The 72,089-nt window shown below is 46.5% G+C and overlaps 2 protein-coding genes across 2 annotated transcripts; both read right to left on the reverse strand.

Annotated features, from left to right (window-relative positions):
* Positions 1–350: 350 nt before the first annotated feature.
* LOC134201756 (uncharacterized) lies at positions 351–1,235 on the reverse strand. Its single transcript, XM_062677007.1, has one exon. The coding sequence runs from the start codon at positions 1,233–1,235 to the stop codon at positions 351–353; it is 885 nt and encodes a 294-aa protein (XP_062532991.1).
* A 43,509-nt stretch (positions 1,236–44,744) lies between these two features.
* Positions 44,745–55,087, reverse strand: LOC134201757 (uncharacterized). The gene is made up of 2 exons (XM_062677008.1): positions 54,331–55,087; positions 44,745–44,803 (listed from the first exon to the last, which is right to left on the reverse strand). The coding sequence occupies exons 1-2, from the start codon at positions 55,085–55,087 to the stop codon at positions 44,745–44,747; spliced, it is 816 nt and encodes a 271-aa protein (XP_062532992.1).
* Positions 55,088–72,089: the final 17,002 nt, after the last annotated feature.

The raw sequence follows: 72,089 nt of genomic DNA on the forward strand, positions 1-72,089 counted from the left end.
CAGTGTTGTAAGGCTATCCAGAAGACACTTGTTGCGGATGTCGACTATTAGGCCGTAATGTTTGAGGAAATCGGCTCCAATGATGGCTCTGGTTACATCTCCGACGATGAACCGCCAGGGAAAATCGCGTCGTAATCCTAGGTCTAACTCTAGATTGGCATATCCGTACGTGTTGATTGGTGTACCATTAGCGGCGGATAGCTGGAAGTTTGTTTTAGGACGTCGCCCCGATAAAGCGGATCGTGGATACACGCAGACGTCGCTTCCCGTATCTACGAGGAATTGTACCTTGGTCCGACGATCTACTACGAACAGGCGACCAGAGGAGCGAGGGCAGTCGTCAGTCGCCATTACTGACCACCCCTGGAGTTTTCCGAATTTTTCCCGGGATCCCGGGATTTTCCCGGGATTCTTCTTGGACTACTATCTCGAGATTCCGGCTCGAAGTCGCATGGTTTTATGCAGTTTCTTGCGTTGCTACCGAATTTGAAATGATAATAACATTCCGGGAATCTGCGGTAGTTGGATACGGACCTGGTCATTGATCGGCTACGGTCACGGCGTTGTGTGGAGCGAGACCGCCGGTCCTGCGAGTTTAACTGCGATGATAAATTTTGTAACTGTTTACGTAACTCAGCGATTTCTCGTGCCATAGCGTCCATGGTGGACCCGGGTTCTGCTTGAGCTGCTGCGACTTGAGGTGCAGGAGTGGCGATGTCTTGTATCTTGTCGGCCAAATCAGCAAGTACCTCTAGCGACGAGGTAGGTTGAGCGGCGATCACGGTCTGGATGTTGCGCGGCAGACGGCTGGTCCAGATAGTCTTCACAAACTCTTCGGGCACAGTGGGCCCAGCTAAGCTTTGTAGGTGGCGAAGGAACTGTGATGGCCTTCGTTCGCCTAACTCTTCGTGCATTAGCAGCTGTTTCACCTTCTTGTCGTGCGAAGCGCTAAGCCGTTTGATAAGTTCTAACTTTAGCTTCTCGTACTTATCTGTGGCTGGTGGTGAGATGATAATGTCTTTCACTTCCTTCGAGAACTGATGGTCAAGTTGTCCAATCACGTAGTTGAACTTCGTGGTGTCTGATGTAATGCCGGATATCGCGAATTGTCCTTCTACTTGCGCGAACCATATCTCCGGCTCCTCGGGCCAAAATGGCGGCACTCTAACTCCGACCCGAAACAACTCTGCAGGCCTCTGATCTTCTACGTGCTCTTTCTCCGTTACGGTTGTCATCGTGCGTGTTCAAATCACGTCGGGGTCACCAATATAGCTGCTGGTCGGTAAAATGTTGTTGTATCGTGTTGAATATCTGCGAGCGGCGGAGCGCGGAGCGACGTGCGTTCGTCTCGGTGTGGTTGCCTCGACTGGCGACCGGTTTCGGTCACCGCAGCATTCACTGTACATTCGTTTGAATGGCGAGATGTACAGAGCTGCACTAAGGAGACGCTGCCATCCCGGGATTCTGCGATTGTGTTTCACATAGGGCAGCACGCCACAGAAACATTAAACATAATAATAAACTATTGATAGCAAAAAATAATAATGAGATCTTTAAAAACATAATGCTAAAAATACATGAGTTTAGTCGCCCCGTTCCATGAAGAGTAACGGATCATCTACCAAGCAATAGTCCTTTAGTTTGATAATTTTCTGGTCATCTAGGAAGCTGACTATGTTCTTCTGTTGGCAAGCGATGAGGTCCTGCTTTTTTTTTTTCGGGTAGAGGGCCGAACCTCCTACGAGGTCCCCGCGCAAAATGGGCGCGCGGGGTATGTGGGACTCAACGGTCTGCATGGTGTTGTGAGCAGACCGCGGGCCCAAGGATTTTAGGACCCACCCACTAAACGACTCCCCTGCACTCTTACACCCGACGTCCGATCCCCTCCGAGGTCAGAACCCGGATAAGGTAGGGGGGCTACCGCGGTCAACACTACAACCAGACAGCGCGGCTCACCCCAAGGACGCCCGGCCGACGGAGCCTTCGAGGCGAATCGAAGGCTCTGAAACGTCGGCCGTCTCGGTACGGCAGCCCGTCGGGCCGCCCAGACGGTGCCGCTGGTGTCCCGGAATACCCCGCTGGACCAGAACCAGCCTGCCGGGTCGGGACGCGATACACCGTCGACCGGTCGCTCTATTCACTCCACGGCAGCGCGCTAGAGTGCTGGTAGCGCGCCGCGCGGCCTCACCCCCTCAGGTCGCCCCTTGACCTTCACCGGGGGGAGGCCGCCACCTACAGGGGCCGGGACGTACGGGCGTATTTCCGCCTCCGGCCCCCGGCTCGACGGCGACGGATCGGTGCGGAAAGGGAAGAGCTCTCCCTCTCTCGCTCCGCCGCCTCCTTCTGCGAGATGGTGGACTCGCAGAAGTCGAGCATCGCCTTCCAGGACGCGTCGCTGCCGAGCATCGTAGCCACGACGCGCGGCAGCGAGAGGTCCTCTCCTATGACCGCGACGAGGGCGGCGCGTTGCTCGTCGAATCCAGAGCAACGCGCCAATGTATGTTCCGCTGTGTCTTCCTCGTCGCGGTCCGCGCAGTGGTGGCACTGCGCCGTCGGTTCCCTTCCGGCTATCTTATGCAAATACCGGCCGAAACATCCGTGGCTGGTAAGCATTTGCGTCAGCCGGAAGGTGAGACATCCGCGGTCGCGGCCCACCCAGTCCGCGAGAACCGGGCGGACCGCCTCGACGGTACGGAGGCCGGCCGACGGGTCCGCCAAGCGGCGAGACCACGCCTCCAGCACGGACCGCCGAGATTGGAGCCTCCGCGCTTGAACTACTCCTTCGCCGGGGCGCCCTTCCCCCCTAGAGCGGAGGTCGCTACGCCACCTGTAATCGGCAGCGAGCGCCTCCGGCTCCAGGTCCCAGGGTGGCGCCCCGGCGAGCAAGCACGCCGCCTCGAAGGAGACATTGCGGTATCCTCGGATCGCCCTGACCGCGATCGCGCGCTGCGGACGTCGCAGCGCCGCGACGTTCTTGCGGGTCAGGGCGTGGCACCATACGGGAGCCCCGTATAGTGCCATCGACCGCACCACCCCCATGTAGAGGCGGCGCGCCACCTGATCGGGACCCCCGACGTTTGGTGGCAGCCGGCTCAGAGAGCCGGCCGTCGACATCAGTCGAGGGCCCAACTTCTCAAAGTGAGCGCGGAAGTTCCACCGACTATCCAGTTCGAGGCCGAGGTACCGAAGACCGGTCACCCCGACCCCGACGCGGACGCCTCCGATCACGAGGTGGGCACCCAGAGGCGGCGCTCGTCCCGGCCCGTGAAAAAGCAGGGCCTGGGTTTTATCGAGCGCCACCTCGAGTCCCAACCGTCGGATCCTTGTGACGACGTGTGCCACGCCTGCGCACGCCAGACGGGCAGACTCCCGGTAGTCCCTCCCCGGAGCTACGACCAACGTGTCGTCGGCGTAACAAATTACGCTCAGCCCGGGGAGGGGACCCCGTACGACGCCCCGCAGGACCCAGTCGTAGCCGATGTTCCACAGCAGGGGGCCCAGGACAGACCCCTGCGGAACACCGCGCTCGACGGGGAAGCGGTACATCGCCCCACCGGCCCTCTCTGAAGCCGTATTGCTCCGCCGAAAGATCGGGACCCGTCTCGGTCAGGTGCCGGGCCGCGACGATCCTCTCGAGCATCTTGCCCGCTTCGTCCAGCAACACGATGGGGCGATAGCCCGCGGGTGAGTCCGCGGGGCGCCCGTCCTTCCGCGGAAGGACCAGTCTGCCCGTCTTCCATTTCGACGGGAACCGTCCCGACTCGAGGCACGCTTCGAAAAGCCCCCCGAGCCGGTCCCCTAGGGCCTCGAAGGCCAAGCTCCAGACCCGGCCGTGAACGCCGTCAGGGCCGGGGGCCGTGTCCTTCGCTCTCATTTTGGACACGGCCGCATGGATCTCCGCCCCCGTGATAGGGGGAGGGGGCTCCTCGGCAGCGGGAACACTGGGGCGACGCGGAGGCGTGCCCCACGTGGCGTCCATCTGGGGGGGCTCAAAGTCCCCCCCCGCCGCCGGCGGGAAAAGCGCGGAAACTATTTCCCGCAGCTGCCGAGGCTGGAGCCGCTCGGTCACCGGGAGCGCCCACGGCTGCAGTTTTCTGCGAACCATCTTGTATGGGCGCCCCCAGGGATCTTCGTCGAGCGACTCCAGGAGAGTCTTCATGCTCTGCTTCTTGGCCTCGCCGATGGCCAGCTGCAGCGCCGTCTGCTTTTGACGACAGTCAGCGTGCAGCCGGGCCGCCGTCTCCGCGAACGTAGCGTCGCGACGACGGCGGCGGCGGTGGCGTGCGCTCCGGCGGCGCGCCCTCACGCACTCCTCGCGGAGTCTTGCGATCTCGGGCGACCACCAGAACGCACCCCCACGTGGTGCTCGGGGGCCGACCCGGGGCATGGCGGCATCACAAATGTTTGCCATGGTGCCCCGGAACCAGTCAACCTCCGCATCCACGTCCGCGAGCCGCGCGGGTTTTGGCGCCCACGCAGCAACAGCGGCCGCCTCCATCAGCAACTCCTTGTTCATCCGTTTCAAGGCCCACCTGGGGAACGAACGGGGCGCACCTTGCGGGAGCTCCTTCTCACCGCGGGCGCCCGCGGCTGACGACGACGACACGGAGGAGGCGGAGAGCTCGAATCGGACGTATCTGTGGTCCGAGAGCGTCTCCGCCCCCTCGAGTACGCGCCAGCCGCGGGTGCGGCGCACGGCGGTCCCCAATGGTCCTGGTTTGGCCAGAACAGAAGCCGAAGCAGCCGGACGTGCCGCGGGTGTCGTGCCCTTTTTAGGGCCGCTATACATTTTAGCGGCCACAGTCCTGCGGGGTGCCGGTGTAGGAGCTCCGTTTTTCACCTCATGAGCGAGGGGCGGTCTTGCGCGCTCAACGTTCGAACTCCTTGCCTCCTGTATAAGGAGCTGCCGCCTCAGCTCCTCGACCTCAGTGAGGCCTTCTGCTTCGGGCGGAGGAGGGACAGGGGACGAGCTGCGTTGCCGCTCGATGAGATCGGCAACCATTGTTCGCAGCTCGGCCATGTCGACGCGGAGCTGTCCGTTCTCCGCCCGAAGTTGGCCATTCTCATCGGCCATTTGTTCGAGGCGGGCGTGCTGCAGGGCCACTTCTTGTCGCAATCCCGCCGTCTCCACGGTTGTGGTGCGGTCCATAACGTCCTGCAGCCTTTCTTCGAGCGTGGCGGCCGCCGATTTCATGGCCGACAATTCCGAGCCCTTGAGGCCTGCAGTGGATTTAGCCGCAATGGTCGCGACTATTCTCCCGACTATTCCACAAGCTCGGAGAGGGTCAGAGGGTCCCACCTCCGTCAGGGATCGCTGTAGGCGCTCGATTTCCTCCAGCTTCCTATTCTTTTTTATCGCCTCACGGCAGGCGGCCCTGGACTGCGCCTAGGAGGCAGCGTCCAGTCCGCAAGACCACGGCTTGTCAAAATCAGTGGCGGGCGGCGCCGCAGCAGCCGCCGGCCCTTCCGCCAACGCCATGTACTTGGCGCTGGCAGGCTCTCCTTCCAATGAATCGGACGGAGCGGAGGACGCCGGCCGACGAGCCGACTTTCGCTTCCGCCGAGTCCGCTGCCGATCGCAATCGGCAAACAGCGCTGGCGTCTCCCGCCCACTAGACGCGTCGCCCCTCGCGGAGCTCCGCGCCGAGTACAGCGAGATTAAGCTCTCGCAGCGCTCAATTACTACGGTTGGGACTCTGTCCCTTACGCGACCCGTATTGTCGCCTCCTTCCTCGTGGCAGTGTTTGCCCCCCCCCAGAAACGGTGGGGTAGCGTGCGGCCGATCGCTCGGCCGCACGGAGGGATTCTCCCCCCGCGGAGCAGGAGGTACCCTCCTGGGGTAATAACTTTTTAACAGATGCCATTATTCATTTTTTTCCTTTTTTATTAACCAGGGGTCGGTCCCCTGGGGTCTGGTTCGTACCCTTGGGACTGGACTCCCTCCAGCCATTCATCCCATCGCCGGGCACCAGAGCTTAGGATTGGGGCATTTTTTAAAGAGGTTTACGTCCTCGCGGCCCCGTGCCTCGCGGCAGCGGCCCCCGTCCCCCACGCGGTGAGGATTACGGGTTGGCCGGCGGCCCGCCGAGTGCAACGAGCAACACGACAGACCACCGCCCGACGCTCAAAAGAGCAACAACCACGAAGCCACGCCGGTATACCGGTACCCCCCTCTGGAGGGCGTGCCCCTGTAGCCGAAGCCGGGGACATGGCGACCAGCGGCCGGAAGATGCGTAAGCAACGCCGGCTCACTTCTCCATCGAAAGGCAGGCCAAAAGTGGCCCACCATCTCCCGTGGGTTACATCCGAAACGGGTCGGACGTGACCCAAAAACAAAAAGGGGGAAGAAGGGGGAAGAGAGAGGGAGCCCGAGCGTCTCCAGGAGGAACACCCTTCAGCGAGTGAAGGGCGTGGAGAGCCCGCAACTCCCCCTGCTGGTTTTGGTCCGCGTCATCCGATCTCTTTCGTTGCAAAGCCTAACTAGGCTACCCTACTCCTACACCTAGCCTACCTACCTAACACCTAGAAATCCTTGCAACGAAAAAGACCGGACGATACCCCTGGGAGTGGGACTGTTCCCAGAGGATCCCGTTATCCGCCACCTACGGACGCGCCCGGTGGAAGTCCAGCAAAACTCCCCCACAGACGGAGCCCCCGGCCACGCAGAGTGCGCGCCGGGGGGCCCGCCCAGGTCCCTCGGGAAGTAATTTTACCTATATTGGTTGCGCTGGTTTAAAACTTAGTTAGTTTTAGGTTTCGAAAAATAGCAACATTTTAATTTGGTTTTGCAAATCCTGTCCCATCCCACTCCGGCACTTTACCTACGGACGCGTGCGAGCGAGATCGTGTGGTGACATCGAGACGAAAAAAAAATATGGCTGAACAACCGAGCGCGCGCTTCGTGTCTTTGTTATGTTAAATACGTAAATAAGTGAAATCGTTGGTGTTTCTCATCGCGAAGGGGTACGAGTCTGCAGTAAGGACTACATAAAGGTATTGTGCATCCTTCCTTTAACGCAGAACTGCCGCTTCTTATCGTTTCTTCCCGCAGTCTGTGTCCTTCATTTGCAACGACCAAATTTCAAATATTTCGTAGTTTGCTTATCTCGCGTCTACATTTTTTGGTCCAAACGAGCCGGATTCGTATTAAAACAGTGCCAACCATTGCCTAGGTTTACCTAATTTTCCTAATATAATTAGAACCGCGTACCAAGTAGGTACTTCGAAAAAATATCGCTTTTCCTGCTTTCGTCTTAAATATCGTTTTCGTTCACATTATTTCTTACAATTCACTTATTTACAAATTAACATTTGTACTATTCGCATAAATTTGTACTCGTAGGTAGGTGTTTACCTTTCCCGCCGCTTCGAATATCGTTAGTTTGTTAATTTGAAATATTTATTTTACGTTTATCTTAAAATGGCACCTTCAGATACTAATTTAAAGATGTTATATGCCAAAAGAGATAGGATATTCTCCCGCATGCAAAGCATTTCTAGCCAAGTTAGAGATATGGATTCAAAGTCATTCAACGCTGACGCTTTTTTGTGCGACTTTGAAACAGTAGATTCATTGCGTGAAGATTTTGAAGGTGCGCTCGATAAAATAATCTTGTTGGAGTTAAAGGCTAATCCCGATTATTTAGTTAATTATCAACCTCTTACGGCGTTTGAAGATCTCTTAGGCTGCGTGAAACGAGCTGCCAAAAGGTTACAATCGCAAACGGGGGATCACGTTACGCTGGCTGGTCAACATAGGATTCCAAAACTACCCCCAATAGAAATTCCCGAATTCAATGGCGATATAAAAAACTGGCCTTTGTTTATCTCTAGCTTTCGGAATGTCGTACATAATAATACATCGTTAACGGACTCTGAGAAACTTTATTATTTGATAGGCAAATTAACCGGCAGGGCTCGTTCCATATGCGCGGGAATTACTCCAAGCGCCGAAAACTATTCGTTAAATTTTTGATTTATTAAATAGCAAATACGAAGATAAACGTCTATCTGCTACTGCGTATTTAGATCAATTATTTGAATTCAAACCTATCTCTTCTGCGAAGCCTAGTAATTTAGAATTGTTTTTGGACAAGTTCGCATCGTCGGTAGCCGCTTTAAAAAACTTGAAGGTCAATGACCTATCGGATTTTACATTTTTGCATGTTGCGCTTAAAAAATTAGACACAGACACTGCCCGTGCGTTTGAATCCTATCAGCGCTTAAATAAAAAGGGATGCGAAATACCATTGTTTGTAGATCTAGTGTTTTTTGTTCGTGGTCACATAAAAGTATTAGAGCGCACGTCATCAGTTCCCAAGGCTGCCAACAAAGGGCAGTTTGACTCTAAGTTATCATCTACACAGGCTTATACATCTAGTTCTGAGTCAACGGTATGTAGTCTGTGTCGTGACAAACATGATCACATTTATAAATGTAGGGTTTTTAATAGTTATAAACCGAATGAGCGGTTTCAATTCGTCAAATCGAACAATTTATGTATAAATTGTTTAAGTAGCGGTCATCGTGTTTCCGCGTGTAGGTCGTCCTCTTTATGTAAAAAATGTAATTCTAAGCATCACACTTTATTATGTTTCGGAAATGAACCCGTCGCGAGTAAAGCGCATTCGAATGCTAGACGCACGCAGTCACCAGGTACACGAGCATCGGCTGTCGCACGGCCCTCCATGCGTTCTTCGGTAGGCTTAAATGATATGGGCATTGCTCCAGCTCGCGTCAGCACGGATGACGTAACGCTGTGCACTTTATCGAAAGGTTATAACCGCATCTTACGCAGTCCTACTACGGTACTAATTGCGACCGCACGTGTAGTTATTATTGATTCACGTGGTAGGGAGCATTGTGTACGCGCGTTGTTGGATGGCGCGTCTCAAAGCAATTTTGTCACTCGTGATTGTTGTCGACGATTGGGTTTGAACATAAATAATAGACCTGCTTGTTCCGTAGTAAAGGGAATAGGAGGTTCTAGCAAAACAATTGAAGGTTCTGTAGAAATAAAATTTTATTCTCGTTTCGATCGTAACGTAAATTATACTATGGAGTCGTTAGTAGTAGATAAAATTACTGAACGTTTACCGACTACCACAGTTGATGCCTCTCTTTTATCGAATTTCGAAGACATAGCATTGGCAGACGATACTTACTTTAACCCAGGCCCGATCCAACTGTTGATTGGAGCTTCGATTTTCCCGCATCTGCTCTTATCGAACAAGGTTCAAGGACGGCCTTCGCATGCCTCGCCGATCGCGTTAGAGACTATCCTCGGTTATGTTATTGTTGGTGACGCTCCCGTTCGTGTAGCTAGCAACGAGAGCGTTTCATATTGCTGTGCCGGAGACCCGTTAGACTCCACAATTCGGAAGTTTTGGGAATTAGAGGAGGTAGACGTGCCGTCTGTACTCAGCCCCAAGGACAAAATGTCTGAGGAGTTTTATACCAGTACTACCACACGAGATAGTGACGGACGATACGTGGTGGCTTTGCCCTTTAAAGGTGATGTTAACACTCTCGGTAATTCGCGTCAAGCGAGTGAAAATCGATTTTACTGCTTAGAAAGAAAGATGCAAGCTTCTCCGCAACTAAAATTAGCGTACGACAACATCATTCTCGAATATTTAGAGAAGAACTATCTCTCAGCTGTAGATTGTGACAGTTCAGATATTTCTTATTTTATTCCGCATCATGGTGTAATCAGACAAGATAAGGTCACAACCAAATTAAGAGTCGTACTCGATGGTAGTTGTAAGACTACTACTAATGTTTCGCTCAATGATCTGTTATATCGTGGACAAAATTTCCAAGGAAATTTATTTAATATTATTATTAATTTTCGTTTGTTTCCGGTTGCCCTTTCCGCTGACATTCGTCAGATGTTTCTGAGTATTGGAGTCAGAGAATCTGACAGGCGTTTTCAACGCATTCTATATCGTTTTTCTCCTCAACAACCATTACAAGTTTACGAATTTAATCGTGTAGTTTTCGGGCTTAAGTCTAGTCCTTTTCATGCGTTGCGTACTATTAAACAGCTGGCAGCTGATGAAGGTGTCGCTTACCCGAGGGCCAGAGAAATTATTGATACTAGCCTGTATATGGACGATTTTGTTTATTCAATTCGAACTGAAGACATCGGCATATCGACCGCTTCTGAGATGATAGGTCTCATGAAGGCCGGTCAGTTCGAGCTGGTGAAGTGGACGAGTAACTCACAAGTAGTGTTAGATTCGATCCCGCCGTCGCATCGCCTGCCAGGTGTCAAGGAGTTCGATGAGTCGAACCAGCATAAAGTACTCGGCTTGTGTTGGTCTCCTACGTCGGACAAATTTTGTATAAAAATTGACACTCCGATTGAAATTTGTACTAAACGTACAATACTGTCATGTGTTGCTAAAATATGGGACGTCATGGGATTTGTCGCACCGGTCGTCCTGTTCGTTAAACTTATTATTAAGCAGTTGTGGCTGAGCAATTGTGACTGGGATGACACTCCATCCGAAGATATAGTAAAAATGTGGAGCCGATTCAAAGAAGAACTTCCTTTGCTTTCTCATATAAAGATCCCACGTCACGTAGGTATGAACGTCGACAGCATCGCGACTATCTTAGGTTTCGCGGACGCCAGTGAGAAAGCATATGGGGGGGTGATATATTTTCACGTTCAAAATAACAATGATAATACAATACGTTTGATAACAGCAAAATCAAAGGTTTCTCCTAAAAAGGTTGTGTCGCTCGCCAGACTTGAGCTTTGCGCGATTCTCATACTCGCTCAGCTCATAAAAAATGTAGTAGTCGCTTGTCAAAATCGCATTGTTTTTCGCAATATATTCGCGTTTTCAGACTCAACAGTCGCACTTTGTTGGACACATTCATCGCCTCATCGATGGAGCACCTTTGTGGCTAACAGAGTGACGAAGATACAAAGCTATTTATCTCCACAAAATCTATATCACGTGTCTGGTAAAGACAATCCCGCTGATTGTTTGTCGCGTGGCCTCACTCCTTCCCAAATAATTAATCACCCGCTTTGGTTTAGTGGCCCCCCTTGGGCACATTTGGATGTCGCGCAGTGGCCTGCTGTTCCTTTTAATCCTTCCGTAGAGCCTGAGGCGCCGGAAGAAAAGAAACAGACTTTTCTCGCCGCTACTTTAAATGAAAAATCTCCTATATTATCACTAGGAGATCGTATCTCATCTTGGTCTAAACTATTGCGCAGTGTAGTTTTCGTTTGTCGATTCGTAAAATTGTTACCTCACAGATATCGCATGTCAGCATCGGATTATGAGTTCGCTGAGTTATTAATTCTTCGTGAACTTCAACGGTTTTATTTTCGCGCTGAGATCGCGAAGCTCGAGGAAGGTCAAGTTTGTAGCCCTGCATTTCGACACTTAAAACCATTTCTTAAAGATGGAGTAATTAGAGTAGGGGGACGTTTAAGAAACTCTGACTTGAGCTACGACGAGAAATATCCCATTTTGCTTCCGAGAAAAGATCCGATCTTGAATTTACTTGTCGAATATCATCATAAATTAAATTGTCACGCCGGTCCTGACCTGCTGATGGCGCTCTTACGTCAGAGGTATTGGATACTTTCTACTCGTAATTTAATTAGGAATAGGATACACAAATGCATGCCTTGCTTTCGACTTCGTCCTAAGCCAACATTCCCTGAAATGGCGGATCATCGTTCTTGTCGTGTCGTTCAATCCGCTAAACCCTTCATTCACACGGGTACAGATTATGCTGGCCCTTTCAAGGTTACCATAACACGTGGGCGAGGTATTCGTTCTACCAAAGCTTACGTGTGTTTATTTGTTTGCATGACTACGCGCGCAGTACATATAGAACTGGCTGGTGATTTAAGCACAGCTAGTTTCATGGGAGCCTTCAAGCGGTTCCTATCTAGACGAGGCCCGGTGGGTAGAATTTATTCGGACAATGGAACGAATTATATAGGTGCTAAACGCAAGCTTTCAGAACTTCATGAATTTCTTTGTTCAAAGTATCATAATACAGAGTTTGGTCACGTCTTAGCTGAAAATCGCATTGAATGGTCCCTAAATGTACCGACAGCTAGCCATTTTGGCGGGAATTGGGAGGCTAATATCAAAAGCTTAAAGTCTCATCTATATCGCGTTATAGGTGATACAATTCTTTCATTTGAAGAGCTATGTACTGTTCTCACTCAGATCGAATCGGTAATGAATACACGACCTTTATGTAGAACACTCTCTAGTGATCCTTCAGAACCGCTTGCCTTAACTCCTGCGCATTTTTTGAATCTCACGCCTTTGAAATTCTTGCCTGCGGAACAAATCGATGAAAATTTAACTACTCTAGCTAGACACGATTTGCTAGACAAATTAGTTCAATCGTTTTGGAAGCGCTGGAGACGGGAATACCTTCATACGTTGCAATCACGCCGCAAATGGAACACGCCGGTCGATCCAGTCGTCGTCGGCTCGGTGGTGATTCTGATTAACGATAATTCGCCTCCTCTACACTGGCCTTTGGGTGTCGTGGAAGAAGTGTTTCCGGACTCTACGGGAGTTACACGCATTGCACGGGTTAAGACAGCGATCGGATCGTATTTGCGTCCCGTGGTGCGACTCTGCCCACTACCCAACCAGTAGCTCATTTAGATTTTTCATATTATTTAGGTTAGTTGTATATAGATATAGTATAGATTCTTAATTCTTGTAGGAACATAGCGTAGTAGTAGATAAACGTAGCGTACTTATTTGAATTTATTGTTATTCGTTTGTTAGATAATACACTTTTTAGTTTTTTAGTTAGATAATACACGTTTTAGTTAGATAATACTTTGAAGGCGTCCCTTCAAGCCCGGGGGAATGGTTGCGCTGGTTTAAAACTTAGTTAGTTTTAGGTTTCGAAAAATAGCAACATTTTAATTTGGTTTTGCAAATCCTGTCCCATCCCACTCCGGCACTTTACCTACGGACGCGTGCGAGCGAGATCGTGTGGTGACATCGAGACGAAAAAAAAATATGGCTGAACAACCGCGCGCGCGCTTCGTGTCTTTGTTATGTTAAATACGTAAATAAGTGAAATCGTTGGTGTTTCTCATCGCGAAGTGGTACGAGTCTGCAGTAAGGACTACATAAAGGTATTGTGCATCCTTCCTTTAACGCAGAACTGCCGCTTCTTATCGTTTCTTCCCGCAGTCTGTGTCCTTCATTTGCAACGACCAAATTTCAAATATTTCGTAGTTTGCTTATCTCGCGTCTACATATATAGTTGTTTTATTTATTTATTTTGTAATGTTACGGCACTTTATACTTACTTATTGAATTAGACTATGAGTATAGAATTAAAATTATCAGATATTTATAAACAATTAAAACATTGTACGGATTCTATTTCTAAGTTAGGTCCTTCAAGGAGAGTAGGTAGTAATTTTGAGAATAAGATTTTAGAAGCTAAGAACTTATATGTGTCGTTTAAAAATATTTTAAGTATTTTACCTAAAGATGTGTCTAAAGAATTGTTATTTTTATGTTCATGTATAAACAAATGTTATGATGAAATTTTAAAATTTGAATTGGAATTTAGTTCGAGTGGTAGTCAGAGTCAAAATAAATCTTCCACAATGTCAGTGCCAGGGGAAAAGTTTAATTTAAAGACGGCTGTAAGCCTATTGCCTAAAATGACCTGTGATGAAGAGGTAACTAATGACTTAATTTCTGCGATTGAATTGTATGACTCAATGCTTGCTGATGGTGATAGACGATTTTAATAAATTTTGTTTTAAAGAGTCGATTAACGAGTGGAGCAAAAATGCGTTTAGCTACTTCTTATAGTTCTGTTGAGTTGTTATTACAAGATATGCGTAAATATTTACTTACTCGTAAGTCCGATACTGCTTTACAGTCTAGATTACAGAAGGCTAGGCAAGGTGAAAAGTCAGTTACAGAGTTTGCTCAAGAGATAGGGAAGTTATTTGTAGAATTGACTATTTCTCAGGCAAATGGTGATGAGAAAGCGTATGAGGTATTACGTCCTCTTAATGAAAGGAACGCTATTAGATGTTTTTCCGAAGGGTTACGAAGTCAAAAGCTAAGTACAATTATTTCAGCACGTAATTTGACCTCCTTAAAGGATGCCATTAGAGTGGCCGAAGATGAAACTAGCTTAACTGCGGAGCGTCAGACCGTTATGTCATATAATCGTCGGTCTACTCGCACTAATAATTTTGGTCATCGTGGATTTCGTGGTCGAAATTCATTTAAATATTTTCGAGGTATTAGACAGCCACATAATGCGCAACAAAATTTGCTGCGTCAAGGAATACGTGGCGAAGCACCCGAGGTGCTCAGGTATATCGACGAGGAGCGTCAAGTTACGGCGCCAGATATGTTCGTGGAAATCGTGGCAATTACGCAAATTATTCTAATAATAGAAATTTAAATCATTTGATTGCAAATGAACGACATGATTTACCGACTTCAGAAAATAGTCGTAATTATGTTTCTTCGGATCAGAATTCGGGAGCATTTTTTCGTCCCTAATCAAGTTCTTACTTGTGATAGCATTAATTGGGTAAACTTTAGTTTAAATAACATACAGTTAGAATTTTTAGTAGATACAGGGGCCTCTTTATCATGTGTTAATTATGATATGTTAGATTTATTTCAGCTAGAGTTACATAAATGCGATTTAAATATCCATGGTATTGGTGGAAGTTTAAAGTCCGTAGGATTTGTTTATTTAGCATTAGAGTTCAGGAATATTATTTTTAAGCATAAGTTTTACGTATTTAGGAATTTACCATGTAAGTCGATAGGTATAGTAGGTCAAGATTTTATTAAACGATATAGTGGAATTATAGATTATGACTCAAATACTTTATCTCTCAAAGTCGCAGAGAGTAGAGTTTCATTGCCTTTACATTATTATAATTGTAATTTTATTATTGGACCGAGGTGTGAAGTTATTAAGTTCATACCTACGCGTATTAATTATGACTGTGTCATTTATCCGAAGGAGATAAGACAGGGTATTTTTTTGGCTAGTGTGGTAGCTAGGCCGAAAAATGGTAGGATTCCTGTAAGACTTTTAAATACTACTGACAAAGAAGTATCTTTATGTTTGAATAAAGTTGAAGTTGATAGGTTAGAAAACTATGAATTTTGTAATTACGAAAGCTCGGATGTTAATGTAGAGAGAATACGGACGTTATTTTCATTACTTAATGTAGGTTCATACTTAAACAAAGAAGAACAGTTGTCAATCGAGCAAATTTGTACCAAATATTCGGACATATTTCATTTACCAGGTGACAAGTTAAGTGTTACGAACGTTTACGAGCAGTCTATTCATTTAAAAGAACATGCTACGCCTGTGTATAGAAAACAGTACAGAATTCCGTTTATGCAGAAGGAAGAACTTAATAGACAGATCGATGATATGTTACGAGAAGGTATTATAGAAAAAACTTGCAGTGAGTGGTCTAGCCCTCTGTTGCTAGTTCCTAAAAAGTTAGATAAGAGCGGTAAGCGTCAATGGAGAGTAGTGGTGGACTACAGACAGTTAAACGAGAGAGTGCAGGACGACAAATTTCCTCTCCCAAATATAACAGATATAATAGATTCTCTATCAGGTTCTATGTACTTTAGCCATTGCGATTTAAATCGTAGTTATTATCAATGTAATCTTTCAAAAGATTCTAGAAAATATACGGCGTTCACGACAGATAAAGGGCATTACCAAATGTGTAGATTACCGATGGGGCTAAAAATTAGTCCATCTGCCTTTAGTAGATTAATGACAGTTGCTATGTCGGGTTTAAATTACGAAAAATGTATTATCTATTTAGACGATTTAATAATTTTTGGCCGAAATTTGACAGAACATAATAAAAACCTCATGTTTGTTTTTGACAGATTACGAAAAGTTAAATTAAAATTAAATCCGTCTAAATGTGAGTTTCTAAAGCGACAAATTCTTTACTTAGGACATGTAATATCATCCTCAGGTATTTTGCCCGACCCTGAAAAGATTCGAGTAATCGAAAGCTATCCGACACCAACGTGTGCGGATGACGTCAAACGTTTTGTTGCATTTAGTAACTATTACAGGAAATTTATTCGAAACTTTACAGCTATTGTCGTGCCACTAAACAAATTATGTAGAAAGAAGGCTCAGTTTGAATGGACTACAGAACGTCAGAATGCCTTTGAAACTCTTAAAAAGTTGCTATCTAGTCCGCCTGTCTTAGATTATCCAAATTTTTCTAAAGAAAATGAATTTATTTTACAAACAGATAGTTCAGGTTTTGCTATTGGCAGCGTGTTAAGTAATTCTAACGGAAAACCCGTCGCGTATGCTAGTAGGAGTTTAAATAAAGCGGAGTTAAATTATTCAACGATTGAAAAGGAACTTCTGGCAATAGTTTGGTCAATAAAATATTTTAGGCCATCTTCTTTCTTTTTCTCCACCTTATCCCACTATGTGGGGTCGGCACAGCTAATTTTTCTCTTCCATTCTCTTCTATCAGCCGTCATCTCAACACTCACTCCTCTCTCTCTCATATCGTCATTCACACACTCCATCCATGTCTTCTTCGGTCGACCTCTTCCCCCTCTACCTTGCACTACCATTTCCATACATCTCCTAGTCACATGCATCTTCTCTCTACGCATCACATGTCCATACCACGCTAACCGTCTGCTCCTTAATTTGTTGTTTACCGGGGCCACTTTCAAACTTCCTCTGATATACTCATTCTTTATCTTATCCATTCTTGTCACTCCACACATCCATCTCAACATTCGCATCTCGGCCGCATGCACTCCTCTTTCATGCTTAACTTTCGTCGCCCAACACTCAGATCCATACAGCACGACAGGTCTAATGATCGTTTTGTAAATTTTACCCTTGAGCTGAAGGGGCATTCTACGATCGCATGCTGTTGCAGAGACCTGTCGCCATTTTAGGCCATATTTATATGAAAAAAAATTTGTAATAAGAACTGACCATAGGCCTTTGCTTTATCTTTTTAACATGTCAAATCCATCCAGTCGTTTAACAAAATTTCGTCTTTTATTGGAGGAATACGACTTTAAAGTAGAATATGTCAGAGGAAAAGAAATCATTCCGATTTGAGCAACCGACGCGCGTGGACGTGCTCATCGTTGTGCACATCGGTTTGTGGCACATCTGGCGTCCAAGTGTTTTGTCGGAAGTGACTACCGGTGATAATAGATCATTGTTCGTGGCACATCTGTGGCCCAAGTGTTTCTCGGAATTTGTACCTGCGCCTAATTGCAAGGCATTGCCGCCCGAGAACTGTGCAGTGGTTCTATTCACTCTAATTCTATTATATTTATTCTATTCACTAAAATTTCTAAAATTCCTAGAATCGCTTCGGCCAATTTAGTGTTACCGACGCAGGGGCCTCGTCGCAAGGCGAGCGCGTGTTTAAGTCCCGGGACAGCCCCCCTTGGGCAGTCTGAAGAAATGGAGTTCAACCAACACACTGCTCGCGGAATTCTTAAGCGAGAAATACCCGGCCCTCGAAGCAGAATTTTTAGCTTACAAAGCTAAACGCGCCGCGAACTGTTCTGCCATGCCCGCCGCGCCCGCCGTTTCCGCCACGCCTGCCATTCCCGCGTCCCCTGCAAGCGCGCGCAAAACTCCCGCGCCGTACACCGCAGCCTCCGTCGCGCCCAGCACACCCGTGTCCCCCATACTCCCGCGAAAAACTCCCGCGTCTACCGCGGCAGCTTCCGTTCTACCTCAGCGATCGTCTGCGGCCTCCGTCGCGTCCGCCGCTCCCGCGCCTTCCTCCTCGTCCTCCCACTCTGACTCGGATATGGAGGTTGACCTCGTTCCCGCCTCATTGACAGATGGATTCACCCTCGTGCAAAAGGGTAAGAAGCGCGCCGCGGAATCCCGAGCTTCCGCGGCCGCTAAAATAAGCAAAGCCGCGAACGCGTCGCGCCCCCGCCCTCCGACCCCCGTCGCTCCCTGTCCCCGTGCCACGCCGTCGCCGCGCCCGGTGGCACAAACGAGAAATCAGACCCCTCCTCCGTTGATTCTTCAAGAGAAGGCTGCTTGGGACCGTGTCTCCCTGGCCCTTAAGGCCAAGAACATAAATTTTGCCAGTGCCCGTAACCTCGCGAACGGGATACAGATAAAAGTAGCAACACCCGACGACCATAGAGCCCTCTCAAGCTACCTCCGAAAGGAGCGTATAAGTTATCATACGTATACGCTCCAGGAGGAGCGTGAGCTCCGTGCAGTCATACGTGGCATCCCCAAGGAGTTAGATGCCGAGCTCGTAAAGGCCGACCTACTCGAACAAGGCCTACCCGTAAACTCCGTGCACCGCATGCACACAGGACGCGGGAGGGAGCCATACAATATGGTTCTCGTCGCCCTCCAGTCTACCCCCGAGGGTAAGCAAATCTTTAACGTCCGAACGGTCTGTAGGCTTTCCGGAATCACCGTGGAAACCCCTCATAAAAAAGGCACTCCGAGCCAGTGCCACAATTGTCAGTTGTACGGGCATTCTTCCCGTAATTGTCACGCGCGCCCTCGATGCGTCAAGTGTTTGGACGATCACTCCACGACTCTTTGCACTCGCGATCAAAAAACCGCGACTGAACCACCTAGCTGCGTCCTGTGCCGAACACAGGGTCACCCCGTGAATTACCGTGGATGCCCCCGAGCCCCTAAAATAAATCGCCGCGTCGCGCGCCAAAACCGCCTCCGAGCTTCCGGCCCTGACATCAAAGCCACGGCACCCTCTGTGCCGAAGGCTAAGCCTGCCTTCGTGCCGGCGCCGGTGCCCAGCGGCTCGGCCTGGGCTAAACCGTTGCCGTACACGAACACGGCTGTAGCTCCCTCCCCCGCGATTCGTCCCGCCCCCACGATACGTCCCTCCCCCGTGATTCGTTCCTCCCCCGCGACCAGCACTCCGACCGCGTCCGACAATCTCGCTCTAGCGATCGACTTTTTTCAGTCGATCAACTTTGAGCGTGTTAATGCTTTGGGTGACGCCATTCGCGCCGCCTCCACTGCACAACACTTCATCGCCGTTGTGCAAGAATACGCTGACGTATACGCGTCGTTAAATACGTACGTCCTCCCCTCACTTCGCCGGTAATCAATGGCGTACATAAGTAGAATAAAGCCCCTATCCGTAACGATAGGATTTTTTAACGCTTACGGTCTCGCAAATCAACGTGATCAGGTTTGTGATTTTTTGCGTGACCATCAAATTGACATCTTTTTGGTGCAGGAGACCCTGCTTAACACTTTCGCTGACAGTACGTCGTTAGACGGGAAATTAACATATTGCGGTATAACAGTACGTCGAAGGACGGGGTACTTACTTTTATGAGCATTGGCAGTACGTCGTCGGACGACAACTTCTAATAGAAGCAATATGAAGAATAGCATTCACTGTCATATTGTAAGCAATCTCACATTTCTTACTGTCGTAACATGATTGTTTTGTGGGTAGTTTAATATTGCTATCTCAGTTGCTCACGCACACACGTAAATAGTTCGCATATAAGTACTACGTCCACCGGCGTGAGCGCACGCTAATTTCTCGATCAATCAGTGCGGCCAGTGCCATTTTGTGAACAACCACGTGTTTACGTCACTCAAACAGTAAGTAAATTTTGCAAAAATGATATTTTGTGTGTTTATTTGTATTGAAACATCGTTATGTTTATGTATTTATAAGCTTGAGGGTAGACATTATCTTGTTGAACACCAAGTAAAACGATGTCACTTTTTGATTCCTGATTTAATCAACAATATGTTATCTTAACAATTCACTTTAACTCTTGTCCAACTTTAACCAGTACGTACAACAGTCACTGAATCACACAACGTAACAAGGATATAGTAAGTGCACCAGGCAAACGCAGTCCAACGAATGTCCATTTCAAGGCACGTTCCGCCTTTTTATACTAGCCGGCGCAGCTGGCTTATGAGTCACTTCTGTTGCAACTGTTGTTTACGAGTGGAACGACACGGCCGGCGCACCTGGCTTGTGTGAGTCACTCCTATTGCACGTGCTATATAACATAAATATCGTTAACGCCGTCATATTTATAAGATTTTGTGATGTTAGTATTTACTTAGGTATTTTTATTTACTAAATAACAGACTTTCCTTGAAATACTTGGGTCAAAGTAGTATTATTATAGTGTCGGATTAGAATAAAATTCATGACCTTACGTGTAATTAGCCGTTGCTAATTTACTCCTCTAATGTGATAAAGCTTGTGCCCAGCTTGGAAATTTTATAGGTTGTTGATTGATTTACCAATTGAACAATTTGTTAATTTTAGATGTCAGCAAAAAGTTCAAGAAACGTCCAAAAAATACGCTTGTTCGACGATTTTTCATCAAATTCGCCATCTAAAGCAGATTTAGATCCCTTCGAGGATAATGACGGTGATTATGGTTCTGACACGAACTATGAACCACAAAATATAGAAGAAACTGGTGCATCCAGTTCATCAGAGGAAATATTTTCTATAAGACCTCGTCGAATTATATCTGGAGGCCCTGTGGCTTCATCGGATTCAAGTAAGTCTGATATCTCAATTAGAAGTTCAGATTCTGATCAGGACGATAGAACTACCGAAAATGCTGAACCGATTTCCGAATCAGTAGACGACTCACCATCCCTTCTTATATCTCAACATGACAATGATATAGATTCAGAACCAGTGCAAAATCGGATAAGATCTCCTATACCAGAGGAGATACCGTGGTTACATAGCACAGAAGAAATACCTGATTTTGAATTCGATGTCGAGTCATATGGCATTCAGTTTGACGTTGCCTCTGAGACTAGCATTGAACAAATTTTCGATCACGTATTTCCAAAAGAGTTACTCGAGTACCTGGTCCAGTGTACTAATAATTATGGTACAGCTTTGTGTCAGTCAAACAAACCGTCAACCCGATATTCCCGATCTCAAAATTTTCGAAATACTACGACTGTAGAGATGAAAAAGTTTCTTGGACTTTCGTTATTACATGGACATATTCGCACTCCTAAACAACAAAAACTATTTACTTATGATGATCCACTATATTATCATCCTGTGTTCTCATATACAATGTCTTCGCGGCGATATGAACAGATACTTCGATGTACTTATATGTTGTTCAGAACTGGATGCAAAAGGCGCAGAAAAGATTAACTTTGTTGATTTGTTGACATTGAATTTTAGAAAGATATACAAACCTGATAAAGAGCTTAGTTTAGATGAATCTTTACTATTGTATCGAGGCCGACTTCACTTTCGGCAGTACATAAAGTCCAAAAAAGCAAGATATGGGATTAAATTCTATGTCTTGGCAACGGCTGATGGTTATGTTCTTAATATAATAATGTATAGCGGAAAAGACGAGAATACCCAATTGAGAGGTGTAACGAAGCTTGAACGGTTGGTAATGCGATTGATGAGACCGTTTTTATTGAAAGGACATCACCTCTTCATGGATAATTACTACAATTCTGTCACTCTTTCTCAGAAACTTTTTGATTTGAAAACCCATACAAATGGTACTCTTCGTGTTAATAGAAAAGATAATCCAAAGGAAGTAGTGGACAGAAAATTAAAAAAAGGTGATCATGTTTGGGTAAGGAAAAATAAAGTGTTGGCGCCTTTGCGATGAGATGTTGGGTGCAAGGCTTATACGAATAAAAGTGGACTGTATTTAAAGCTGGTTTATTAATCGGATCAAAGTTAATACAGTTTTACGGGACCGACAATGATTGCGTTTCGTCGATGCACGTCGTTTTATTTTGTCACTCCACGCCTCTCCCCCGCTTCCGCCGCGGTGAGGAAAATAGGGTTGCTATGTTTCGAACATGCTCCCCGGGTTGAAGAACTTCAAATATTGACTGGTAGCGGGCATATGTTGTTGTAAGCGCGTCGTATAACACCTTTCTTGGTTAAGATATCTGCCACACGTGTAATTCCATCTCGTCCAGGACAAAGGCGAATAATGCGTCCGAGCAGCCACATAAGAGGTGGTAGTCCCTTCTCCTTGATGACAACCATCATACCTTCTTTTAAGTCTCCCTTTTGAGTCGGCCATTTCATTTTTTGTTGTAGCCACACGACGTACTCATTGGAGAATCGCTGCCAAAAATGCTGCTTAAGGTACTCGATACGCTGGAATCTCTTAAGAGAGGTTAAAGTTGAATGATTTGTTAAATCAGGCTGAGGTACAAAGAGTAAAGATCGTCCTATTAGGAAATGAGCTGGAGTGAGAGGATAATAGTCCGAAGGATCATCTGAGAGAGGAATGAGAGGCCTTGAATTTAAAATGGCTTCAATTTGAGTTAATAAAGTCGTAATTTCTTCAAATGTGAGATGTGTTAGCCCTAAAATTCTACGCAAGTGATATTTCGTAGACCTAACGGCTGACTCCCAAAGTCCGCCAAAATGTGGTGTGTATGCCGGTATAAAAGAAAATTTAATCTCTTGCTCTGCCAAATCGGAAGGAAGGGTACGACTAAGAAGTTTGGATAATTCATTGAACGTTCCAACAAAGGTGGTACCATTATCAGACAGAATTGATTGTGGCTTCCCGCGTCGCGCAGTAAATCTATTCAAAGCAGCAATGAATGCATCCTTGGACAGGTCTGAGACAAGCTCCAAATGTACGGCCTTTGTTGCCAAACATACGAACACGCAGATGTATGATTTTATTAGTTTAGAACCTCTACCTTTCCGGTTTGCTACCAACACTGGGCCAGCGTAATCAACGCCAGTTTGAAGAAAGGGATATTCCAGGTGCACACGTTGACGTGGTAAATCCCCCATGGGTGGCTGAACAGTAGTAGCCTTAAATCTGCAACACGTCACACAGTTTCGCACAACCTTTTTAGCTAAATTATTGCCACCAATGGGCCAATAGTTGTGCCTAGTGATTGCTAATAAGAGTTTAGGACCACAATGTAAATGTTTAAGATGTAACATTTCAAATATTAGATTAGTTAAACGATGGTTAGCGTGGAGAAGAATTGGGTGCTTAATATTAAATTCGTAATCTGAATTGTTGAGTCTACCGCCAACTCTCATCAACCCATCGCTATCGAGGAAAGGTGACAAAGAAATAAGTTTATTTTTAATCGGTAAAGGCCTACCAGCGATTAAAAGAGAACGCTCTGCAGAAAACGATTCTTCCTGAGCTACAAATAATAAATGGTTTGTTGCATTTCTTAATTCTAAGTCAGTTAGCCTCCCTTTTTGTAAATGTTTATGATTACAATTAGATATAAAACGATAGATATAAGATGTCACGCGAATTAACCTAGAAAATCTAGATGTGTTCTGAATTAGATTTGACAATATACAATTTTTTGAAGAGCCTTGATTTATGTGTAAAGCATGAACAGTTTCTAGAAGATGATCAGTATAATTTGGGTTAGTTGGCCAGTGTGATGGGTCCTGAGCTAAAAATGAAGGTCCCGACCACCATAAAGCGGAATTACGTAAAAGACTAGCGTTCAATCCTCTAGATACCAAGTCTGCTGGATTTTCCTTTGAAGGGACATACCGCCATTCGTGTCCAGCGCAGATTTTCTGTATCTCAGACACACGATGAGCTACGAATTTTTTCAAATGAATTGCAGAAGAGGCAATCCAACCGAGAACTATGGTTGAGTCCGACCAAAATGAACACCTTTCTACTTTTAATGTTAAAGTCATGGTGATCTTTTCACATAATTTGGAACCAAGCATGGCGGCACAAAGTTCCAGTCTTGGAATCGTAGTAGTTTTTATAGGAGCTACTTTGCTTTTTGATGCTAAAAGAATGGTTTTTATGGATCCGTCTGACGTCTCACTTCGAACATAAACACATGCGCCGTAGGCTCTCTCCGATGCGTCCGTGAAAACATGAAGCTGTATTCCAATCGGCTGAGAAATAACGCAGCGCGGAATTAGAATATCATTGAGATGAGGTAAGGTTTTAACTATTATTGTAGTGTATCATTTGCTTGACACTAGATTTAGATTTAAATTCACAATTTCATTTTAATACTAAACTTTTAAAATAACTCATTCGCCGTCTAATAAAACATTGTAGAAACTTTTATTTAAAAAAAAATATATATCGCGGGTAGTTTGAAATATAACACTCCTTAAGTACAGCTGTTAATAATTTTTGCTATTATACTTTATTCAGGACTTAGATTTTGCTTGGCAGTCTATTGCTATAATTTTTTTGGCAGGGTCAACTTTTGCTTTTAGTTGCTTCATTGCCTTTGGGAAGTAGATAGTTGGTACTCAAAATAAAGATGCCTGAAGGCAAATTAAAAGACTTAATTAAAAGGAGGGCCTCAATAAAGGCCAAAATAACACAATTCTCTACGTATTTGGATGTCCTACGGGGTTGTGATTATCTCAATGATGTGCAATTCTCGGAACTCCAAGTACGTCTTGAGAAATTCGAAACCTTATACGGGGACTTCGACACTTTTCAGAGTGAGATCGAGATGCTGTCAGACGCGCCGGAAGACCATTATAAGGATCGTGAGTCCATTGAGTCGCAGTACTACAAGCTTGTGGCTTCTGCGCGTACGCTGTTGGATCAACGCAAAAATAATGACGGTAGGTCCGAGGTAAGCTCTGAAAATGGCATGAAGAATACCACCGTGTTAAGTCAAAAGCCAAACTATATTAAGTTGCCAAAGATTGATGTACCCCACTTTGACGGTTGTTACCAGCACTGGCTTGAATTTCGAGACACTTATATTTCTTTGGTTCATGAAAACGACGTTAAGTAAGTTTAAGTAATTTAAGTAAATCTAAATCTAGTGTCAAGCAAATGATACACTACAATAATAGTTTAAAGCTATACCTAACGAAATGTGCAAATGTAAATTATATTAGCGATGAAATGAACAAGCGTGAAAAGCAAAGCTCTTGTGTTATTTTATGTTGTGTTTAATAAAAACTTAATGAGAAGCATAAAAAGTGATTGACAAGAATGAGAAGAATGACCTTTGGACCTTTTGTTAATAGTGAAAATGTTGACGGTAGGTCCGAGGTAAGCTCTGAAAATGGCATGAAGAATACCACCGTGTTAAGTCAAAAGCCAAACTATATTAAGTTGCCAAAGATTGATGTACCCCACTTTGACGGTTGTTACCAGCACTGGCTTGAATTTCGAGACACTTATATTTCTTTGGTTCATGAAAACGACGTTAAGTAAGTTTAAGTAATTTAAGTAAATCTAAATCTAGTGTCAAGCAAATGATACACTACAATAATAGTTTAAAGCTATACCTAACGAAATGTGCAAATGTAAATTATATTAGCGATGAAATGAACAAGCGTGAAAAGCAAAGCTCTTGTGTTATTTTATGTTGTGTTTAATAAAAACTTAATGAGAAGCATAAAAAGTGATTGACAAGAATGAGAAGAATGACCTTTGGACCTTTTGTTAATAGTGAAAATGTTGACGGTAGGTCCGAGGTAAGCTCTGAAAATGGCATGAAGAATACCACCGTGTTAAGTCAAAAGCCAAACTATATTAAGTTGCCAAAGATTGATGTACCCCACTTTGACGGTTGTTACCAGCACTGGCTTGAATTTCGAGACACTTATATTTCTTTGGTTCATGAAAACGATACCCTCGATAGTATTAATAAGTATCACTATTTAAGAGCTTCTCTTCATGGAAGCGCTGCTTTAGTAATCAAAAGCTTAGATTTTAAAGCAGATAACTACTCTTCTGCGTGGACTCTTCTCTGTGAGCGTTATGACAATAAGCGCTTACTTGTCAACAATCACGTCCAAACTCTTTTTAATGTTGACGTCATACAAAAAGAATGCAGTAAGAGTTTACGACACATTGTAGATGTAACCAACAAAAATCTTAGAGCCTTAGCCACATTGGATCAACCTGTCGAACATTGGGACACTTTGGTGATTCATATGATGGCGTCTAAATTGGACAGCATCACTAGTAGGGGCTGGGAAGAGCATCGTAATACTCTCAGCGACCCTCCAACTCTAAAAATATTTACTAAATTCATTTCAAATAAAGCCGATTTATTGGAAACGTTAGAGGACGCGCGTAGAATCAAATCTAAAAATGAACATTTTAAGCTTAAAGCACTAACTACCATTAACAAAAATAAAACAGTTGCGTGTCCGTTATGTAATCAGGAACACTTCTTGTACGCGTGCGAGTCTTTTAGAAGTTTATCGATTGAAACACGTATTAGGAAAGCAAAAGAGCTTAGAGTGTGCCTTAACTGTCTGAGGCCTGGACACACTGATTCTCAATGTAAGCTTAACCATTGCAAGTACTGCAAGTTAAAACACAACACGCTTCTTCATTATACGAAGCAAACAGTCCCAGTTGAAACCGTTGTCGTGTCAGCCACGGCAACTGATACTTCATCACACGTTTTACTCTCTACGGCGTTAGTTCAGGTTTTAGACTCTAATGGGCAAACGCATACTGCACGTCTTCTTTTAGACAACGGGAGTACTGCTAACTTTATTACGGAGGATCTCTGTCATAGGCTTAATTTGAGAACGAAGCGTGTGGATTACATAGCATGTGGTATCAGCAATAAAACCTCCGCGTGTAATGAATCGTGTTTGATAAGCATACGTTCATTAGATGGCAACCACAACTTTAACATCAATTGCTATCTCTTGAATAAAATTACGAACTCTTTACCCTTAGCATATTTAGAAAATAAAAACATAAATATACCATCGGGAGTATCTTTAGCGGATCCAACTTACCATATTCCATCCTCCATTGACATATTGGTCGGAGCAGATGTTTTCTGGAATGTCTTAGGTACAAACCGTATTCAACTAGGCAAAAATAAACCTGTTCTTTTTGAAACCAAACTTGGCTGGGTAATTTCTGGTTCCCTCTTAAATAAGACTAACTCTAAAGATTTACATTGCTTATTAAGTTGCGATTCTTCAAAGATCGCCACAGATCTTACTAAATTTTGGGAGCTAGACTCTATACCATCTTCAACAATCCACGATTTAAATAGTCATCCGTGTGAAAAGGTGTTCACTGAAACTACAACGCGCGCTGAAGACGGACGCTTTAACGTGACTTTACCTTTTCATGAATCACCAAAATGTTTAGGAGACTCGTACTATATGGCCAAGCACCGGTTCCTTTCACTCGAAAGGAGACTAAAATCAAACAAGACATTTAGAATGCTATGCGGTAGCTTTATGCGCGAGTATCTCGATCTTGGTCACATGAGTGAAAATATCCACAATACTAACAATAACGTGGTTCAGTATTTCCTTCCTCATCATGGTATTTTAAAGGAATCGAGTACAACTACAAAATTGCGAGCAGTCTTCGATGCATCTGCTCGTACATCGATAGGTAAATCACTAAATGATATTCAGGTAGTAGGCCCCACGATACAAGATGATTTATTTTCAATTTTAATACGATTTCGACAACATCTGTATGTGGTCACGGCCGATATAGAAAAAATGTATCGACAAATTTCATTAGACAATTCTCAACGCCCTTTACAACAAATTTTATGGAGATTTAATCCTTCACAACCCATAAAGACGTACACACTAAACACATTAACTTATGGCATGGCCTCAGCTTCTTTTATAGCAACCCGATGTCTTATACAGCTAGGCAATGAAGCTCACGATGACGATGTTAAGCGCGCTATATGTCATGACTTTTATGTTGATGACTACTTAGGTGGAAGTCACACCATTCACAGCACCATAGAATTGTGCAGAAAGATTAAGGTTGCCCTCCAGTCTGGACAATTTAATCTTCGTAAATGGCATTCCAATAGTTCTGAAATTCTCAGAGCTCTTAGTGATACTTCGAATGATAACGCAGATTGTGTAGATCTGAGTTCCAACGAACACTCGAAGACTTTAGGTCTTAATTGGAAATGTCGCGCTGACAATTTATACTTTTCGATAAATTTGTCACCTTCACTCATTATAACAAAGCGGTATATCTTGGCTACCGTAGCCCAAATATTTGACCCGCTTGGCTTAGTTTCGCCTTGCATTGTAGAAGCTAAGCTTTTGCTGCAAGATCTCTGGAAACATAAATGCTCATGGGACGACGAGATCATGGAACCTTTAAAGAAGACATGGCTTAACTTTGAATAATCCGGCTCGAAGGACCATATGTTGGCGCCTTTGCGATGAGATGTTGGGTGCAAGGCTTATACGAATAAAAGTGGACTGTATTTAAAGCTGGTTTATTAATCGGATCAAAGTTAATACAGTTTTACGGGACCGACAATGATTGCGTTTCGTCGATGCACGTCGTTTTATTTTGTCACTCCACGCCTCTCCCCCGCTTCCGCCGCGGTGAGGAAAATAGGGTTGCTATGTTTCGAACAAAAGTGTATGTTAGCAAATGGGTTGATAAGCGACCAGTGATTATGTTGACCACTAGAGAACACCCCCGTATGATAGAAACAACAAACAGGTTTGGGAAAATAGTTAAGAAGCCTATTGAAGTAGCAACATATAATAAATACATGTCCGGTGTAGATAGGTCTGACCAGATGATAAGTTACTATTCTTCGCCGAGGAAACCTATATGCTGGTACAAAAAAGTACTTTTTCATCTTTTGGATACCGCTGTATGGAACTCCTATTACTTATACAAGAAATTTGTACTGAAAAACCCAAAATATGAGTTATCTTCATATCGGGAGGGGTTAATAAAAAAAATTGAAAAGATTTGAAAGAAAACTGTAAGGGTAAAGATTTAGTATTAGATTTTAAAAAACACAATAGCAGAAAACACAATAACCCCCAAAAGAACATATTTGCAGATCAAGAACGAAAATTTTGGGGTCATTGGCCCAAACGCCAACCTGCACCTGAAAATTCTAAGAAAAAATACTCATTTCTGATGTGTAAAATGTGTTCCAAGAATAAGAAGAGGGTCGAAACTAGCTACAGGTGCATTGGTTGTCCAGGACTTCCTCCATGATGTCCTGAATGTTTCCAGGATTATCACCAAATCCTTGAACAGCAAGAACAATAAATCGTAGTCTGACTCTTCAAAACCTTATTTGGCAGATTTACTTTCATTTTTTGAGACTCTATACGTTCCTATTTTTATAATTATTTACTAGGGTATGTTGACCTATTTTGTTGTTACTTTGGTACTTATATGTTTAATATTGTTTTCTTTTATTGAGTTAATTATTAGGGTTTTTTATTGTTTGTTAGTAGGGTTGCCGTAGTGTCGAAACTTTGTATATTATTTATTATGTACAAAAATTGTTATAGAAGATCCTAACTTATAACTTCCGATAGCGCATTAAAATATTATAATTTATAATAATTTAAGCGTTAAACATATGATATAATCATTTGAATGTTCCTAATTACAATACCAAATAATTTGTAATTATTGTGTAAGAAATATATACCTATATATAATATGTATCTATTACGTGTATTTTAATAAGTTTCAGACTAAATCTGTTTTTCATCGTACAGATATTGAAAAATACCATAACATAGCATTTGATGTTATAATAATTAATATATTTTTTTGTTTTTTGTTGGGAAATTTCGATTATTGTATAAGTCACAAATTATTGTAGGAGGTTTAATATTTGAAAATATTTGATTATTTTACAAATATTATGTGTTTTATTATCTTTCCTCAGAAGATCCCAAGTATATAAGATATTTTTCGACGTAGTGTCTCACTTAGGCAGGGGAACATATGACCAACTTGAAACTACGTCGTGCAACGTCCACGTCTTTAAACGTAGTGCCAGCTTTAGGCAGTCCAATATGTGGCCAATATGACACTACGTTGAGAAACGTTCACGTCTGTGAACGTAGTTTTGTAATAAGACTGGCAAACATCTATTCAACACGAAGCTACGTCTACAGACGTCCACTTCTGTAGACGTAGTGCTTGTTTAAGCAGTCAAATATGTGGCCAATATGACACTACGTTGAGAAAGTTCACGTCTGTCGACGTCGTTTAGCTATAAAACAGGCAAGCATGTATTCAACACAAAACTACGTCGACAGACGTCCACGTCTGTAGACGTAGTGCCAGATTGAGGCGTTCGAATATGTAGCCATTATGACACTACGTCGTAAAACGTTCACGTCTGTCAACGTAGTGTCACATTTAGATAAGCAAACATATATCCAATACGAGACTACGTCGGGAGACGTTCATCATTTTGTATTTAGAGAATTTCACTGCCTTTTTGTGATGTCAGGGTGCTCACTGTCAGCGAACGTGTTAAGCCCGCGCGCCGCGACCCTAAAATCGCGAACTATAACATGGTTAGGAACGACAGGCTCACTGCTCGTGGTGGTGGTACCGTCATTTACTATAGACGAGCCCTGCACTGCGTCCCACTCGACCCCCCCGCGCTTTCTAACATCGAAGCATCAGTATGCCGAATCTCACTGACTGGACACGCGCCGATCGTTATCGCGTCCGTTTATCTTCCACCGGATAAGATCGTTCTAAGCAGTGATATCGAGGCGCTGCTCGGCATGGGAAGCTCTGTCATTCTGGCGGGCGACCTAAATTGTAAACACGTCAGGTGGAACTCACACACCACAACCCCGAATGGCAGGTGGCTTGACGCGTTAGTCGATGATCTCGCCTTCGATATCGTCGCTCCGCTAACCCCGACTCACTACCCGCTAAATATCGCGCATCGCGACAATAGGTCTGATCAGCCTAAAGTTACCAAAGTACTCAAGAAATGTGATACGGATGTAGAATTAATTATTTTACCGGAAAGAAATCTCCGCAGATTACTCAGATTACTTAGTTTACAAAATAATGACGATTCGTTAATTTTTTCAACAAATAGGACTTTCGTGTATTGTAAAAGTAAAAATAATGTATTTGCAAGCTCATCTTCATTATCAGTAAGCTCGCGAGACGATTTATTGAAAGAGATGGCATTATTTTGCAAAACAATGAATATTGAAGAATTAATAATTATGAAAACGCGTAAAAATAAAGAGCTCATTGAAAGTATAACCAAATATGTTGCTAAAAATAAATCGAGTGAATTTCCTCGAATATGTGTTATAAAGGACGTCCAAAGAATAAATGATGATGACGATAAAAAAGTAATAATGAACGATTTTCATTTATTACCTAGTAGTGGTCATATAGGAGTTCGGAGAATGATAAGTAAAATTAGGAAATATTATTATTGGCCATCATTAGAAAAAGATGTTAGATGTTATATAGAAAAATGCAGCAAGTGTCAAAAACAAAAATACACAAAAATTCATAGGGAACCATTAAAAATTACATCCACAGCATCATCATCTTTCGAGAAAATTTTCCTAGATATTGTAGGTCCATTAGATAGAGATGATTTAGGTTACAACTATATTTTAACATTGCAGTGCGAACTCAGTAAATATGTTGAAGCATACCCTTTAAAAACTAAAACAACAACAGAAGTTGCTAAACATTTGTGGCAAACTTTATTTTACGATACGGAATTCCAAAAGAAATTGCAAGTGATAGAGGTACAGAATTTATTTCTAAGGTTATGTCAGACTTATGCAAAATTTTAAATATAAAACAAACAATTGCGACTGCTTACCATCATCAAAGTATTGGATCATTAGAAAATACTTGTAAGCTTGAGGGTAGATATTATCTTGTTGAACACCAAGTAAAACGAAGTCACCTTTGGTTTCTGATTTAATCAACAATATGTTAACTTGACAATTCACTTTAACACTTGTCCAATTTTAACCAGTACGTACAACAGTTACTGAATCACACAACGTAACAACGATATAGTAAGTGCACCGGGCAAACGCAGTCGAACGAATGTCCATTTCAAGGCATGTTCCGCCTTTTTATACTAGCCGGCGCAGCTGGCTTATGAGTCACTTCTGTTGCAGCTGTTGTTTACGAGTGGAACGACACGGCCGGCGCACCTGGCTTGTGTGAGTCACTCCTATTGCACGTGCTATATAACATAAATATCGTTAACGCCGTCACGGCCATACTGACGTGCGCTCGTCCTCGTGCGCGCATTCTTATGGTATGTCTGTGAACAACAAACGTGTTCGTTCATCCTGACATTAACGGATGCAACTTAAAACGTGGTCTATGATATTAACAATCTAGTACGGTTCGGTTCGCATAATTCTTCAGAAAATCCTATACTGGCTATAAATAACCTTCAGACTGCTTACATACCTGGGCCAGTTCATTTAAAACTCTTCAGGTATGTAAGTATGTCCCTTTTAACTTAGACCGGAATATGTTATCCCTTCAGTTTTTCGAACTGGACCGGATAATGTTAGACCGAATCGCAATCCCTGTAACTAATTGTTGTGGCTAATCCGGATGAAAATCCCTATAGCCAAGCCATTGGACCGGACAGACCCTTCAATGACTTCACACTTTCTTTTTTTTTTTTTTCTCTTTTTTTTTTGCTAGTCCGGATTAACATCTCTCTAGCCACATACAATTCTCTTTTTTTTTTTTTTTTTTAATCTGCGTGTACGGTAGCGTTTGTTAAAACATTTCTTAAACCAGAACATTTATACGGAATTTCTTCAGAAATAGTGCGAGACCGACCATCGTTTTCTACATTTCCAACACCTGCACCTGAGGTGCCTGAGCTTACAGACATTGTATCACTACTCACAGACTATGTTTGCTGTATCGCTATTTGCGGACAAAAATGTCGCTTCTATTGTCAGTGATAGAGTCGTCATCATTAAGATCAGTTTCATGAACAAGATTAATTAACCCATCTGTGTACGCCGTCACGTCATCGTCACTATAATTTTCAGAAATTTCTAGTAGGCCTGACGGGCCTCGAGGTATTTCACGTAAGTTTTCATGGGGAAATTTGTACACTCTATTAGAACTATTTACATGTCTCAATTTATACCTATCGTTTTCCAAAACTGCAGTAATGTTGAAGGGACCTTTACATTTTCGGTCAATTTACGAAAACAAAATCCCCAGCGGCAAAGAGGTTGACTTTAGCTTTGCCTCGACTAAACCAAGCTTCTGTTTGTGCCTTTTTTTTTTTATGTTTTCGCCGGTCTTCGACCGTGCTAAATTAAGATCTAATCTAGAGGGATTATCACTCTGTTGAAACTTTAAGATATTTCAAGTGAACTACCCTGAACGGCAAACGGTCTAAGTTACTTTCAGATCAAAGAGTGACTTGTTCATGAAACCGCTTACCATTGAATAAATTACTATGACTTTGTTTTATAAGACTACATTCTGACCCTGAATGGAACATAAAGGGGAAGCCAAAACCACTTATCTGTAACACACTGAAGCTCTGGAACATACGTTGACGTCTCTGGTTGCACCTGCCACAGCACCTGGAGCAGTGTCGTTTTTCTTCTTGTAGCGCATGGAACACCCAGAAGCTACATGACTCGCATCACCGCACATGTAACAGCTGACTTGCAGGCGAGAGCCGGGTGCCCACGGATGAGGAGGTTGTTCAGGTTTTGCTGGAATATCGAAAAAAAGTTTGAGAGCAGTATCTGTCGCAACACCCTTCGGCACGATGCCCAGGTTTTCCGCAGAAATGGCAGCTTCCACGGAAAAAAACTTCGAGAGCGTTTTAGTTCTTTATCAGGATCTTCGTTTTTTCTTTTTTCTTTTGAGGGTAAAGCCACGTAATGTGTGAAATCAGAGTTCAATTCCCGACGGATTCTTTCATCACACTGCGACAGTATTGATATAACAAATCCGGTGGCTATTTGTTCTGGCACATTAGTGTCGGGAATCTTCTTTATAAGTTGCCATAGCCGGATACCGGCTTCAGCTGGTCCCTTTTTGCTTTCCATTTCAAATTTAATAACCAGGTCGAAGTGGTCTTGCATCATTAGATAATTTTGTCAGCATCTCTTTAATAGTAGGCCAGGATATCTTACCAGGCTGTATTTTTGCGAGGCAAGTAGCAGCTCGAGCCTTAAGCGAATGTGTGAGAGTCAAAATTAAATCGACACCATCCAATACTTCAACTACTTTAAACGGCCCTTTAAACTTCGTATCTAATTTCGTTTGATTATGCTCTTCGTATTAATGTGTGGACGAGCTCACAGCCCACCCTGTGTCAAGTGGCTACCACAGACATCCACAGCGCAAACGCACCACACACCTTGAGATAGAAGTTCTAAGGTCCCAGCATAGCTACAACCGCTGCCCCACCCTTCAAACCGAAATACACCACTGCTTCACGGCAGAAATAGGCAGGGTGATGGTACCCGTGCGGTCGATGGCACTAAACGGAGCACCCGTCTGGTGCCACGTCCTTACCCACGAGAACGTCGCCGCGCTGCGACGCCGGCAGCGCGCGATCGCAGTCAGAGTTATTCAATGATACCTCACAGTCTCCTACGAGGCGGCGCGCCCTAGCGCAAGTGCAGCCGGAGCGCGGGGGCTCCAATATCGGCAGTCCGTGCTGGAGGCGTGGTCTCGTCGTTTGGCGGACCCGTCGGCCGGCCTCCGTACCGTCGAGGCGATCTGCCCGGTTCTCGCGGACTGGGTGGGCCGCGACCGCGGAAGTCTCACCTCCGGCTACCTGTGCAGACTCACAAGACATTTTACCGCCATGCAAACTTCTTACCGCAACAAATCTTACCAGCCACCACGCAAACTACAATTTTACGGGTTCCACCTCTCTTACACGATGTTACTCCCACACTGAGGAAGCCAACCGCGAACACATGTCAAGCACGCACAAGCACGCACTTCACCGGAAAAACCTGCATCCGCCAGCGGAACCCGAACACCGCCGCATCGCCAGACACGAACGCACCGGACGTCTTATCTTACAGGTCACGACGACTTCAGATGTGTCAATTTTTCTTCCCCACGGAAACTTGCTTGCTTTCTTGTTTGCTTGCTTGCTGGAGCCCGAAGTCATCGAACGTGTAGTGTTATTGGTATTGAATCGAGTAGATTCTAAAATTTCAGCGACAATTCACAGTCTCATGTCCTGGTTTACTGTACTAGTGCCATGTAACTCTAGCAGTAGTCATTGGCTTAAAAACGATTCGTGTCGGAACTACCCACTCGTCATGATAGATCCATTATTGCGATCGAAGTTTCACTTGAGATTTGCACTTGCCCTAATTTCTTGCAATAGCTTGTTACGTGTTGTATTTCCGTTAGTAAATGCCATGTGATGAAGTCGACAGTCAAACTGGGCAACATGAGCCAGAACGTAAGATGTGACGATTTCTTCGTGGCTCAGATCTTCCATCGAGGTAACAGAGACGTTATTACACGACTTACGTATGCTGCATTCACGCTCTTGTGGCGTACCACTACTAGTATTCTGATCTGCATCATGTTTTTTTTTTGCTGTACTTCGAACATGTTCAAACACGTCACGCCAGTGAGAGTAGAGTCCTGATCTCACTTCTGATGTAAGCTTGAGGGTAGATATTATCTTGTTGAACACCAAGTAAAACGAAGTCACCTTTGGTTTCTGATTTAATCAACAATATGTTAACTTGACAATTCACTTTAACACTTGTCCAATTTTAACCAGTACGTACAACAGTTACTGAATCACACAACGTAACAACGATATAGTAAGTGCACCGGGCAAACGCAGTCGAACGAATGTCCATTTCAAGGCACGTTCCGCCTTTTTATACTAGCCGGCGCAGCTGGCTTATGAGTCACTTCTGTTGCAGCTGTTGTTTACGAGTGGAACGACACGGCCGGCGCACCTGGCTTGTGTGAGTCACTCCTATTGCACGTGCTATATAACATAAATATCGTTAACGCCGTCATACTCATAAAGTGTTAGAAACCTATTTACGAATCCAAACAGATAATCATCCTTCAAGTTGGAGTTCATGGTTACAGTATTGGTGTTTTTCATATAGCACTACTGTACATTCAGAGACTAAATATACACCTTATGAGTTAGTGTTTGGTCAAGTATGTAGATTACCTAATAATTTAGAACCACTGTATAGTTTTGATAATTATATGTTGGAATTTAAATACAGATTACAAAAAGCTCAAAGAGATGCAAGAAATAATTTAATTATAAGTAAAGAACGTAGAAAACTAAATTATGATAAGTCAAGTAATCCCATTGTTTACAAACCAGGTTTTTTTTTTTTATGATTGAATGTTTACTGATGGCCCGAAGGCCTTTCCAGTTTCACCAGGACAGGTGGGCGAGCAAAGGCTCAGCCAAGAGGGGTGGGATTTGCTAACAACTGCCCGAGCGCCTCCGAAGGAGACCTAACAACTCAAGAGCAATTGTTTCGCGAATGAATCTACTACCGGATCGGAATCGCGACCCGCTGAGAAGATCCGGCGAGAAACTCAGCGGGCTGATGCATGGGTTAGGTTGCACGTCGACCTCTTTGTCGAGTTCGACGAGTACGGTTACCGGGGTCCCTAAGCCTGCCCCTAGTATTAGAGCTGAAGGCATCTAATGCAAAGGTTATTGGATCTGATGGATCCGTAAGGACGTGTCTAGGGCGTCGACGGTGACTGGCTCCTGCATGATCAGGATTCGGGGAGTAGTCAGCGGCGGCAACGATAAGGCGATTATCATGACGCATAGCCTTATCGAAGTATCGTTCCGACGCTGACTTCATGTATTTCCGAATTGATTCGAGGCCCAGGTCGTCGTGTAGGTCAACGTTCCTCACGAACCACGGAGCCCCGACAGCTAACCTGCAAAAGCGGGATTGTAGGGATTGGAGGGTGTCTATGTGTGTGCGGGCCGCGTGAGCGAACACCACACTCGCGTAAGTCATGACGGGCCTTATGCAAGTTTTGTAAAGTGTCACCTTGTTCCGAAGGGACATTTTACTCCGCTTACAGATAATGGGGTAGAGTCTACCGAGAATAAACGCGGCACGGTCACGGACTGATTTTATATGCGGGCGGAATGTCATCGGTGCATCCAGAGTAACGCCCAGGTACTTGACCTTCCTGGCCCAGGGTATGGGTTGTCTAAAGAGAGTAATCGGGGGTGTGAGATTCCTCCTCCTAAACCGGGAGGAAATCCGTGTGGAGCTTCCCCTCTGAAATAGCACCGCAGTACTTTTCGCTGGGTTGATGTCTATGCGCCATTTTCGGAACCACTGTCCTAGGGCTAGGGCTGCGCTCTGAAGCTTCTTCGCGATTAGGGACTTATTTCTACTAGAATAGTAAACAGTCGTGTCGTCGGCGAATAAAGCTAAATGGTTCGGCGGCGACCGGGGAATATCGTTGACGAATAAGCTAAATAGGAGGGGTGAGAGGACAGAGCCTTGCGGGACTCCAGCTGTGAGAGGTCGTGGGGAGGAGCGGGTTCCCTCGACTCGATATCGAAAAGAGCGGTTCGACAAGAAGTCCCGTATGATGAGCACGAGACTATCCGGCACGCCCATGTTGAATAGTTTGAAAATCAAACCATTGTGCCAGACTTTGTCGAACGCTTTTGCGACGTCGAAGAAGAGAGCTCCCGTGTATAACGGTTTTGGTCGATTAAGCCCCACAAGAATGTGCTCCGTGAGGCGGTGCACCTGTTGAACGCATGAGTGATTTGTACGGAATCCGAATTGTTCATCGATGAGAATGCCCTTGGATGAGACGAAGTCTCTGAGGCGTTTGTAGAGCAGACGCTCATACAGTTTGCCTAGAGACATGAGGAGGCTAATCGGGCGGTAGCTCGTCGGATGATTTTTTGGTTTACCGGGTTTATGTATACCGATAACGTCCGCTTCTTTCCACACCGCGGGAAAGATACAGTTCGCCATAGCGGCATTGAAAATAGATGCCAACATCACGATGAGTTGGACGGGTAGAAGTTTAATAACGCGGTTAGATATACCGTCGGAACCGGGAGCCTTGCGAGGACGTAGGTCTTTGATCAAGTCTTTAACTTCTATCGGGGTGACGGGTGGTAATGCATCCGATGGTGGCAAGGAGGCTCTGCGTTCTACCTCACTGTCTACTAATTCTACATGAACAGGGTCCACGGATTGAGTGCTGGGCGTGCACTGGGTTTGCAATGTATCGGCCAGCAGCTCTGCTTTTTCGTCATCATCGAACGCCGCGAGTCGGCCTGAGGGGCCTACGAGGGGGGGCATAGTTACTACTGTATCCGATTTGAGAACAAACCAGGTGATACACTATTGTTGAAAAATGAGATAGGAAATAAATTGGATACTTTGTACACTGGCCCATATAATGTGATAGAAGACCTTGCGCCCAATGTTAAAATTAATATTAATGGGAAAAATGTCATAGTTCATAAGAATAGGACAAAATTGTCTCCGGAACCATAGTTGTTTATTAATTTTAAGTGTAATAATAATTATATAATAGAAATACTACTAGAAAAAAAAAAAACATTTGATCATATTTTTTTTTTCAAATAATAGGGATGATGTAGTGTGTAAACATTCAAGTATGTATACAGCCTTATTTAAAGTGCTTCTTCAGCACTACTGTCTTACTGTCTTGTAACTAAATACATATTTTACACAATAAACCGAACCTTCAAACTGAATGGACGTATTATTTTCTCTCGTCTAATCCATCGAGACCAGACCACACCACAGTGCAATTTAGGGAACTTCAAACCAATATTCTTCTAGACTACGTCTACCCCCTGCTGAGGTGCCCCATATTACTGGGGCAGAGCTCCGTGTGGTCGTTGTCAGGATGACTGCAAAGGACACGGCCCCCGGCCCGGACGGAGTCCATGGTCGGGTGCTGGCCTTGGCCCTCGATGCCCTGGGGGACCGGCTCCTGGAGCTATTTAATGGTTGCCTGGAGTCGGGACGGTTTCCGTTGCTCTGGCGGACGGGCAGACTTGTGTTGCTGAAAAAGGAGGGGCGCCCGGTGGATACAGCCGCCGGGTATCGTCCTATCGTACTGCTGGACGAGGCGGGAAAATTGCTGGAGCGTATTCTGGCTGCCCGCATCGTTCAGCACCTGGTCGGAGTTGGACCTGACCTGTCGGCGGAGCAGTTCGGTTCCCGGGAGGGCCGTTTGACCGTGGATGCAATACTTCGAGTGCGGGCCCTCTCGGACGAGGCTGTCTCACGGGGTGGGGTGGCGCTGGCGGTGTCTCTTGACATTGCCAACGCATTTAACACCCTACCCTGGACCGTGATAGGGGGGGCACTGGAGAGGCATAGGGTGCCCCTCTACCTCCGCCGGCTAGTTGGCTCCTATTTGGAGGCCAGGTCGGTCGAATGTACCGGGTACGGTGGGACCCTTCACCGTTTTCCGGTCGTGCGTGGTGTTCCGCAGGGGTCGGTTCTCGGACCCCTCTTGTGGAACATCGGGTACGACTGGGTGCTGAAGGGTGCCCTCCTCCCGGGGTGTCCGCGTTATTTGTTACGCGGACGACACGTTGGTCGTGGCCCGGGGGGATGATACAGAGAGTCTGCCCGTCTCGCCACAGCGGGAGTGGCCCTCGTTGTCGGGAGGATAAAGAGACTGGGCCTCGACGTGGCGCTCAGTAAGTCCGAGGCCTTGTGGTTTCACGGGCCGCGGAGAGCGCCACCTGTCGACGCCCACATCGTGGTTGGGGGCGTCCGGATAGGGGTCGGGGTGCAGTTAAGGTACCTCGGCCTCGTGTTGGACGGCCGGTGGGCTTTTCGTGCTCACTTTGCGGGGCTGGTCCCCCGATTAATGAGGACAGCAGGTTCTTTGAGCCGACTGCTCCCGAATATCGGGGGGCCAGATCAGGTTGTACGCCGCCTCTACGCTGGGGTGGTGCGATCGATGGCCCTGTACGGTGCGCCTGTATGGGCTGAGCCGCGCAATCGGGCTACTATGGCTCGGTTCCTGCGCCGGCCGCAGCGCACCGTTGCTATCAGGGTCATCCGTGGATATCGCACCGTCTCATTCGAGGCGGCGTGTGTGTTGGCGGGGACGCCGCCATGGGAGCTGGAGGCGGAGTCGCTCGTTGCAGACTATCGGTGGCGCAGTGAGCTTCGTGCTCTGGGCGTGACGCGTCCCTCCAAAAGTGAGCTGCGGGCGCGGAAGGTCCATTCTCGGCGGTCCGTGCTCGAATCGTGGTCGAGGCGGTTAGCCAACCCCACGTGGGGTCTACGGACTGTCGAGGCGGTTTACCCAGTCTTTTATGACTGGGTGAATCGTGGCCGAGGACGCCTCACCTGTAGAAGTACAGTAAGCAAACACCGTAACTGGTTAATCCTTTATTTTAACACCACACATATACATAAGTAAACGGATGCAATGGAACGTAACGTTAATACATTTTTACGTGTTCCCGGAAACGCGGTACCCAAGAGAAGGAGCTTATCCATACAGAGTGATCGTTTTTTGACAGTTGACGTTAAGCTCCATTCGGTGCGTTCATTATAACAGTTTCTTCCCCCTTCCGGAAAAGAAATAATGCACAGGGCCTAGGTACCTACTAAGTTAGTTAGTAGTACCAACTTAAGACATACAGAATAATCAACAGACTTATAACATGGTAACTTACAAATTAAACAGATGATTTAGATTTACGCTAATACTATAAGTTTATTCCTTAACTATCTCTATATAATAATATTCTAAAATAAAAGCAACTAATTACAAATTAAGACGTACAACAGGTTTTAATGTTCTTTTACTTCTACGTAACATGGGTTCTGTAGGAACATTGCGCACAGTACTATTTCTAGGAACTAAATTTTCAGGTTGCAAGATTCTCTCATTTTCCGAATCATTTGGCATTACATTAGTTGCTGGCTCAGTCACAGTATCGAGGCTAGAACCTGAGTCAGAATTATTTGGTATTACATTAGTTGTTGGCTTAGTTACAGTATTGAGGCTAGAATCTGAGTCGGAGCTTTTAAGCCCCGTACTAACCGAATCACCAGTTATAGTTGCCGAACTTGAATCAGCACTTTGAACCTCAGTGTTACCAAAACCATCGTCAAAACCATCAACTGAACTTTCACTGGCTGGAATGCTATCGCCCACTTTTCGCAATTGGTCAATGTGGCGACGCCACCAGTTGCCATTGTCTAGCTTAATCAGGTAATGCAAGGTACCAAGAATTTTATGTACTACTCCTAATTTCCACTTTCCTTCCTCTGTATAATTTCGTGCAACCACTCTTGCACCAGGGGCCAACTTTCGTACACGTACTACCTTTACTTCCTTCTGCGACACTACAGTAGGCTTGCTTGGACAACACAAAGATAATCGCGAAGTCGGTCTGTAAGTGAACACCAACTCAGCAGGAGATTTACCAGTAGTAGGGTGTGGAGTAATACGGTATTGAAATAAGATTTCATTTAGCTTAAATTGTATAGAAGTTTTTTCTGAATTAAGACATCGCAGTTTTTGCTTCAAGGTTTGCACATAACGTTCCACTTGACCATTTGTGGCTGGTTTGTATGGGGCAGATCTCCTGTGATTTATGCCATGCATTTTTATATAATTAAAAAATTTCGGGTTTACAAATTGGGAACCATTATCACTTGTTAGCACTTGTGGATAGCCAAAGGTGGTAAAGACTTTATCTAGGACTTCAATTGTACTATCAGTATCTATTCTGTTTAAGATGTGAACTTCTGGCCACTTTGAAAATGCATCAATAATAAAAAGAAAATAACAATTCTGAAATTTGCCAGCAAAATCTATGTGAACTCTTTCAAAAGGTTTTATAGGACTTTCCCATGTGTGTTTTGTAGTGACTTCCATTGGAGAGTTCAGATTTAGAGAACACTGACGGCAGTTTTTTGTAACTTCTTTAATTTCGTTGTCCATACCTGGCCACCAACAGTAACTGCGAGCCAAGGAGAGCATTCTATTTGTTCCAAAGTGGCAAGAGTGCAAATCACTGAGGATAGTATGTCTTAGACTAGTGGGCACCACCACCCTTGTGCCTCTCATGAGGCAACCTTCAAGCAAAGAAAATTCAGTTTGGTCAATACCAAAACGTTCATTATGAGAAACCCTCCTACCATTCTGAACACCTAAAAATAATGGCTTTAAACTATTATCTTCTTTAGTTGCATCAGCTATGTCTTTAACAGTAACAGGTAATTTAGTAAGCATGCCTATCTGGAGAACATCAAAGTCCTCAATTAAAATTGATTGTTCAGCAACAGGTAGCCGTGAAAACGCATCAGCGTTAGCATTATCCTTAGTATTCTTATACTTGATATCATACTGAAAACCTTGAAGAAAAACCGCATAGTGCTGCATTCGTGCAGCAGAAAGGTGTGGCAAAGCTTTAGATGGAGAAAAAATTTGCACCAGTGGTTTATGGTCCGTGTATAGTATAAATTTCCTACCATATAAATATTGAAAGAAACGTTTAACCCCATAAACTATAGCATAAGCTTCTTTATCAATCTGTGCCCATTTACGCTGAGAGCAGTTTAGTGTTTGTGAAGCAAAATGTATTGGACGCTCAGTTCCATCTGGCATGACATGAGATAGAACAGCCCCAACCCCGGTAGAAGATGCATCAGTTGCTAACACGAGTGGTAGATCAGGTGAGTAATGTGCTAACACAGTGTCAGAAAGCATTTGTTTTTTTATAGTTTGTAATGCTTCCTCACAATCTTTAGACCAATACCATGGTGTGTCTTTTCGTAACAGTTTGTGCAGAGGTTCTAAAGTATTGCTAAGATTTGGCAAAAATCTGCCATAGTAGTTTACAAGGCCAAGTAATGCCTGTAGTTCAGATAAATTTGTTGGGTTTAAAGCATCTACAACTGCCTTAACTTTACTTTTTACTTTATGTATACCAGCACGACTTATTTTATACCCACAGTACTCAATTTCATTCTTCATAAATTCTGACTTTTCTAGATTAACTTTCAAGCCATACTCTTTAAGTCTAGCAAAAACCTTATTTAGTCTGCTAAGGTGTTCAGAATCGTTTGGAGCAGTTATTCGTATATCATCGATGAAACAATGAACCCCAGGTATACCTTTTAATATGCTTTCAATTTTTCTTTGCCATTTGGCTGGTGCACAGTTTAACCCATACATTAAGCGTGTACATTTATAAAGGCCCCTATGTGTATTAAGAGTTAGCAAGTGTTGGTCTTCATCCCTAACTTTCCAATTTAGATAAGCATTCCTTAAATCTATCTTGGAATATTTATCACCCCCAGCCAAACCATTAAACAATTCTTCTGAAGTTGGTAATGGATGTTCATCTACTAGTAAATCCCTATTTAATGTGAGTTTATAGTCCCCACAAATTCTAATTCTTCCATTTGGTTTTATTACAGGTACAATTGGAGTAGCATACTCACTATAATCAATTTTAATAAAAACTCCATTCTGTACTAAAGTCTCAATCTCTTGCTCAACTTTATCCTTTAATGCAAATGGTATTGGCCTAGCACGAAAAAATTTTGGCTTTGCATCCGACTTGAGATGAAGAGCTACTGGTTCTCCTTTAATCTCCCCAACATTTGTGTTGTCAAACAAGACACCATACTCTTTGAAAAGTTTTTGCAGAGGAGCAATATGAGCGTTATTACCTGAGGACACTTGGTTAACCTGTGTCAAACAATCCCTGAAGCCTTTGAATACATTAAAAAGTTGTATCCAGTCCCGGCCCAAGAGTGGATGCTGATTTCCCGAAATGATGTATAAATTAACATTTAATAATTCTCTCCCAATGACAGCTGTGACACTTGCAACACCTAAAACATTAAGAAATTCATTAGAATAGGTACACAACTTAACTACGGTTGGTGTTAGTTTACTTTTGCTAATTCTTCTATAATCATTTTCATTCATGATAGACACCGCAGAGCCGCTATCAAATTCCATCTGCACTATTGAGTTATTTATTTTAGTTTTGATCCAAAATTTGTTATTACTTAGAGAATTGGATCTACAATTATTTATATACACCACCTCCTCAGATTCTGTTCCTTGGTCGAGACTAAAGTCAACTGGTTTCACATTTTGCACTGCATTCACATTTTTCAATCGTAAGCACATTTTCCTGATGTGTCCTATTTTTTTACAGAAATGACACTTAGAATTAATCATTGGGCATTTGTTAGCATAATGGTCACTCCCACAACGAAAACAGACAATTTGGTTAGTGTTTGAAGCCGGGCGGCCAGTGGAGTTTACTCTCTTTTTCAAAGTATTGATTTGCTGAACTTCCTGAGTATATGTTCTTTCTGCGTATACAGTTTCCATGCCAGCTGCTATTTCAATAGCTTTCTCTAAGGTGAGATCTCGAATTTCTAAGAGTCTGTCCTTAACTCTCTGGGTATTGACTCCGCACACAAACTGGTTTCTTAAGGCAGTGTTCAGAAATTGTCCAAAATTACAGGTAGAAGCCATTTTACGTAGTACAGCAATATAATCTTTTACTGATTCGCCTTCCTTTTGATGTCTGTGGTGAAATTTATAATATTCCGAGATTTCGAGGGGTGTAGGGTCCAGATGATTTTTTAACGTTGCAATGTTTTGATCATGCGTAAGGTCACTTGGTTCAGCGGGTGAGACTAGGTCACATAGTATATCATATAGATCCGCGCCGATGTAGTGCAGTAAATATGAATTTTTTACAGTCGTTTGAGTGACACCGTAAATAGAAAAGGCACCTTCTAATCTTTGCAACCATCGGTCAAATTTATTTTTCGTATCGTAGTATTCGATGAAGTTTGGCGGTATCTTCATGGTCGCCGTAGCACTCACTTTTAAGCTACCCTCGGTCATTTTGAAATGTAGGTTCGGTTATATTTTCTCGTCGCCAGTGTAGAAGTACAGTAAGCAAACACCGTAACTGGTTAATCCTTTATTTTAACACCACACATATACATAAGTAAACGGATGCAATGGAACGTAACGTTAATACATTTTTACGTGTTCCCGGAAACGCGGTACCCAAGAGAAGGAGCTTATCCATACAGAGTGATCGTTTTTTGACAGTTGACGTTAAGCTCCATTCGGTGCGTTCATTATAACATCACCTTCCATCTGGTGCAGGTGCTGACTGGGCACGGATGCTTCGGGAAGTACCTGCACCGGATAGGAGCTGAGCCGACGACGCATTCCGATAGAGGCACCCGTCACGCGCGGACGTGCTCATCGACCACTCGATCGCCCGGCCTTTGTTCGCCCGGCTTTTGTTAGCCCGGCCATTGTTCGCGCGGCCTGTGTTCGTGGTACATCTGCCGACCAAGTGTTTTTTCTGGAAGTTTTTATTTGTTTTGTTTCCTCTTATTATTTCTGTGTTCGTGGTACATCTGCCGACAAACTGTCTTCCTGGAAGTGTTTAATTGTTTTGTTTCTTTTTGTTATTTCCGTTTTGTTGTGTTTTTTCTTTGTCCTGTAGTAATCGTGCCGCATCGCCACCTGTGTTCAATAGAACCGCTTAGGTACGAGAAGTTGGGGCCTCGCCGCAAGGCGAGTGTTTTCTAAGACCCAGGGTAGCCCCACCTGGGCACGTAGACATCATGGACGCTGTATTTGCGGAATTTCTCCGGCTTCGCTACCCAAAGCTCACTGCCGAGTTTCAGGCCTTCAAGGCCGATCACACCGCGAGCCCTCTCGTGGACTCCGCCGAGCTCGCTGCTCCTGCGTCGCCTGTACCTGCGTGCAAAGCTTCTGCATCGAGCACCGCAGCCTCCGTCGTGCCTGCCGTTCCCGCGTCGCCTATACTGGCGAGTAAAACTGCTGCGTCGTCCGCCGTGGTCACCGTTCCAGCAGCGCGATCATCCGCGGCCTCCGTCGCGCCCTCCAAAACAACTACTCGTAGGTCACCTGCGCCCGCCTCCTCGTCCTCCGACTCTGACTCGGAGATGGAGGTCGACCTCGCCCCCGCCTCATCGACGGATGGATTCACCCTGGTGCAAAAGGGTAAGAAGCGTCCCGCGGCCGCTAAAATTAGCAAAGCCGCGAACGCGTCGCGCCCCCGCCCTCAGACTCCCGCTGCGCCTTCAGCCCGTGCCACTCCGTCGCCGCGTCCGGTGGCACAAAATAAAACCCAGACCCCTCCCCCGGTAATCCTTCAAGAGAAGGCAGCTTGGGAACGAGTTTCCCTGGCCCTTAAGGCCAAAAATATCAATTTCACGAATGCCCGTAACCTCGCGAACGGCATTCAAATTAAGGTTCGAACACCCGACGACCATAGGGCCCTCTTTTCTTACCACCGTAAGGAGCGTATAAGTTTCCACACATATACGCTCCAGGAGGAGCGCGAACTCCGTGCCGTTATACGTGGCATCCCTAAAGAGTTGGATGCCGAGCTCGTCAAGGCCGACCTTCTCGAACAAGGCCTACCGGTTAACTCCGTACACCGCATGCACACAGGTCGCGGAAGGGAGCCATATAATATGGTTCTCGTCGCCCTCCAGCCTACCCCCGAGGGTAAGCAAATATTCAACATCCGAACGGTCTGTAGCCTTTTCGGAATCGCAGTCGAAACCCCACACAAGAAAGGCACACCTAGCCAGTGCCATAACTGCCAATTATACGGGCATTCTTCCCGTAACTGTCACGCGCGCCCCCGATGCGTCAAGTGCTTAGGCGATCACGCCACGGCCCTATGCACTCGCGATCAAAAAACTGCGACGGAACCGCCTAGCTGCGTCCTGTGTCGAACACAGGGTCACCCCGCAAATTACCGCGGATGCCCCCGAGCCCCTAAAATAAATCGCCGCGTCGCCCGCCAAAACCGCTTCCGAGCTTCCGGCCCAGACATCAAAGCCTCGGCACCCTCTGTGTCGCAGGCTAAGCCAGCGTTCGTTCCGGCGCCGGTGCCCAGTGTCTCGGCCTGGGCGAAACCGCTGCCGTACACGAACACGGCTACAACTCCCTCCTCCGCAATTCGTCCCGCCCCCGCGACTCGTCCCTCTCCCGCGACTTGCCCTCCGACCGCGTCCGACAATCTCGCTTTAGCGATCGACTTCTTTCAGTCGATCAACTTTGAGCGCGTTAACGCTTTGGGCGACGCCATTCGCGCTGCCTCCACTGCACAACACTTTATCGCCGTTGTGCAAGAATACGCCGACGTATACGCGTCATTAAATACGTACGTCCTCCCCTCACTCCGCCGGTAATCAATGGCGTATATAAGTAGAATAAAGCCCCTATCCGTAACGATAGGATTTTTTAACGGTTACGGTCTCGCAAATCAACGTGATCAGGTCTCTGACTTTTTGCGTGACCATCAAATTGATATATTTTTAGTGCAGGAGACCCTACTTAAGCCCGCGCGCCGTGACCCTAAAATCGCGAACTATAACATGGTCAGGAACGACAGGCTCTCTGCTCGTGGTGGTGGCACCGACATTTACTATAGAAGAGCCCTGCATTGCGTCCCGCTCGATCCTCCCGCGCTCGCTAATATCGAAGCATCAGTGTGCCGAATCTCACTGACGGGACACGCGCCGATCGTTATCGCGTCCGTTTACCTTCCACCGGATAAGATCGTTCTAAGCAGTGATATCGAGGCGCTGCTCGGCATGGGGAGCTCTGTCATTCTGGCGGGCGACCTAAATTGTAAACACATCAGGTGGAACTCACACACCACAACCCCGAATGGCAGGCGGCTTGACGCGTTAGTTGATGATCTCGCCTTCGATATCGTCGCTCCGCTAACCCCGACTCACTACCCGCTAAATATCGCGCATCGCCCGGATATACTCGACATAGCGTTATTAAAAAACGTAACTCTGCGCTTACACTCGATCGAAGTAGTTTCAGAGTTAGATTCAGACCACCGTCCCGTCGTTATGAAACTCGGTCGCGCTCCCGATTCCGTTCCCGTCACGAGGACTGTGGTGGATTGGCACACGCTGGGCGTCAGCCTGGCTGAATCTGATCCACCATCGCTCCCGTTTAGCCCGGACTCTACCCCGTCTCCTCAGGATACCGCTGAAGCCATAGACATCTTAACGTCACACATCACCTCGACATTAGATAGGTCATCGAAACAAGTTGTAGCGGAGGACTTCCTTCACCGCTTCAAATTGTCCGACGATATTAGGGAGCTCCTAAGAGCTAAGAACGCCTCAATACGCGCCTACGACAGGTATCCTACCGCGGAAAATCGTATTCGATTGCGTGCCCTACAACGCGACGTAAAGTCTCGCATCGCCGAAGTCCGAGATGCCAGATGGTCTGATTTCTTAGAAGGACTCGCGCCCTCCCAAAGGTCTTACTACCGCTTAGCTCGTACTCTCAAATCGGATACGGTAGTAACTATGCCCCCCCTCGTAGGCCCCTCAGGCCGACTCACGGCGTTCGATGATGACGAAAAAGCAGAGCTGCTGGCCGATACATTGCAAACCCAGTGTACGCCCAGCACTCAATCCGTGGACCCTGTTCATGTAGAATTAGTAGACAGTGAGGTAGAACGCAGAGCCTCCTTGCCACCCTCGGATGCGTTACCACCCGTCACCCCGATGGAAGTTAAAGACTTGATCAAAGACCTACGTCCTCGCAAGGCTCCGGTTCGGACGGTATATCCAACCGCGTTATTAAACTTCTACCCGTCCAACTCATCGTGATGTTGGCATCTATTTTCAATGCCGCTATGGCGAACTGTATCTTTCCCGCGGTGTGGAAAGAAGCGGACGTTATCGGCATACATAAGCCCGGTAAACCCAAAAATCATCCGACGAGCTACCGCCCGATCAGCCTCCTCATGTCTCTAGGCAAACTGTATGAGCGTCTGCTCTTCAAACGCCTCAGAGACTTCGTCTCATCCAAGGGCATTCTCATCGATGAACAATTCGGATTCCGTACAAATCACTCATGCGTTCAACAGGTGCACCGCCTCACGGAGCACATTCTTGTGGGGCTTAATCGACCAAAACCGTTATACACGGGAGCTCTCTTCTTCGACGTCGCAAAAGCGTTCGACAAAGTCTGGCACAACGGTTTGATTTTCAAACTATTCAACATGGGCGTGCCGGATAGTCTCGTGCTCATCATACGGGACTTCTTGTCGAACCGCTCTTTTCGATATCGAGTCGAGGGAACCCGCTCCTCCCCACGACCTCTCACAGCTGGAGTCCCGCAAGGCTCTGTCCTCTCACCCCTCCTATTTAGCTTATTCGTTAACGATATTCCCCGGTCGCCGCCGACCCATTTAGCTTTATTCGCCGACGACACGACTGTTTACTATTCCATTAGAAACAAGTCCCTAATCGCGAAGAAGCTTCAGAGCGCAGCCCTAGCCCTAGGACAGTGGTTCCGAAAATGGCGCATAGACATCAACCCAGCGAAAAGTACTGCGGTGCTATTTCAGAGGGGAAGCTCCACACGGATTTCCTCCCGTATTAGGAGGAGGAATCTCACACCCCCGATTACTCTCTTTAGTCAATCCATACCCTGGGCCAGGAAGGTCAAGTACCTGGGCGTTACCCTGGATGCATCGATGACATTCCGCCCGCATATAAAATCAGTCCGTGACCGTGCCGCGTTTATTCTCGGTAGACTCTACCCCATGATCTGTAAGCGGAGTAAAATGTCCCTTCGGAACAAGGTGACACTTTACAAAACTTCCATAAGGCCCGTCATGACTTACGCGAGTGTGGTGTTCGCTCACGCGGCCCGCACACACATAGACACCCTTTTTTTTTTTTTTTTTTTTTTCGGGTAGAGGGCCGAACCTCCTACGAGGTCCCCGCGCAAAAGGGGCGCGCGGGGTATGTGAGACCTACGATCTGCATAGTGTTGTGAGCAGACCGCGGGCCCAAGGATTTTAGGGCCCACCCAATAAACGACTCCCCTGCACTCTTACACCCGACGTCCGATCCCCTCCGAGGTCAGAACCCGGATGAGGTAGGGGGGCTACCGCGGTCAACACTACAACCAGACGGCGCGGCTCACCCCAAGGACGCCCAGCCGACTGAGCCTTCGAGGCGAATCGAAGGCTCTGAAACGTCGGCCGTCTCGGTACGGCAGCCCGTCGGGCCGCCCGGACGGTGCCGCTGGTGTCCCGGAATACCCCGCTGGACCAGAACCAGCCTGCCGGGTCGGGACGCGATACACCGTCGACCGGTCGCTCTATTTACTCCACGGCAGCGCGCTAGAGTGCTGGTAGCGCGCCGCGCGGCCTCACCCCCTCAGGTCGCCCCTTGACCTTCACCGGGGGGAGGCCGCTACCTACAGGGGCCGGGACGTACGGGCGTATTCCCGCCTCCGGCCCCCGGCTCGACGGCGACGGATTGATGCGGAAAGGGAAGAGCTCTCCCTCTCTCGCTCCGCCGCCTCTTTCTGCGAGATGGTGGACTCGCAGAAGTCGAGCATCGCCTTCCAGGACGCGTCGCTGCCGAGCATCGTAGCCACGACGCGCGGCAGCGAGAAGTCCTCTCCTATGACCGCGACGAGGGCGGCGCGTTGCTCGTCGAAACCAGAGCAACGCGCCAATGTATGTTCCGCTGTGTCTTCCTCGGCGCGGTCCGCGCAGTGGTGGCACTGCGCCGTCGGTTCCCTTCCGGCTATCTTGAAGAGGTACCGGCCAAAACACCCATGGCCGGTCAACATCTGCGTCAGCCGGAAGGTGAGGCATCCGCGGTCGCGGCCCACCCAGTCCACGAGAACCGGGCGGACCGCCTCGACGGTACGGATGCCGGCCGACGGGTCCGCCAAGCGGCGAGACCACGCCTCCAGCACGGACCGCCGAGATTGGAGCCTCCGCGCTCGAACGACACCTTCGCCGGGGCGCCCTTCCCCTCTAGAGCGGAGGTCGCTACGCCACCTGTAATCAGCAGCGAGCGCCTCCGCCTCCAGGTCCCAGGGTGGCGCCCCGGCGAGCAAGCACGCCGCCTCGAAGGAGACGGTGCGGTATCCTCGGATGGCCCTGACCGCGATCGCGCGCTGCGGACGTCGCAGCGCGGCGACGTTCTTGCGGGTCAGGGCCTGGCACCATACCGGAGCACCATATAGTGCCATCGACCGCACCACCCCCATGTATAGGCGGCGCGCCGCCTCATCGGGACCCCCGACGTTTGGAAGGAGCCCGCTCAAAGAGCCGGCCGTCGCCATCAGCCGAGGGCCCAATTTCTTAAAGTGAGCGCGGAAGCTCCAACGATCATCCAGTTCGAGGCCGAGGTACCTGAGACCGGTCACCCCGACCCCGATGCGAACGCCTCCGATCACGAGGTGGGCATCCGCAGGCGGCGCCCGTTCCGGCCCGTGAAATAAGAGGGCCTGGGTTTTTTCGAGCGCCACCTCGAGCCCCAACCGTCGGATCCTTGCGACGACGTTTGCCACACCTGCGCAAGCCAGACGGGCAGACTCCCGGTAGTCCCTCCCCGGGGCTACGACCAGCGTGTCGTCAGCATAGCAGACGACACTTAGCCCGGGGAGGGAACCCCATAGGGCGCCCCGCAGGACCCAGTCGTAGCCGATGTTCCACAGCAGGGGGCCCAGGACAGACCCCTGCGGAACACCGCGCTCGACGGGGAAGCGGTAGACCGCCCCACCGTGTCCGACGCATACGATCGACCTGTCCTCGAGATAGGAGCCGATCAACTGGCGGAGGTACGCAGGGACGCCGTGATACTCCAGCGCCCCCGCGATCACCGACCAGGGCAGGGTGTTGAATGCGTTCCTTATGTCCAAGGACACCGCCATCGCCACCCCGCCCCGGGATGCGGCTTCGTCGGAGAGGGCACGCACGTGCAAAATCGCGTCGATCGTCGAGCGGCCCTCTCTGAAGCCGTATTGCTCCGCCGAAAGATCGGGACCCGTCCCGGTCAGGTGCCGGACGATGCGGGCAGCCACGATCCTTTCCAACATTTTGCCCGCCTCGTCCAGCAACACGATGGGGCGATAGCCCGCGGGTGAGTCCGCGGGGCGCCCGTCCTTCCTCAACAGGACCAGTCTGCCCGTCTTCCATTTCGACGGGAACCGTCCCGACTCGAGGCACGCTTCAAAAAGCCCCCCGAGCCGGTCCCCTAGGGCCTCGAAGGCCAAGTTCCAGACCCGGCCGTGAACGCCGTCAGGGCCAGGGGCCGCGTCCTTCGCTCTCATTTTGGACACGGCCGCATGGATCTCTGCCCTCGTGATAGGAGGAGGGGGCACCTCAGCAGCGGGAACGCTTGGGCGACGCGGCAGCGTGCCGCACATTGCGTCCATCTGGGGGGGTTCAAAGCTCCCCCCCACTGCCGGCGGGAAAAGTGCGGAAACGATTTCCCGCAGCTGCCGAGGCTGAAGCCGCTCGGTGACCGGGAGCGCCCACGGTTGCAGTTTCCTGCGCACCATCTTATATGGACGCCCCCAGGGATCATCGTCGAGCGACTCCAGGAGAGTCTTCATGCTCTGTCTCTTGGCCTCGCCGATGGCCAGCTGCAACGCCGCCTGCTTTTGGCGACATTCAGCGTGCAGCCGGGCCGCTGTCTCCGCGAATGTAGCGTCGCGTCGACGGCGGCGGCGGTGGCGTGCGCTCCGGCGGCGCGCCCTCACGCACTCCTCGCGGAGTCTCGCGATCTCGGGCGACCACCAGAACGCACCCCCACGTGGTGCACGAGGGCCGACCCGGGGCATGGCGGCATCACAAACTCTAGCCATAGTGCCCCGGAACCAATCGACCTCCGCATCCACGTCCGCAAGCCGCGCGGGTTTTGGCTCCCACGCAGCAACAGCGGCCGCCTCCATCAGCAACTCCTTATCCATCCGTTTCAAGGCCCATCTGGGGAACGAACGGGCTGCACCTTGCGGGAGCTCCTCCTCACCGCGGGCGCCCGCAGCTGACGCCGACGACGACGACGACAAGGAGGAGGCGGAGAGCTCGAATCGGACGTATCTATGATCCGAGAGCGTCTCCGCCCCCTCGAGTACGCGCCAGCCGCGGGTTCGGCATGCGACGGACGGGGACGCGAACGTCACGTCCACATGAGACTGCCCGTTCCACCGCACGCAAGTCGCGACCGAACCTCTGTTTATGAGAAAGAGGCTGGTCGCGATCGCCCACTCCGAAAGGGCCTCGCCTCGCGCATCCGTGCGGGGGGAGCCCCAAGCCGTACATTTGGCATTGAAGTCCCCCGCGACGATGACAGGGCGGGACCCGAAGCGGTGTAAAAGCGTTTCGAGCCCGCCCAAGAACTGTTCGAATTCGGCGAGGCTCCTGTTCGGAGAAAAGTACGCCCCGATCACGACGGTCCCGTCGATCCTAGCCGCGACGTACCCGGATCCCCTGGCCACCATATCCAAGGGGGGTAACGCCGCGGATTGTCTTATTAGTATGGCCACGGAGCCGTCGACGTCCCCGATCCAGCAGTCCTGGTCAGTGGGGACGAAGTACGGCTCCGCGGCGACAACAACGTCGATTGACCACTCCGCCATGGTGTGGACGAGGAGATCTTGTGCCCTGGCGGAGTGGTTCAAATTACACTGGAGGAAGCGATGGACGCAACCCATTATGGGGCTACGTCCATCGCTCCCTCGTCTGTCCCGCCCTCCGGCTCGATAACTGCCGCGGCGGGAACTGACTCGCTGGCTGCCCTTATTGCAGCCTGCTCTTTCCTCTTCTTGTTTTTCTTACCGCCCCTCCTCGTTTTGGTAGAGGAGGGAGCGGACTTACACGCCGGGCCCCCGGCCCGGTGGTCGGCCTTCCGCTTGGCCGCGTCACACAAGACGCAGTGCGGCGCGGCTGTTGTGCAGGAGGCAGCCTTGTGCCCCGGTTGGCCGCAGCGGAAACAAAGGTCGCTGCGGTCCACGGTCGAGGGACACTTGGCGAGGCCGTGGCCGGTACCGAAGCACCGAAGACAACGCCACGGCCTGGCGTCCTGCAGCTGCACGTGGGCCATTATCCAGCCCACGCGTAGCCTTCCTGGGCTGTCGGAAGGCCGACCCTGTGGAGGGGTGGCCAGAAGAGTTGCCGTTGCGATCGGGCAACGCGCCCACGCCGTCCGGGTTCCGGAGTAGGTTGCCCGGAACTCCCCGACTTTTACGTCGGCGAGGGCGCAGTTGCCCTGCGACGCGATGGCCGCGGCGACCTCCTCCTTGGTTGCGCACTCGTCAAGGCCCGTGATTTTTACTTCTCCCATCTTCACGGGCCGCGCGATGCGTACCACCTCGGGGTCCGGCAGGATCTCCCGCAGGCGGACTGCCAGTTTTTCCGCCGCGGCGCTGGAATTGGCGCCGGGGCATTCTAACAGGCGGGCCCCGTTGGCCGTCTGCCGGACCTTCAGGCCACCCTCCACGCCGAGGGCGTCTACGTTGACACCACCGCGCGCCCGGGTCATCACCTCGTGGTAGGTGATGCCCTTTTCTTTGGCGGCCGGCAGCAGCTCCACTACTACTGCAGCCGACCGCGGGGCACGCGGTTTCCTCCGTCCATTTCGGCCCCTTGGCTCTACTCGACCCTCTTGACGGGGAGCAGTGGCCGCAGGGGTAGGCTTGGGGCGCGGCGCAGCAGGTGCCGCCACCTTCTTGGGCATGCGCCGCACTACCTCCGTCCAGGCCTCGTTCATATTTGCCGGGGCTGGGGGCAGTGGGCGGGGCTGGGGGGTTGGTGCCGATTTGGCGGAGTTGACGCCCCCTTTCTTTTTGTTACGGCTCCTGCCGGGCCCCGCCTTCGCAGGCTGGGACGGGACAGGAGCCGCCTCCTGGGTCTTAGACTGGCTGGTAGGCCTTGAGGGCGAGGGTTTTGGTGCCCCCGTTGTCTGGAGCTGCCTTGCTGGGACAGCAGCGGCAGGACGTGTCGCGGGTGTCACGCATAATTTCGGTCCGCCATACGTGTTCACGGCCCTTGCAATCCTACGAGGCGCCGATACAGGGGGACCGTTCTTCAGCTCATGGGCGAGGGGCGGTCTCGCGCGCTCCACTGTGGAGCTCCTCGCCTTCAGCATGACGAGCCGCCGCCTTAGCTCCTCGACCTCATTGGGGTCTTCGGCTTCGGGCAGAGGAGGGACAGGAGCCGAGCTGCGTTGCCGCTCGATGAGGTCGGCAACCATCGTGCGCATCTCGGCCATGTCGACACGCAGCTGTCCATTCTCGACCCGAAGCCGGCTGTTTTCTGCAGCAATCTGCTCAAAGCGGGCGTGCAGATCTAGTTTCCGCCGCAAGCCCGCCCTCTCCGCGGTTGTGGTTCGGAGTGGGTCAGAGGGACCCACCTCCATTAGGGAGCGCTCTAGGCGCTCAACCTCTCTTACTTTTTTTAATTTGTTTGCCTCACGGCAGGCGGCCTTGGACTGCGCCGAGGAGGCAGCAGCCAGTCCGCGAGATGACAATGTGTCACGTTCGGTGGCGAGCGGTGCCGCAGCAGCCGCTGGCCCTTCCGCCATCGCCATATATTTGGCGCTGGCGGGCTCACCCTCCGAGGAGTCAGACGGAGCGGAGGACGCCGGCTGTCGAGCCGACTTCCGCTTCCGCCGAGTCCGCTGTCGAGCGCTATCGACGAGGAGCGCCGGCGTCTCCCGCCCACTGGACGCGTCGCCCCTCGCGGAGCTTCGCGCCGAGTGCAGCGAGATGAGGCTGTCGCAGCGCTCAAGGAGCACGGTGGGGACTCTGTCCCTTACGCGACCCGTGCTGTCGCCTCCTACATCGTGGCAGTGTTTGCCCCCCCCAGAAACGGTGGGGCAGCGTGCGGCCGATTGCTCGACCGCACGGAGGGATTCTCCCCCCGCGGAGCGGGAGGTACCCTCCTGGGGTAATACTATTTTAACAGATGCCATTTTCATTTTTCCTTTTTGATTAACCAGGGGTCGGTCCCCTGGGGTCTGGTTGGTACCCTCGGGACTGGACTCCCTCCAGCCATTCATCCCATCGCCGGGCACCAGAGCTTAGGATTGGGGCATTTTTTAAAGAGGTTTACGTCCTCGCGGCCCCGTGCCTCGTGGCAGCGGCCCCCGTCCCCCACGCGGTGAGGATTACGGGTTGGCCGGCGGCCCGCCGAGTGCAACGAGCAACACGGCAGACCACCGCCCGACGCTCAAAAGAGCTACAACGACGAAGCCACGCCGGTATACCGGTACCCCCCTCTGGAGGACGTGCCCCTGTAGCCGAAGCCGGGGACATGGCTACCAGCGGCCGGAAGATGCGTAAGCAACACCGGCTCACTTCTCCACCGAAGGGCAGGCCAAAAGTGGCCCACCGTCACCCATGGGTTACGTCCGAAACGGGTCGGACGTGACCCGAAGAAAAACAAAAAGGGGGAAGAAAGGGGAAAAGAGAGGGAGCCCGAGCGTCTCCAGGAGGAACACCCTTCAGCGAGTGAAGGGCGTGGAGAGCCCGCAACTCCCCCCGCTGGTTTTGGTCCGCGTCATCCGATCTCTTTCGTCGCAAAGCCTAACTAGGCTACCCTACTCCTACGCCTAGCCTACCTACCTAACACCTAGAAATCCTTGCAACGAAAAAGACCGGACGATACCCCTGGGAGTGGGACTGTTCCCAGAGGATCCCGTTATCCGCCACCTACGGACGCGCCCGGTGGAAGTCCAGCAAAACTCCCCCACAGACGGAGCCCCCGGCCACGCAGAGTGCGCGCCGGGGGGCCCGCCCAGGTCCCTCGGGACACATAGACACCCTTCAATCTCTACAATCCCGCTTTTGCAGGTTAGCCGTCGGAGCTCCGTGGTTCGTGAGGAACGTTGACCTACACGACGACCTGGGCCTCGAATCTATACAGAAATACATGAAGTCAGCGTCGGAACGGTACTTCGATAAGGCTATGCGTCATGATAATCGCCTTATCGTAGCCGCCGCTGACTACTCCCCGAATCCTGATCATGCAGGAGCCAGTCACCGTCGACGCCCTAGACACGTCCTTACGGATCCATCAGATCCAATAACCTTTGCACTAGACGCCTTCAGCTCTAGGAGCAGGCTTAGGGACCTCGGTAACCGTACTCGTCGAACTCGACAAAGAGTTCGCCGTGCAACCTAACCCATGAATCAGCTCGCTGAGTTTCTCGCCGGATCTTCTCAGCGGGTCGCGATTCCGATCCGGTAGTAGATTCATTCGCGAAGCAGCTACTCTTGAGTTGTTAGGTCTCCTTCGGAGGCGGAACATACATTGGCGCGTTGCTCTGGATTCGACGAGCAACGCGCCGCCCTCGTCGCGGTCATAGGAGAGGACCTCTCGCTGCCGCGCGTCGTAGCTACGATGCTCGGCAGCGACGCGTCCTGGAAGGCGATGCTCGACTTCTGCGAGTCCACCATCTCGCAGAAGGAGGCGGCGGAGCGAGAGAGGGAGAGCTCTTCCCTTTCCGCACCGATCCGTCGCCGTCGAGCCGGGGGCCGGAGGCGGGAATACGCCCGTACGTCCCGGCCCCTGTAGGTAGCGGCCTCCCCCCGGTGAAGGTCAAGGGGCGACCTGAGGGGGTGAGGCCGCGCGGCGCGCTACCAGCACTCTAGCGCGCTGCCGTGGAGTGATTAGAGCGACCGGTCGACGGTGTATCGCGTCCCGACCCGGCAGGCTGGTTCTGGTCCAGCGGGGTATTCCGGGACACCAGCGGCACCGTCTGGGCGGCCCGACGGGCTGTCGTACCGAGACGGCTGACGTTTCAGAGCCTTCGATTCGCCTCGAAGGCTCCGTCGGCTGGGCGTCCTTGGGGTGAGCCGCGCCGTCTGGTTGTAGTGTTGACCGCGGTAGCCCCCCTACCTCATCCGGGTTCTGACCTCGGAGGGGATCGGACGTCGGGTGTAAGAGTGCAAAAAAAAAAAAAAATAAAAAAAAAAAAAAAAAGGCGACGACGAGGTGCCACCATTGTGGACACGACGGAGCATACGCTCGCTGTCTGCCCCGCTTGGGAGGTGCAGCGCCGTGTCCTTGTCGCAAAGATAGGACCAGACTTGTCGCTGCCTAGCGTCGTGGCGTCGATGCTTGGCGGCGACGAGTCTTGGAAGGTTATGCTCGACTTCTGCGAGTGCACCATCTCGCAGAAGGAGGCGGCGGGGCGAGTGAGGCAAAGCTCTCCTCACTATGCAGAAACCCGCCGCCGCCGAGCAGGGGGTCGGGACCGGGGTCCCGTCCGTAACCCGGCCCCCTAAGAGCTTCGGGCTCCACCCGCCTTGTGCGGGGAGGAACCTAGGCGTGGGGTGGCGTGTTCGGTCGCGTTCCCCCGACCGCTCCGGGGGAAGGTGTAGCGCGGCACTATCAATCGGGCTCTTGGCCCGTCGACCGAGGGAACTGGCGGTCATGTTGCTGGCGGCCGCCGGTCCGGCGTCTGGGGGACGGCGGGATGGATGTAATGTGCTCTGCGTAAACCCTGTCCCGCCGTCTCAATAGCTCCGACTGGGTTTCCGCCCGGTCCGGGGTAGGGCGCCGGCTGTGAGCGGCAGGAGTTTTTAGTGAGGTTGGACTCCCACATACCCCACCTGCCGTGCGGGTGGGGATCCGGCGATTTTCTCCTGTGGTAATAAAAAAAAAAGGTTTGGCGCGTAAACGTGAAAAAATTTAGGCGCACTGAATTTTAAAATTTGTTTTAAATATTTTTAACATAGTAATTTAGTGTATTGTTTTGTAAAATAATTTCATAGTATATGGTGGATAAGTTTGTATAAATAATTCGCTATGAGGAGAAGCGGGAAAAGGAAAAAAAAGAGGAAGGAAGATGAGAGCGAAACGGACGAAGGGGAAGAAAATTGTTTCTTTTCCAATACTTCGGACTCAGAAAGTTTTACACCAGAAATTGATCCGTATAAACCTTTTCAGGTTGAAAATTATCACAGGAAGTATCCGGATAATTCCAACAAAAATGAATTTATCGTATTTCTTTCTCATATAGTTGATGATCGCACATTCACTGACAAAGACCGCATGTATCTTTCTCAATGTATTCGCAAACACGGCGTCTCAGGTGTTTTACATTTGAGAACAATCAATAAATTTAAAGTTGGTATTACTTTTGACCTGGCCAATAACGCAAATGTTTTCTTGCAAAATAAGAAGCTATTAGAAGAGCTTCGGTTAAAAGCAAGCATACCGGCCTCCGATACTGAAATTACTGGAGTGTTAACTTCAGTACCAGTAGGATTATCAAATAAAAAAAATTCAACTTTAATAGGTAGCTCTCGAAATATCATTCAGGTTCGTAGGTTTATGCGTAGGGTCAAGAATGACAACGGGTTAGTCATTTCAACCAACACAGACAGTGGCAGTGACATTTGCTTCTACACAACTCCCACAGTACGTATACTTGGATTCTTGGCGACATGAGGTATCTCAGTATATTCCCCAAGTAAAACAATGTCTAAGATGTTTGAAGTATGGTCACATAGCTAAATATTGTAAAAATGCAGAAGTATGCTCAATATGCACGGAAAACCATAACTTTAAATCATGCACAGTGGCAATAATCAATGCCAAATGCGTAAACTGTGGTGGGAATCACGTTGCCATCTCATCTCAATGTCCTATTAAAAAGAAGAAAGTAGAAGAAAATAAAATAAAGTCTAAAACTGTTACCTATGCAAATATATTTGACGAAAAATCTTTTCCACAACTTACGAACAGACATATAGAAACTCAATTACAAAACTTAACTAAGTCCGAAATTTTCATGAATCTTTTAACCAAATCAATTCTTAAAGTAATTAATGACCAAAAAAATTATATACCAATTAACACTGGTTCCATACGTAACATCCTGCTTGAAACTTTCAGTCAAAAAACCTTATTTCCTTCTTAATGGATCATTTAAATATATTACAATGGAACTCACAAAGTATTCTTTGCAATAGATTATATTTAACACATTTCTTATACGAGCAAGATATTCATTTAGCAATTATATGTGAAACTTGGCTTCGTCCAGAAACCGTTTTCAAAATTAAAGGTTTTAACGTTGTTAGACATGATTCAGGCAATAAGCACAATGGAGTGGCCATTTTAATCAAAGATACTATTCAGTACAAGCATTTGCCAACTTTTTCAGACAATGGTCTCCAAAACATAGGTGTGACAATTTTTCTTAATAATAAAGAATTAAGTTTAATTAGTTGTTACTGTCCTACTTATAGTTATCCCAGATTCGATAAAACTAAATTAGATAATCTCATAAAATCTATTCCACATCCTTTTATTTTGGCCGGTGATTTCAATGCTCACAATACATCTTGGGGTTGTAATTCAACATCACGTCGTGGTAGAGAGATTTTAGACGTCATCAATGATAATTGTCTAGTTCTGTTGAATGATGGGCAGGTTACTACTGTTGGATCTTCATCATGGCGTCCAAATGCATTAGACCTTACAATAGTTTCTCCAGAACTTGCCATGTCTTGTGAATGGTCTGTACATAACGATCCTCTCGGCAGCTATCATCTTCCAGTATTAATTAAATTCCATTTAACAACTGCAACTGATATCCACAACACACTTCATACAACTCTTCCTGTTTATCCAAATTACAAATGTGTCGATTGGAATTCTTATAAAAATCGTGTAGATGTTGGTCTTCAAAAAATAAATTTCAGCCAATATTCATCTTTAGAAAGTTACGATATATTCTGTAAATTATTGGTCGATTCAGCTCAGGCTTGTAGTGGCGTTTCTCGTAGTAAACAAAATATATCATCTCGTAAAGGTCCTATTCCACGACCTAGACTACCTTGGTGGAATTTGAAATGCTTTGATGCTGTTGTAAAATCTAAAGAGGCATATGTGAAGTTTAAAAATTGTCCATCACAAGAAAATTATATAAACTTTAAAAAACAACAAGCTCTTAAAAATCTTACATTAAAAATAGAAAAACATAACAGTTGGGTCCATCTTTGTGAATCATTCAATCGCTCAACACCATTGTCTTTGATCTGGAAACATATGAGGAAATTTGGTAAAATTTATAATTCAAAAGGAGAGCAAGATGGTTGGGTTTTGGAGTTTCTTGAAAAATACAGTTCTGTTTATCAAAATCAGCTACAAATTGAAAATGTTTTGTCAACTAATAACAACAGTTTTTTATGTGATTCTTTTACTCTCCAAGAGTTGAAATCTGCAATCGCTTCTCGTAAAGATACAGCATTCGGTTTTGATGGTATTCCATACATTTTGTTTAAAAATCTCAGTGATTCTGCTCTGAGAAAAATATTGTTGATTTTGAATGAATTGTGGTTAAATATTGAAATCCCAACAGACTGGAAAATTGAAATTTTAGTACCTGTATTAAAACCTCAAAAACCTAAATACAATGCTAATTCTTATCGCCCAATAACTCTCACTTCATGCGTGGGTAAACTTTTTGAACAGTTGTTAAAACAAAGATTGGAATTTTTTGTTGAAAAATATAATTTAATTTCTGACAATCAGTATGGTTTTCGTAAAGGTAAATCTGCACATGAAAGCTTCTGTCAATTGCATTTAGATATTTGTAATAATGTTGTAAATAAAGATTGTCTTGTTGCTGTATTTTTTGATATTTCTGGAGCATTTAACAGTGTTGATATTGATGTCCTCTTCAAAGAACTGTGTGGTTTAGGTATACCTGTCAAAATTGTAAATTGGGTTCATAATTTCTTACTAAATAGAAAGGTTTATGCTAAATATAATGATAAAATTTATGGTCCTATGTTAAGTATGTGTGCGTGTGCCTACGCATACGGGGTATTTCAACAAATATAGGACAGTGTGTTAACAGCAGGCAAGTGTTTCACTCGTGTATTCCTCGTATCTAACAGCGGCGACGAAATACGAACCTACCCCGTTTTGTACAAATTAACAAAAAATGTCCGGTGCAATGTTCGGATTATTATCCAGTTTTGACCACAATCTGCAGTCATGGGAAACTTACAAATGCAGAATTTCTCAGTGGTTCGTAGCTAACGACATTAGCAGAACAAGTGATCCTGCAGGGATAAAAAGACGAGCGATATTGTTGAGCGCACTCACGGACGCCACGTACAAGTTAGCGGCGGACCTCGCGGTGCCGAAGACGTTGACCGATGTTCCATATGAAGACATACTCCGACTATTGGACGATCATTTTACTCCCAAGCATTGTGGTTTCGGCGAACGTTATAAATTTTACGTGGCGGTACAACAAGAAGACGAGACCTACCCTCAATGGGCGGCCAGGTTGCGCGGTCTGACCGGGCATTGTGGGTTTGCCAACGTGGAGGAAGCTCTCAGAGACCGATTCGTTATGGGGATTTTACCAGGACCTGAACGAGAAAAGTTATTTGCACAGGATCTAACGGCCCTATCGCTGGCTAAGGCGGTTGAAATGGCAGAAAGCGTGCGCAGCGCGCGAGTTGGAGCAACCACTGCAGCAGTACAGGTCGCAACACACGATCAGCTGTTCAAGATGACGCAATCGACGGCGGCAGTCCGGTCGGGGGCGCTTCGGCTGAAGGATGGCGGCAATAAAGTGCAGTGTCAAGTGTGCGGTTATCGTAATCATGATACGTCTCAGTGTCGGTTCGCTAAATTAAAATGCAAAAAGTGCAATGTCACGGGGTCCTACGTAGGATGTGCAAAAAAATTAATTACTTGGAGGCAAATGTGGTGGATGACGGCGATGACGATGGTGAATGTTTTAATATTAGGTCTGTTAAAGGGGAAGCCATGACAGAGACGGTGACGATTTCGGGGGTCGAATTAAAATTCGAAATAGATAGCGGGTCGGTCGTTACTGCGATTTCTGAACAGACATACAGAAAATATTTTAACAATGTACCATTGTCTAAAACAAAAAAACGATTATTTTCATATACGGGTAATAGTATTATTTGTATAGGAGTAGTACAATTACAGGTCAGTTATGCGAATGAATCACATTTAATATATGTTTGCGTCATACGAGACGGAGGGCCGCCAATTCTCGGTCGTGATTTCATTTCTAAGTTTAAGTTAGAATTATTGCCGATACAATATTGTAAACAAGTAGATGAAAACAATATAATTAACGCGTTGCAATCTCGTTATCCTAGGGTTTTTTCCGATAAATTAGGTTTGTTTAACAAATTTAAAGTTAAATTACATTTAAAGGAAGATGCAAAACCGGTTTTTATTAAAGCGCGACCATTAGCTTTCGCTTTAAAAGACAAAGTAGATAAGGAAATAGATCGTTTGGTGGCGGCCGGAGTATTAAAACAAGTTGACCACGCGCGGTATGCGTCACCAATCGTACCGGTATTAAAGCGAAATGGTTCCGTACGTATTTGTGCAGATTATTCGACGGGCGTAAACAAACAGTTAGTTGTTGACCAGTACCCTTTGCCGACGATAACTGAACTTTTTACTAGGTTGTATGGTGGACAACAGTTTAGTAAACTGGATTTATCTAGTGCGTACAATCAACTCGTATTAGATGAGGAATCACAGGAATTAACTTGTATAAATACTCACAGGGGAGTTTACAAGCATACCCGCCTTTGCTTTGGCTTGGCCAGTTCACCGGCTATTTTTCAACGCGCTATCGAATGCGTGCTGGCTGGCGTGCCCGGCACGTTGTGCCTGTTAGACGATATTTTAATAACGGGGAAAAATAAAACTGAACATTTGCTATGATTACATCAAGTACTGCAGAGATTACAAGACGCGGGTTTGACCCTTCAAAGGGAAAAGTGTGAATTTTTCAAGGACGATATTAATTACTTAGGGTATGTAATCAATAAAGATGGCCTTCATAAGTCGCCAGAGAAAATTAGGGCGATGACTGATGCGCCGGTTCCGACTAATGTTAAGCAGTTGCAATCATTTTTAGGGTTAATTAATTATTACAGAAGTTTTGTTCCTAAAGCGTCTGCAATTTTAAAGCCGTTATATGAGCTTTTAAAAAAAGGAAATAAATGGTACTGGGGACATGAACATGAGGACGCTTTTAACGCGATTAAAAAATGTTTGGCGTCGGATCAAGTATTAGCTCATTTTAATCATAACGCGACCATCATTTTAACTGTCGATGCGTCGCCGTCAGGTCTTTCGGCCATTTTGTCTCAGATAGAACCAAACGGGTATGAGCGACCGGTCTCGTTTGCGTCGCGAACCCTAAATGCTGCTGAGAAACGTTATTCTCAGATCCAAAAGGAAGCCACCGCCATTATTTTTGGAGTTAGGCGTTACCACCAGTACCTATATGGCAGGACGGTTCCCTTTATCTTACGCACAGACCATAAGCCACTCTTATCGATTTTTGGCCCTTATCGAGGTATACCAGAAGTTTCTGCGAATAGACTTCAGAGATATGCGATGTTTTTAAGTAGCTATAATTATAGAATTGAATATGTTCGTAGCACAGACAACACCGCAGACTTCTTATCGCGCGCCAGCCTAGGAGAGGCGGGGACAGCCGCGGAGGGCAGGGGCAGTGTAGATGCTATGATACCCGATTTGGATAGAGCTTCTTATATAAATTTTGTTGTGGAAGGTAATTTACCTGTATCGTTAGTCAAATTACAAGACGAAACAAATAAGGATTTAATTTTACGTAAAGTTATTCTATATGTCTTAAAGGGATGGCCAAAAAAATGGTCTGATGAACGGTTAAAGCCATATCACATGTGTAGGTTGCAATTATCTTATGAAAACGGTTGTCTGATGCGGGGACACAAGGTTGTAATTCCGGAGTCATTACAAAAGGATATTTTATCAGAGTTACATCAGTCTCACTTGGGAATTGTTAAAACTAAAGCTGAAGCACGTTCACGGTTCTGGTTTCCCGGGATCGACGTCGCGCTCGAGCGCATGATAGCTTCGTGTGACGTATGTATTCAAATGCGACCGACTCCAGCACGGGGCCCGATCGCGCATTGGGAACACCCCCCACAACCGTTTTACAGAGTACATATGGATTTCTTGGGACCGATAAACGGTCAAACCTTTTTGATAATAGTAGATGCTTATACTAAGTGGGTGGAGGTTTACAATATGAAATCCAGTACATCTGCTTCAGCCACGATTGAAAGATTATGTGAGTTTATGTCTAGGTTTGGTATTCCTCATACTTTAGTTAGTGACAATGGTACATCGTTCACATCACATGAGTTTGAAAATTTTTGTACATTGAACGGAATTTCACATTTGAAGTCACCGGCTTATCATCCCGCTAGCAACGGACAGGCTGAAAGCTTCGTCAAAATTATTAAAAAGGGTATAAAAACGACCTTGCTTAGTGGAAGTGGAGCGAGTCTATTTAGTAAAAAACTACTAAAATATTTATTTGATTACAGGAACTCCGTACACACTCTGACTGGGGTTTCGCCCGCAGAGCTTGTTTACGGTAGAAAACTCAGAATGCGTCTTGATCAAATTATACCTGAGTCGTCATCGCCCTCATCCACAGCCCTTGCTGATGTCGTTAAATTTAAACAGTGTTCGCAAAATAAGACCAAAGTAAATAAAAAACAAAGTTTTACCAAGGGAGATTTCATTCTATATAAAAAGCATACGGTCAACGGAAAGTTTATTTGGTGCAAAGGCTTCATTGAAAAGACAATTGGGAAGGTGTTGTACTTAGTCAAAGACTGTAAGTCTTCCTTGTTATTTAAAAAACACCAAAATCAACTAATACCTTATAAGGGTACCGATTGCAGTATTCACGAATACAAAGATGTGGATGTAGAACCGGTTTCATGGAGAGGCAATTTGTCAGCAGAAGAACAATCATCCTCGAATGAAGTGACTCCGATAGACACAGGGGACGAGGAAGAGGACAGGTCTGGGATGGAGGGCAGCTCAGAAAGGGGGGAAGCTACCAATTCTAACGCTTGTGATGATATTAGTTTACCGGTCGAAGTACCTCTCATCAGGTCACCGTCGCCGCAGCGGCAAGGTGTCGAGTTAGCAGAAGAGGAGGATGAATTTCTTGAGGCCTTACCAGACCCGTCTGTCGAAAAAGGCTCTGATGGCATACCCGCACGACAAAACGCCAGCAGACCTGAGTTTACATCACGGAATAAACGCAATCGGCCTAGGGTTAACTATAAGCAGTTTTTTTAGTATAAGTTTAGTATAATCTTTTGTTTTGTTTAGAGTAGTTATGTACATATTATATCTAAGCTAAGGGGAGGAATGTTAAGTATGTGTGCGTGTGCCTACGCATACGGGGTATTTCAACAAATATAGGACAGTGTGTTAACAGCAGGCAAGTGTTTCACTCGTGTATTCCTCGTATCTAACAGTCTTCTTCAACAGGTGTTTGTCAAGGAGGAATATTGTCACCCCTGTTATTTCTTTTGTATATACACAGATTAAATGAAATATTAGGCACTAATATAAAAAACTTACAGTTTGCAGATGATTTAGTAATATACGCTAGTGGGAAAAATATCCAGCAAGTGATTGCTGATATAAATTTAGCTCTAACAAAGTTACATGAATATTTTAGTTACTTAAAACTTGAAGTTAATGCGGCCAAATCAAAAGTTTTGGTTTTTGGTAAACATACTTCTGTTCCTCCCGTAGTATACAACAACTTACCATTGGTTCTATCGTTAGAGGCTAAGTTTCTTGGTGTTTTATTCACAACTTCATTATCCTGGAATGAATATGTAGAATTAATTATTGGAAGAGCCAATAGAGCTTTGAATATATTAAAGAGTTTGTCAAAAATCAGTTGGGGAGCAGACCCTAAAATACTGCTGATGTTGTACAAATCATTGGTCAGAAGTCATTTTGAATATGGTTTTTTGTGTTTTGGTTCAGTCCATAAACTTGTTGATAAACTTGATAAAATACAAAACAATGCCTTACGCTTAATTACTGGTGCATTTAAAACCACACCTATTAATGCAATGCAATTAGAGTGTAATTTACCACCAATCAAAATCAGATTAGAGCATCTAAAAGAAAGATTCATTTTAAAAATATATACAAAAAAAACAATACATTACTTAATTATTTGTCATCTGCTTCTTCTACTTTCTTCAATAAATGTCCATTTGCTCTTGAAAATATATCTGGGTTTCTTCAATTTCTTCATGATGCACATATTCAGCGAAATGAATCCCATTTTCCTTGTTATCAAGGTGAATTTGAAAGTAAATACCCTGATATAAATATAGTAATAGATTCTGAATTACATAGAAAAGAACAAGTATATGAAAAATTTTTTTCTTGGCGAGGTCATAGATTCATTTATACAGATGGGGCTAAAAATGATATATGCACATCTTTTGCTGTTTATGATAGTGTCCTGAAAGATGGACTTGGATATAAACTTGATAACAACTTGAGCATATATTCTGCTGAAGCTGTTGCAGTTCTGTCTGCATTGCAACATATAGATAAGCATAAAAATACTTGTTCAAAGTGGGTTATTGCCACTGATTGTATGAGCCTATTAAAAAGTCTTGAAAATAATGTAAATAAAACAAATGTAAATTATTTAGTGTATAGTATAAAACACCTTTTGTATTATTTGAATGTAGTTTGTCATGTAAATATTGTACTAGATTGGGTTCCATCCCACATTGGCATATTGGGCAATGAAAAAGCTGACCATTTAGCAACCATGATAACAAATTATAGTGCAGGTTCTGTCCCATATTTTGAAGTTGGAATTCCTTTCACAGATATTCATAGTTGTCTTAAAAAAAGAATGTGTGATAACTGGAAGAAACATTGGGATCATTCTACTCAAGTCTTATCTAAGGGTACTTGGTACAGTCTTTTGAATTCTGAAGTAAATAAAAGACCTTGGTTTTGTAAAGGAGAATATGTAAATAGAAAGTTTTATTCTATTTTATGTCGTTTGAGGTTTGGTCATTGTCGTCTGAATTACCATCTATATCGTATGAGAATGATTCTCAGTGACTTGTGTGATCGTTGTGGAAATGCTGAACAACAATCTATAAACCATATTCTATTTTCTTGCCCATCCTTTAACATTCAGCGCCTTGTGTTAATGGATGAGTTACAGGACGTTTATGGATCTTCAAATTTGGTACCGCGCTGCATACAAGATCTATTGAAGAATGAGTCTACATACCAGTATATGTCGGCGTGCGCCTTAGATCACAGAGCACACCCTTTGTCAGCAAGGGCCGCCGACACACTTGCAACGGTCGGTGGCGGGCGGCTTCGATCACACAGCGCAGCGGCACCCTTTTACGGTGCGGGTTGCCGCCACACTTACAACGTTCGCGGCCGGCGGCTTGAATCACAGAGCGCAGCGGCACCCTTTGAAGGCGCGGGTCACCGGCACATTTGCAACGATCAACGGCAGGCGGCTTAGATCACAGAGCGCACCGGCACCCTTTGACGGCTCCGGTCACCGGTACACTTGCAACGTTCGTAGCGGTCGGCTTGGATCACACACTGCAGCGGCACCCTTTGATGGTGCGGGTCGCCGGCACACTTCAACGTTCGCGGCAGGCGGCTTGGATGACACACCGCAGCGGCACCCTTTGATGGCGCGAGTTGCCGGCACACTTCAACGTTCGTGGCAGGCGGCTTGGATGACACACCGCAGCGGAACCCTTTGATGGCGCGAGTTGCCGGCACACTTTCTGACTATAAAAAGAGCTGATGTACAATCCTTAGCTCAGAAGCGAGCGAGTCGCCTTATTAGATAGAACGCTCCTGCGTAATATACGCTCTGAGTTAATATTACTAGTTTCATTTACATACGAAGACCACCCGTTTATCATGTCGCTACCCGAAAATAGAAATACTCCAACATCAGAAGAGGGAACACCACGTGACGAACAACGGCCTAATGACGTAATCCAGGCTATGGCAAACGCATTCAAAACCACGATGAACGATATGATGGCTCAACTGTCCTACGATCATCGCATAACCTTGACTGAAATGATCGGCACCATGAAGTCAGAAGAAAATCCACGAGTGCGCATTTCCGACGTTTATTTTCCTACATATGACCCCGATTCAAATACCGATGTACATGATTGGGTAGACCTTATTACACGTACTCAAGAAGAATATGGACTTCGAGATCATGAGGTACGATTAAAAGCAGCAAGTGTATTAAAAGGTCGTGCAAAAACATGGGCAGATAGTAGCCTCCTAAGGACAACAACATGGACGGAAATGCGGGACGACATGTTGCAAACTTTCGAACCCGAATCCAGGTACTTCGCAGATATTCTGAGTTATAGAAATTACACCATTGACGATGCAGAAAACATTCAAGATTTTATTTCAAACGTGTGGCGTATGTTCAAAAGGATAGTAAAACCGAATCCAACGGAACAGGATGCAGTAGAATTTGTCATTGGGAGCATTGGAGATGAACGGATTCGGACAGAATTACTCAATAGCAAGTCAAATACTGTTCCGGAGTTAATTGCTATAGCCAAAACGTTTCGAAAACGAAAGAATATACCAACTAAACCGACCGAGTTCAGTAAACGACCTCGTTTGAACATCAATCGTGATAGATCCAACTTGACTTGTTATGTTTGTGGAAAAACAGGTCACTTTGCTCGATATTGCTCGGAAAATACAACTAGACGTGGAGCGTCTTCAGCACCAGAATCAGGATCAAGAGCTTCTTCCTCATCAAAAGATTCATCTGCACCACCCATTAAGGAGTGTTCCTACTGTAAAGGGACTCGACACACTACAGAAAGTTGTTTTAAAAGAATCGCTGACGAGCAACACACTAAAAGAGTGAATCTATGCCAGAATAATGAGGCTAAATCACATAACACAATAATAATACAGGTTGGACAAAATACTTTGGAATGCATATTCGACAGCGGATCTGATTGTTCTTTAATACAAGAGTCTGTAGCATTGCGTATTCCAGGTCAAAGAAAGAATATATCAAAATGTTTGAAAGGAATTGGTCCAGTTCCAGTTTACTCACACACACAAGTAATAGCAGAATGCAACATAAATGGTATTTTAATTGAACTTGATTTTTGTGTTGTGCTGGATCACCAATTACCTGCAAAAGTTCTGATTGGTAACGACCTTTTGAAGATTCCGGGGATAAAAGTGGAGCTATCAATGACAAAAACAGTTGTCAGCCGTAACGAAGAACAGTCCTTCTGTTTTCAGCTTAACGAAGTATTAGAAGTTCATATTGACACTGATTTAATGAAAGAAGAGCACAGTGCCTTGATGCGAATATTGGAAAAATACCAGCATGCTTTTGTAGAAGGGTTTTCTACAAACAGAGTGACCACTGGGGAACTGAAAATCAGACTAAAAAACCCAAACAAAGTGGTGGAACGACGACCATACAGAATGGCATTGATAGAAAGAGAAAAAGTCAAAGGAATTATAAAAGATCTGTTGGATAACGGAATTGTTCGAGAGAGTAACTCCCCGTTTGCAAGCCCTATTATTCTTGTAAAAAAGAAGAACGGGGAAGACCGTTTGTGCGTTGATTACCGAGAATTGAATGCAAATACTATTCGAGACCATTATCCGTTACCCCTTATTTCCGACCAGCTGGATCAGCTTGGAGATGCAAAATATTTCTGTTGTCTTGATATGGCGGCTGGTTTCCATCAGATCCCTGTAGCTGAAGACTCAATTGAGAAGACTGCCTTCATAACCCCTGACGGGCAGTATGAATACTTGACAATGCCATTTGGTCTAACTAATGCGCCGTCCGTATACCAGAGATGTATTAATAAAGCACTAGGACCACTAATAGGAGAGGCAGCTCTGGTTTACATGGATGACGTGCTTATCCCTGGAAGATCAGTAGAGGAGACTTTACAAAGATTGGACTCAGTACTTCGGGCCCTTAGTAATTCAGGATTTGCAATTAACTTAAAGAAATGCTCGTTTATGAAAAGATCTATACAATATTTGGGATACGTCATAGCCAACGGACAAGTAAGACCCGATCCCGCAAAGGTAGAAGCCCTAGCAAGATCTCCTGTTCCCAAAAATATTAAGCAACTTAGACAGTTTAATGGGCTTGCAGGCTATTTTCGGAGGTTTGTACCGAATTTCTCTTCCGAAATGGCCCCACTGTACGAATTAACAAAAACAGGTGCGAAATGGATATGGACTGATCGTCATGAAGCTGCAAGAATGAAAATAATTAATTATCTTACCTGTGCGCCGCTCCTCACAATTTTCAAAGAAGACGTACCAATCGAACTCCATACAGACGCAAGTGCATTAGGATTTGGAGCAGTCCTTATCCAAATTTTAGGAGGACGACAACATGTGGTCGGATACTTTAGCCAAAGAACAACTAAAGCAGAATCTAACTATCACTCATATGAATTGGAAACCTTGGCTGTCGTAAGATCGATAAAACATTTTCGTCACTTTTTATACGGCAGAAAGTTCACTGTTGTCACAGACTGCAACGCTTTGAAAGCCTCTCGATATAAACAAGAACTACTGCCGCGTGTGCATCGCTGGTGGTCTTTTCTGCAAAATTTTGACTTTGATGTCGAGTATCGTAAAGGAGAAAGACTAAAACACGCTGATTTTTTTAGTAGAAACCATGTTACACAAAAAATCCTTAACTTGACTTCAAATAAAGACTGGTTATTAATGGAGCAGTACAGAGATCCTTTTTTAAGTAGTCTAATCAGTGATATCAAGAAAAATAGCAATAAAAATACGGACTACTTAATTAAAGACGAAGTTTTGTGCCAAAAAGTTAAACTGGAGAACGGAAGAACCAAGACTCTAAAAGTAGTACCACAATCTTACCAATGGAGTATTATAAACCATTACCACGAAGCTTTACAACACTTTGGTTGGGAGAAAACACTCGAAAAACTCAAAGAACACTTTTGGTTTGACAAAATGAGCTCAAAAGTTCGCAGCTTCATAGACAATTGCGTGGTCTGTAAAACTATGAAAGGTACTTCAGGCGCGGTACAGGTGGAATTGCATCCAATAGAAAAAATAGCGGAACCGTTTCATACAGTTCACATAGATATCTCTGGAAAATTGAGTGGACCTTCATTTGAAAAAGAATACGTCTTTGTAGCGGTTGATGCCTTTTCCAAATTTGTTCTATTGAAGTATGCTACTAAGAAAAATCAAGAATCGGCCCTGCAACATCTAAAAGAAATCGTATTTCTTTTTGGAGCTCCCAAAAGGATAATCGTTGATGGCGATGGTGCATTTGTGTCTCAATGTGAACAATACTGTAAGCAGTACGGCATTGAACTACACCACACCGCAGCATATACAAGCAGAGCAAACGGCCAGGCCGAAAGAATTATGCGTGTCATCAAGGATGGACTCACTGTCATTAGTAATATTCAAAAGGATCACTGGGAACATGCCTT

Source organism: Bombyx mori, chromosome W (assembly GCF_030269925.1).
Source record: "Bombyx mori chromosome W, ASM3026992v2".
Classification (NCBI taxonomy): Eukaryota; Metazoa; Arthropoda; class Insecta; order Lepidoptera; family Bombycidae; genus Bombyx; species Bombyx mori.

What these genes read in the sequence shown, in the direction of transcription:
- LOC134201757 (XM_062677008.1), bottom strand. Translation starts at nt 55,087, where the DNA reads ATGGAGGTGGGTCCCTCTGACCCACTCCGAACCACAACCGCGGAGAGG. An exon ending in CACTGCTCCCCGTCAAGAGG is followed by an intron (nt 44,804 to 54,330) that starts GTCGAGTAGAGC and finishes GTTAAAATAAAG; the next exon opens with GATTAACCAGTTACGGTGTT.
- LOC134201756 (XM_062677007.1), bottom strand. Translation starts at nt 1,235, where the DNA reads ATGACAACCGTAACGGAGAAAGAGCACGTAGAAGATCAGAGGCCTGCA.